The following is a 71,835-nucleotide window of genomic DNA, read 5'->3' as shown; positions in this document are numbered from 1 at the left end:
GCTCACCACCCTGGTGGGGCCAAACTCTAGAATTCACTTGCAGTGGAACTGGGGGAGACAGCCAAGCTGGGTTAACTGCATAGACGGGGACAGCTCCGAACTCTCTCCTCCAGCCCCCAAATGGACGAGCTCCGGATGCCCGAAATTCCCGGAGGGACCCACCAAAACGAAAGGGAAAGGGACTAATAAAACTAGGTTTGTCTTTCCCTGTCCCCAGCCCCCTGGCCCCCTTCCCGGTGGGCGCCCCCTGCAGGCCGCGTCCTCAGCACGTCTTCAGCACCTGTTGCAGATGGAGGCGCACTTCGGTGGCATTTTCCCAGGGTACCACGCTGGCGCGGAAGGAGCTGGGCTCAGCCTTCTGTGCCTCCTGGATAAGGCGGTGCATGGGGTAGCCGCGGCGCGGGAAGGCCACATCGCCACCGGCCAGCAGCCCCATGGGACAGAAGTCGTTGGCGCCGTCGCCCACGTAGGAAAGGCGCTCGAAGTGCACGCTGTCGTGGGCCCGCTCCTGCAGGTAGTCACTGAGCACCTTGTGCTTGCACGTGTTGGCGGGGCAACGCGCGCAGCTGAGTGAGTGGAAGGGCTGCAGCGCCAGCAGCCCCCGAGCGTCGGGCCCGGAAGGGTTGCTGAAGATGCGGCGGAACAGGCCTTGGTGGCCGGCGGCGCGCAGCGCGCTCTCCACGCCAAAGGTGTTGGCATCTGAGATGAGAATAACCTCAAAGCAGGAACCCTGCTTGGCCACAAACTGCAGCATTTTGCCCATGCCGGGCGACAGCGGGATGGACTCGTAGAGCACGCGCAGGTCTCGCGGCCGCACGCCCTGGTCACCCAGGTACTGGAAGACGCGCTGCATGTACTCGTTGTAGAAGCCCTCGCGGTAGGTGGCACGCAGGCTCTCTGGGAGCTGTTTTCGTCCACGATAGTCTCATCAAAGTCGAAGGTCAGGAGGAAGCGCGGCGAGCCCTGCGCAGCCATCCCGCTGTCCCTAGACAGGCATCAGAGGCCAGCAACTGGAAAACACCCACTCACTATCAGTACATCATCCTGAGCACCACCTGTAGGGATTGTTGGCCTCCAGCTGTCGGTCCAGAGCTCCTGACCACCATACAAGGTCCATGTGAGGGTGCCCAGCCAGGTGGCTTTGTTTCCACCACTAACATCCACCTGATCCTATCCCCTCTCCTGAGCCCCAGGAACCACTCAGTAAAAACAGCCCATCAAATAAGCTAAGGACCACAAGGCCCTTGCTAGGCATCCTCTTAACAATCCCTCATGATGCTGGAAAGGTTACAGATATTATTGAAGACCTAGAAAGGGTAACCAATTTGTGCAAACATCACCCACTATATATGGCAGAGACAGACCTCAAAACCAGATCTCAGAGTCTGAGACCAGTGTTTTTTTCTCTATATGTTCATTGCCCCTTTCTTGTGTATGGTACATCATGGCTTACAAATCAGCTTCACTCATATTCTTTCCTTGCTCAACACAATTCCATGGATCCAGCAGATGAAAAGGACTCGAGAGATTTAGTAACTTGCCCAAGGCTACCATGTTTCTATTGGGCAAAGCCTGGTTCATGAACACTTGGTCACAGCCTTGCCTGCCCTCTGTCCTCAAAAGGGAAGAGGCAGATGCCCAGGGCTGGGCATCCACTGCAGCTGAAGGGCTAGGACCCCTGGGTACCACAGGTGATCTAGGACTGTCTCACTCAGTGGTGCTTCTAGAGACTGGCAGTCCGCCAAGAGTCAGGTTGATATTTCTGCCAGATTTTGCTATGTGACTTTGGGGACAGGATTTGGCTTCCTGGGGCCTTCACCAATGCTGCTTCAAACCTACAACTCCCAGTTGCTCCCCTCCACCCTGGGTTTAAATGAGAAACTAGATGCAGCTGGGACACATCTGGACCACTACTGCGAGCCAGACTAGACAGGGGAAGGAGCAAACGTCTGGCTGGCTGCTGCCCTCTGGTGGTGAGAGTGGGTTGACACTGGGTACCCCTCTGACTTTGTCAAGGTGACTCTCCCCAGACCATCCCAGGACAGCAAGGAAAATCAACAGCTTCTCAAGAGAGAGACTGGGACTTTGCAGGAGCAGGGCACCAGTCAGAGGAAGGGCTCCCTCCATCTTGAGGTACCCCATCTGTCCCCACTCCCTGGCTACACATGGAATGTGGGTTTCAGCCTTTTCCCTAAGCATTTGTAGTCTAGGAATCTAGTTGTGGCCAAAGCTCTGGAAGCTTTCTCCTGAGTGACTGAATCCTCTTGTGGTCAGCAAATAGTGTCTCTCAGAGGAAAGGGGGACAGGACCTCTGAGCTTTTCCAGCCGGGTGGGAAGCGGCGGCGGCAGAGGTCTGTCCCGGCTGAGTTTGGAGTGTGAAGAGTAGGGGTACACGGGCTAGCTGAGGTGTTTGGGCTCAGGATGGAGCAAGGGGTGCTTACGGGAATTGGAGGGGATGCAGTGTCTTATCCACCCCCGGATTTCTGGGCTTCGGCTCTCACGAGTCCCTCCAGTCCGGAGGGGCCGTGGATGACGTGCGTCTGGGCCGTCCCCTCCACTTGCCCCCCACCCCCCCTCCCTTTTATTCTTGATGGGTCTGGCAAAAGGTCTATCAATTTTGCTTATCCTTTCAAAGAACCAGCTTTTAGTTTTATTCACTTCAGTTCAGTCACTCAGTTGTGTCTGACTATTTGCAACCCCATGGACTGCAGCACGCCAGGCTTCCCTGTCCGTCACCAACTCCTGGAGCTTACTCAAGCTCCTGTCCATCGAGTCAGGGATGTTCTCCAATCATCTCATCCTCTGTTGTCCCCTTCTCCTCTCACCTGCAATCTTTCCCAGCATCATGGTCTTTCCCAATGAGTCAGTTCTTCACATCAGGTGGTCAAAGTAGTTTCATTGATCTCATCTGTTGCTTTCTTAATCTCTATTGCTTATATCTCTGCTCTGATGTTTGATTTCTACCCTTCTGCTAACTTTCCATTTTCTTTGTTCCTTTTTCTCTCATTGCTTTAGGTGTAAGGTTAGGTTGTTTATTTGAGGTTTTTCTTGTTTCCTGAGGTAAGATTGTATTGCTACAAAATTCCCTCTTAGAACTGCTTTTGCTGCCTTCCATAGGGTTTGTGTTTTCCCTTTCACTTCCCTATAGGTATATTATCATTTACTCTTTGATTTCTTCACTGACTTCGCCTCCACATGTTTGCTTTTTTCTACAGTTTTGTTTTTTGCTGCAGATGCTTTCTACTTTTTATCACTGTTCAAGAATATGGGTTTGTTGTTGATGTTCAGCCGCACAGTCGTGTCTGACTCTTGGCGACCCCATGGGCTGCAGCTTGCCAGGCCTCCGTGTCCGTCACCATCTCCTGAAGTTTGCCTAAGTTCATGTCCATTGCATCGGTGATGTCATCCAGTCATCCCATGCTCTGATGCCCTCTTCTCCTTCTGCCCTCAGTCCTTCCCACCATCAGGGACTTTTCCAATGAGTCAGCTGTACATATCAAATGACCAAAATAATGGAGTTTCAGCTCAGCATCATTCCTTCCCAATGAGGATTGTTGATTCCGCTTAAGATTGACTGGTTTGAATTCCTTGCTGTCCAAGGGACTCTCAGGAGTCTTCTCCAGCACCACACTTTGAAGGCATCGATTCTTTGGTGCTGCGCCTTCTTTACACTCCAACACTCACAACCATATGTGCCCACTGGGAAGACCATAGCCTTGACTATATGGATCTTTGTCAGCAGAGTAATGTGTCTGATTGTCAACACACTGTCTAGGTTTGTCATAGCTTTCCTGCCAAGAAGCAAACATCTTCTGATTTCATGGCTGCAGTCACCATCCGCAGTGATTTTAGAGCCCAAGAAGAGGAAAGCTGTCACCATTTCCACCTCCCCCCCCTCTATTTGCCATGATGGAATGGGGTGGGATGCCATGATCTTTTTCTTTCAATATTGAGTTTTAAGCCGGCTTTTTCTACTCTCCTTCTTCACCCTCATCAAGAGACTCTTTAGTTCCTCTTCCTTTTCTGCCATTAGAGTGGTATCATCCCCATATCTGAGGTTGTTGAGGTTTCTCCTGCCTATCTTGATTCCAGCTTGTAAATCTTCCAGCCCGCACTTCTCATGATGTGCTCAACATATAGATTAAACAAACAGGGTGACAGCAGACAGCCCTGTCATACTCCTTTCTCAATCCTGACCAATCAGTTGTTCCATACAGTGTGTGTTTCTTCTGGACCCACATACAGGTTTCTCAGGAGACAGGTAAGATGGTCTGGTATTCCCATCTCTCTAAGAGCTTTCCACAGCTTATCATGATCCACACAAAGGTTTTGGCGTAGTTGATGAAACAAAGGTAGATGTTTTCCTGGAATTCCCTTGGTTTCTCTATGATCCAGCGAATGTTGGCAACTTGATCTCTGGTTTTTCTTCCTTTTCTAAACCCAACTTGGACATCTGGATATTCTTGGTTCACATAATGCTGAGGCCTAGCCTGCAAGATATTAGGCATTTCCTTACTAGCATGGCAGACGAGTGCAATTGTCTGATGGTTAGCACATTCTTTGGTACTACTCTTTTTGGGAATTGGGATGTGGATTGACTTTTTCCAGTCCTGTGGCCACTGCTAGGTCTTCCACGTTTGCTGGCATATTGAATGCAACACTTTGATGGCATCATCCTTTAGGGTTTTGAGAAGTTCTACTGGAATTCTGTCGCATCCACTAGCTTTATTAAGAGCAGTGCCCTTTAAGGCCCACTTGACTTCACTCTCCAGAATAGGTTGCTCTGGGTGGTGACCACACCATCGCAGTAATCCAGTACATTAAGATCTTTCTTGTACAGTTCTTCTGTATATTCTTTCCATATCTTCTTGATCTTTACAGCATCTACTAGGTCTCTTCTGTTTCTGTCCTTTATTGTGCGCATCTTTGGGAAAAATATTCCCTTAATATCTCCAATTTTCCTGAAGAGATCTCTAGTAGTTCCTCTTCTGTTTTTTCTTCTAGTTTTATACACTGTTCATTGAAGAAGGCCTTCTTGTCTCTCCATGCTTTTCTTTGGAAATCTGCATTTAGTTTGATACCTGTCCCTTTCTCCCTTGATCTTTGCTTCTCTTCTTTCTTTAGCTATTTGTAAGGCCTCCTACCACTTTGCCTTCTTGCTTTTCTTTATCATTTGGATGGTTTTGTTCACAGCCTCCTGTACAGTATTACAGACCTCAGTCCATCTTCTTCAGACACACTGTTTACAAGTTCTAATCCCTTGAATCCATTTGTCGCTTCTGCTGCATCATCATAGTGGATTTGCCTTAGGTCGTACCTGACTGGTCTAGAAGTTTTCACCACATTTTTAGGTTAAGCCTGAATTTTGCTATGTGAATCTGATGATCCGAGCCACAGTTAACTCCAGGTCTTGTTTTTTCTGACTATATACAGATTCTCCATCTTCAGCTACAAAGACTGTAGTCAATTTCATGTTGGCATTGACCATGAGGTGATGACCATGCATAAAGCTGTCTCTTGTGCTGTTGAGAAAGGGTATTAGTATCTCAATAATATGGAATTACTTACAAGGTCTCTGGCCACTATAAGCACATCCTCTTATGGTACCACCACCACAATCGAAACAAAACCGTTTTCATCACCTGCAAAATTGCTTCTGGGTTTTTGTCAGTTAAGCCCTTATGTCAATCCCCAGAGGCAGGCAACACCCCATCTGTCTTCTCTATATATAGTTTGACCCCCTCAAGAATGTCGAGTAAATGGAATAGGCAGTAGGTCGACTTACCCACGAGGATTCTGTGAGGGAAAAGGATATACAGGTGACTCCTGGATGTGCAATGTACATGTCACCTGAGTATAGTGAAATGGGTTGATTGTTACCTACCTATTCGTCAGACTGAAGGCTTACCCTGTCTATAATGTGTATATGTGTTGTCTGTTTAACTCATATTTAATTCAATGCAATTTCTCTTCTATGTTTGGAAGGGTTGTTTTATGAATTAGAAATGGTAAATCTTTTGAAAGAAAGTGAATCTTCTTTGTAAAAGTCCTCCATCTGCATCTGAGCAGTACTTACCAGGATGTCAACATTGATTGCACAAGCACAGGTACAACAAGCACACTGTAGTCACTCAAACGCTGCTCCCTGGGTCACACAGGGACAGTCCACCTGGCAACCCTGGCAGGCCCAGAGTACCTGGCCGGACCTGCCCATTGGAGGTGAGAGTGTCCCCACCTTAAGTCAGCTGAGTAGCAGCCTTTATTGCATCTGCAAGCTTAACCAACTGCTGTCATGCAAAGGAACATATAAGCCAACTGCAGGGATTAGGACTTGGACATTTTGGGGCATGATTACTGTGCCCACTGCAGCTAGCGCTCTCTTCAGGGCTCACCTACTGTAAATTCTTTGTTTGTGCCAGTGTCCCTCAATAGTCCAGAGAAAGCGGTAGACCTGGGGCTGGTGCTGGTGGGCTGGGGTGTGATAGGGAGGGAGCGTCTTCCCTGGAGTTGGACAGGCAGCAGAACCAGGCAGGATGGGGCCTAGGGCTCTCCAAGGCTGAAGGGGAAAGGCAACAGGGATGCCCTGAATGAGGCCGGGCTTCGGCATTCCTCCTACCCCCTGGGGCCCAGATGGATTTAACCTATGCCTCAGGCCCTGCCACAGATTTCCCACTGGAAGTGGAAGGCTTGGGGCTGAGCCAAGGCCTGTGATGTCTATGTTTCCAGCAACATTATAGTGAGGTAGTTGGTCTGAACTGTGTGCTCAGAGGAGGAAAGGGGGCCTGGTAAAAAGTGAACGAGGGGTTGTGTTCACACCCTCACACCTCCACTTCCATGAGCTTCTCCACTTCCTCACCCTGGTGACCACACTCCTGGGCCCCTCTGTGCCCAAGGGTGGGACTGATGCTGGTTCTGGACTCCCCGGGCACAACTTACCTACATGTCTCAGTGGCCAGATACCTCAGCTGGACGGTCTCTGCCAAATTTACTCACTCGGACAATAGCTAGAAGTGCTACACCATCAGGCAATATAACCACTGGATCAGCTCTGAACTAAGTGATCAAGCCCACCTGCTCCAGGGAGGAGTCTGAGAGTGGACGGAGTAAGTCCCACCCATGTTCTTTTCTCACCCTGAGGTGTCTACTATTCCAACCCACACGTAGACTGTCCACCTCACCTCATTCCAAGAGGCCTGGAAGGGAATCAACGTGAGAATATGGGCACAGTGTTCCCCATTGTCCAGGTGCAGTCACTCCTATATTCGCTTCCTCGTGGCACCCTTCTTGTGCCTGCCTCGGTTAATTCATCTTGGGCGGTCTCCTATTTCTAAGATGAGCAGCAGTATACCTGGTGCTCTCCAGAGCCACCCTTCCCATTTTCATTCATCCACACCCTCAGCAGTTGGCAGATATCATAGAATGGCAAGGTAGGATCCAGGGCCTCCTCCAGCGACTCCAACACTGTGAGAGTCCAAACACCCTGTCCTGAGGTGTGCTGACTCCTGCATCATCCCTGTCCTACATTTTGGGAACATGACAACACCCCTTGAATATTGGGGGTCCGACCCTGGCTTCTGCTCACACAATGCCTTACAGAATCTGGACCAGTCTCTACTTTCTTTTCTCCCCGAATCACATCCTTATGCCTCAAGGGCATTATCCTTGCTGACATTTATTCACACAGAGAGATATCCAGGCACCAACTCTGAATGTGCTACCTTCCATCATACCCCCTTTTGTGTAATAAAACTCTGGTCTTTCAGGAATGGTGTCAGGCAGAACCTACCCTCAGTTCACTCAAACACAGATCTGTTCTTTCAAAACATCCCACCCTCGCCTTCTCCCACATATTATCAAGCGTGAAGCAGATCACCAGCCCAGGTTGGAGGCATGAGACAAGTGCTTGGGGCTGGTGCACTGGGAACACCCAGAGGGATCAGATGGAGAGAGAAGAGGGAGGAGGCATCAGGATGGGGAATACATGTAAATCCATGGCTGATTCATGTCAATGTATGGCAAAAACCACTACAATATTGTAAAATTGTTAGCCTCCAACTAATAAAAATAAATGGAAAAAAAACACAGATCTGTCTCTCTGAGTCTCAGGCTGGCACAGTCCTGGAGTGCTGGCTGAGAGAAAGGAAGTGCTCCCCAAATTCCAGCAATGAGGAAATTGAACACAGAGTTCAGACTCATTGTCATGTGCCCTAAACAAGTAGTCTGGCATTTCTCCAAAGAAGACATACAGTTGGCTAACAAACACATGAAAAGATGCTCAACATCACTCGTTATCAGAGAAATGCAAATCAAAACCTCAATGAGGCACCATTACACACCAGTCAGAATGGCTGTTATCCAAGAGTCTACAAGAAATAAATGCTGGAGTGGGTGTGGAGAAAAGGGAACCCTCTTAACACTATTGGTGGGAATGCAAACTAGTACAGCCACTATGGAGAACAGTGTGGAGATTCCTTAAAAAAATGGAAATAGAACTGCCATATGACTCAGCAACCCCACTCCTGGGCATACACACCGAGGAAACCAGATCTGAAAGAGACACGTGTACCCCAATGTTCATCGCATCACTGTTTATAATAGCCAGGACATGGAAGCAACCTAGATGCCCATCAGCAGATGAATGGATAAGAAAGCTGTGGTACATATACACAATGGAATATTACTCAGCCATTAAAAAGAATACATTTGAATCAGTTCTAATGAGGTGGGTGAAACTGGAGCCCATTATACAGAGTGAAGTAAGCCTGAAAGAAAAACACCAGTACAGTATAGTAACGCATATATATGGAATTTAGAAAGATGGTAACGATAACCCTCTATGCAAGACAGAAAAAGGGACACAGATGTATAGAACAGACTTTTGGACTCTATGGGAGAAGGCGAGGGTGGGATGATCTGAGAGAACAGCATCAAAACATGTATATTATCAAGTGTGAAACAGATCTCCAGTCCAGGTTGGATGCACGAGACAAGTGCTCGGGGATGGTGCCCTGGGATGACCCAGAGGGAAGGGATGAGGAGGGAGGTGGGAGGGGGTTCAGGATGGGGAACACATGTAAATCCATGGCTGATTCATGTCAATGTATGGCAAAAACCACTATAATATTGTAAAATTATTAGCCTCCAACTAATAAAAATAACTGGGGAAAAAAGAAGTAGTCTGGGATACTGAGCTGGGATACTCTGGGAAATATCATTTGTTGGAAGATCTGTGTCATGGGTCTGGTGAAACAGTATTTGACAGGGACCCTGCAAGAACAGAGACCTACTAACCATACTCGCCATAGAGCATGATGGGCCCATTTCCACTCAAGGGTATAGAGAGGCTCAGGCTGGAGGCGAGGGTGGTCAGCTGGCTAGGGCAGGGAGGATGTGAAAAGACTGAGGACACCACCATCCATCTCTGGCTGCCAGGGTGCAGTCTGACCTGGTTGGCACCAAACAGATGCGTCTCCTGACCTCCAGCCCAGAGACTAGCTTGTCTCCTGTGTTCCCTGTACCTTCCCTCCTGCTCCCCAGCTCACTGGGTCCAAGCTTCATGCCCAAGCCCTTTATTGAATCCAAAGAAGGAAAAGGGAAACTATTGGTGCCTGAGTCTCAGGGGTGAAGGCTAAAGAGGAGATGAGGACTGTGTGCAGGTTCCAGCGTGCAAGGTGGGACTGGGGCGGGAGTGGGGATGGTATGGGCAGTAGGGACTCCAATGAGAGGGCAGAGCCTGGGAAGGGCGAGATGAGGGTAACTGTGCCTGTTTCCACCTGCTGAACTACACGTTCAGGCAAGGTCACCAATGGCAAGTCATGGGAGGGATCGAGGGTGCTCCAACAGGAAAAGAGAGTGGTCACGGTAAATAGGACAATGAGTCCAGTGTGGCAAGGAGGATGGGTTGGAACTCTGTTAAGGGGGTCATGAGTTCCTTCCGATGGGGAGGAAGAATGTCAGCGATGGATGGGAACTGGCAAATCCTTGAGGAGGGTGTTTAGAGAACTAGAAGAGGGCCTTTAGGGGAATGGGAGGATGTGCCAATGTGGCCAGACAAGGCCCTCAGTGAACCCAGACCAGGGGTATCCGTTGCCCTGCTGGCCTGGATGGTAGCAGAGGCTGACCCAGAGTCCCCAACACAGGATGCCAAAGGTACTGTTCTGCAGCAGGATCTGATATGGAGTGGCTCCCCACCAGGCCTTGCCCCACTCCCCCAACCCCTACCCCACAGAGAGAGGGCAGAACACAGAATATGAGAAGTCCTTTAATCAAAAACTGCTGTGAGACTGGGGCGGAGAGGGGGCAAATCAAGGGGCAGAGGATGCCCTGGTGGAGGCAAAACAGGAGGCAACAAGGTTGGCCACAGCTCACCAGCCCCAGAGGTAACACCTGCTCCTCTTGCAGAAAGATGTTGGTCTCAACCTATGAAACAGCAGAGTCAGGGAACAGCCTCAAGACAGGGCCAGCCCACAACCCTGCTCAACAGCCAGGACTGTGGGAAGGGGTATGGTGTGTGTAACACTCACTTCAAAGGATCTGGAACTTGTCAGCCAGGTGCTGCATGGCGGCTGCAATAGGGAAAGGCATAAGAAGGTGCTCCAGACAGAGGGATATAGAAGCATGTCCCCTTGTCCCTGTGTGGAACAACCTAGCCCTACAACCTGAAACCCACCCCACTAGCCCCAAATCAAAGAGCTCTGGGCCTGATCACTCCCCACCACCTGAGTTCAATGTGGAGCTATTTCCTAAAATGAACCAAAATGTGCCAGCAGCTCTCAAGTTCAAAAATTGTTCACAAACAAACAATCTAAGAGGAACCTTAGAGGCCACACCAAGCAGCAGTTAAAGGGAAAAATCAACATGGTGTCTCCACAAGTCCTGTCAGAAGGAGCTCTCTAGGACTCATCTGGCGGACAGAGTGTGCACGCAGTCCACACAGTACTTTGCTACTTGTCTGCACGCCCAGCTAAACATGCACCGCATGCTCCAGGGACAGGCTTGATAAGTTCTCCTCCCCACAGGAATGCTGATCCCTGCGAGGTCCCCTGACCTGCAGCCCACCCCACCCCAAGTGCACATCCAGCTTCTGCACTAAGAACCCGCTGCTCTCTGTCCCTGGTTCCTGATACTGTATTGCTCTTTAAGGTCATCCATTTCTCTCTGTAGCACCAGACACTAGGCCAGTAGACATGGGAGGAAGAGAAAAGGTTAGTATAGACTGCCCTCCCATCGCCTCCTTTTTCTCCTCTCCCCAGGGCCATCCATCCAAACACCAGATGTCTAGAATGGCAAGGGAAAGACTTTTCTCAGTGGACAGGAGGTGGGCTCCTTCTGAGGGGTGTGGGATGGGGACGAGGCGGGGAGGCCCACACATTTCAGTTGTACTTGGATCCAGATTCCACCATGAGGATTGGGTGTGCATTTCAGGAGCCAGAGGAAGCCTTACCTGAGGACAGTCCAGCATTCCCGGTGGCTGCTGCTTCCTTTCCCGTCTTGGGGAATGGTTGGTTGGTTCCTGGTCACCTGAGAGGGAAAGGACACACAATCCAGCTTCCCAGGCTCCTAGTGAGGTGGAAAGGGTCAACCAGACTCTAACGTGAGGTGAGGCAGCACCTCGATCTGCTGGCAACAAGCCTCCCCTGCTCTGCCTGGCAGGCTACACCTTCTCTATGGGCCTGCCTCCCCTGTTCCCCAAGGGCTGCATTTTCACCACTGCGGTCCCCAAAGACTGTGGTTCTGGGTTCGGGCCTCTCAGAGCTGCAGCCACAGCCAGCACCTGGGAGAGCAATGTGGGTGAAGAGCACTTGACAGGAAAGGCTATTAGCCTGCAGGTCTACGCCCAGAGCAGCTGTTGGGGCACTGCCACCGATGACCTCTGCCAAACTAATCCCACACAGAAGGTGATGGGGCCAGGGCCAGGCCTGTTGGTACCCTGTTTCCCATGGGAGAAGCTGCCTGAGAGCAAGGCTGAGCCTCTGAGAGAGAGAGAGAGAGAGAGAGAGAAGTTTCTGCCCTCACCCCCTGTTCCCTCCCCCCATATCAAAACCCAAGACACTCATCTGAGGGTTCAGGTCCTCTGGGCACGACTTCTCCCGGGTTCAGGGTCAAGGGCTCTGAGTTTCCTGGATTTTGGGGGTCTCTGATGTTGAGGTCATCACTGCTGGGTTCTCCATGATGTGCCCACAGAGAAGATGACCATGCCCAGTGAGTGGGAAGCTAAAACAAAGATTTTTCACCAATCTGGACTAACGATGTGTGTGTGTGTGTGTCTGTGTGTGTATGCATGTATGTGTGTACCAGTGCATTTATATGTCTGTGTCTGTGTGTGTGTGAGCAGGCGTGAGTTGGGACTGGGCTGAGGCAGGGGAATGGGAAGAGAATTGAAAGGCTGACCCCTTGAGCACTTTCTCCATCAGTCCGCCCCAGGCCAGCAGGCAGAGCTGAGTGGGGGACAACAGGGCAGCACTGAGAAAGCCCGGGCCCCTTGAAAGAAGGTTTGGGGAACAGCTAGGAAGTAAGATTCAGGAAAGTCATTCATCTAAACACTGATGCTCTGTGAAGCTTTTAAGGGGTCCCCTTAACACAGTTAAGCTCCCAGCCCTCCCTTCCTCTCTAGTCCCAGCCTCGCGGAGACTGGAAACAGTCCAAGGGTGGAGAACCGAACCCAGCACACCCAAAGTGCTACTTTAACGTTTGTCCCTAGTAAAAGGACCCCAATCTGACATCCTAATGACCCAGTGACCGAGGGGCCACCCAATGACGACCCCTGAGGGATGGACAGAGGGAGCACGGGTGAAGACGTGTGTCCTGGGGAGGGTGGGAGGCAGAAGAGTGGGGAGAGAGGAGGGGCCTGGCCTACTCGCTTGGCCCTTTGTGACTGGGTCTCTATTTGGGTCGTTGTCTTCTCCCACCACCGCCATCGGTGACATGGCCTCCCGGGCCCTCCTGGCCACAGATTTCACCCCAGCGCCCGTGTGCTTGGACTCTTTGGCTCCCCAAGGGACCAAGGCATACTTCTTGGACCTCCCGAGCAGCGGAATGCCAGAGACTGGGGGCAAAGGGGACGGTTCCAGGGGAGTGGACGAGGTTCGCTGCTCCCAGGAAGGGAAGGTTCTCCCCAGGGCAGGTTTGGAGACGCCCCCGAGGGATTTCTTCTCCTGCTCTCTCTTCCTCCTAGGAGTGACGCATGGCAGGCTGCCTGTAGTGGCAGCTGCAGTAGCTGCCAACTACTGGTACTCCCTGGTAGCTCTGCTGGCAGCCACCCTTCCCCCAGAGCTTGCTCTGCATTTCTTAGGTGGGAAGATCTTCAGCTCTTCGTTGCCCTGCCTGTCCTGCCTTTCCACAACCGAAATGAACCCTCGCAGAACAGAGGACAGGAACGGGTCTGGCAGGCTAAGAAGGAGCTTCTCCCTGCCTTAGACAGTCGAGTGTCTGGGCATGTTCCTAGGACCCTTGAGGCTGTTGAGCTTAGCTTGGCCTCCTTTGGGATAAATGCTCACCCTCATCAGCTCTATCTCACTGAAGTCATCAGAGGACTCGGAGCCAGACAGCAGCCCAAACGAGCCTTCTGAGGGGGGCTGCTGGTGATCTGCAGCCACGTTCAACCTACTCTTAGTGCCTCTCTTAGGGTTCCCCCAGGCCCGGCCCGCCTCAGCCCCACCGACCTGGAGAGAGCCGGCCGCAGCCAGCACCGCTGCCCCACAACTCTGGGGGACCGTGCCTCGACTGCTGGGACCCGCCTTGAGGTCGGCCCACAAGGAGGACACATCGGTGATCGCATAGCTCTCCAGGGACAGGTATCTGCGGACGCCCAGTATGTCCAGGTCACTCACTTGCCACAGGATGGCCGCCACTGACTCGTCAGCCAGCTGCAGGGCCTCCCCTTTGTCGTCGGCCAGGGAACCAAGCCGGTCTTCGCGGCCCCACAGCACCGCCCTCCCCTGCCCCCCGCTTCCAGCACCTCCCACTCTGAGTTGAATCCCTCAGGGTTTGGGTACCCATCTCCACCCTCACCCTCACCTTCACAGTGTCCTCACCTTGGAGCCCAGTCCAGGTGCCTGCGGGGCTGTGGAGTTGGCCTGAGGGATGCGGGTCTGTTTCCTGCCCCCTGGGCTGAAACCCACTCCCCAAACTGACACCTCATCATCCGGGGAGCTCATGTAGCCATCTGGGTGGCCCCCGCACCTGGGGCGGCGATGATTTATCAACCGAGTTGTGGTGGCAGTGGTGGTGGCGGTCACAGAAAGTGAGGCCAGCGGCGTCTGGAGCGAGCGGTCAAGACCACAGGCACCGCATGCACAAGATTGTGGCAAACTGCCCCAGGCTTCAGGAAGCCTGGGACGCCCAAGCCATAGCCTCCTTATTGATCTGGTTCCTACCAACCAGCATGCGCCTTGTTTGCCCGGCCCCTCAAGGAGTAACCAATGGGGCCAAAGGCCCCCTCCAGTTTGCTGCCAAGCCCAAGGGTCATCAGGGCAGTTGATGAGTTGGTGGATGAAGGTGATGGTATGAGTACCGCTGTCAAGCCTCTCGTCCCACCTCCTCCTGTCCTGCCTTCCCTTTCTGATTAGAGTCACAGCCCTGAGCCCTGACTCTGTACAGACTGGATGGAGCGGGAGGCAGGAGGGTCCTGAGGGCCCTGGTCTCCTGGGAGGTGAGGATGAAACGTCAGAATGGAGACGCTGGGCACTTAGAACGTGCTGAAAGCATTTGCCAGCCTCCCTTCCACCACAAGCCTCACGACCCAATGAGAGACTGGGCAGAGGAATCCCACAGTCAGTGATCAGTGGTCGGCGTACTTCTCCATACGTGGCCAGAGGGCCAAGGGTTCCTATTTTTGTTCTGCAAGCAATTTGCCTCATCTGCTTCCATCAAATGTTCTTGGCAGGCAGATTTGGGGGACAGACTGGGGTTGACCTCACTCCCTCAGCTCTTTCCCCACTCTGAGGAAATTCAAAGAATACAGAGTCTCAATGTCCAGTTACACCCGCAAAGATGCTCACCACCGCTGATCCTGGAGATGTAAACTAAAACCATGAATTGGGTTTCACACTCTAGGACGACAAGTTTCCAAGAGCTTAACCATTCCGAGAGTGGGAGAGGTTAGAAGCAAACCCCTGTGACAGTGTGCACCACTGTCTTGCACAGAGATCTTTTTGGGAGGTAACTTGGCAAAATCTATGAAAAGCAACTTATACAGTAGGGATCCCTGTGCCTGGTACTCTTCTAAGTGCTGTACATAAATAGTAATGCTTCCTTGTGACACTCCTAGGACTATAGTACCAATGATTGCCAGCCTCTTACAGGTGAGGAAACAGGTTCCGAGAGGCTCAGCCACTGGCCCAAGGGCATTTGGCCCGTGCAGATCAGTGGCAGAATTGAAACCAAGCTATATGACTCCAGAGTCCTTGCTTTGAGCCAAAAGTCTTAAATCTTGAAAAAAAACAAAAACAAAATACTATTTTTTCTCTGTTCCAGGAAGTCTGCTACCTGGTACATCTTCTGGAGACACGCTGGTACTTGTAGTGGTCAAAAACACATGCACAGTGGTGTTGGTGATGGGAAAAACTGAGAAAACTCCCAATTCTCATCAGTAAGCAAAGGGATCAATGGAATATGGTGTAGCATCCAGTTGATACAAGTGTGGCAGTCCAAAAGAATGGATCAGGCCATTATCACCAATTTTAAAAGCATCCCCCTGACTTCATACTGCAAGTTGCAGGATGATGGTGTTGGATACATGTTTGTAAATCTATTAAAACCCCAAATGAATCCTATCTAATGTTTGATAGCCTTTGAATGTATGTATGTTTCAGGTTCTGAAGTGTGTTTTTCACCGGCTGGGAAATACATTGGATAGCTCCTAACTGGATCCAGTAGGTGTATGGAACAAAGTTTTGACCTTGGATCTCCCCTGGTTGGTTAGGAAGGTGTACAGTACGTTTCCTTTAGGCTCAACGTTGCCTACAGGTACCCTGAAAGCAGCTGTTCTCAGTTTGCCTTCAATGTGGGCATGCTGGGTTCAATCAGTTCTCCAATGGTATGATTATTTGGCCACAATATTTGTTCCTTCAGCTGGAATAGAAGATATCACTACTCATATAGAAGCTTTAACAAAATTCACCCAGGAAGCCTTTAATGATAGTAACCAAGCCATTACTTTGCTCAATTCAGAAATTTCCATGATGAGAAAAGAAGTCCTGCAGAAGGCATGGTCCTCAATATTCTAACAGCTTCCCAAGGGGGCCTTATACTATAATACATAGTGAATGCTGTATTTTTATACCTGATGAGTCTTCTAATGCAACCCCCTTTATGATGTATATGAAAAGTCACATTTCCACTCTGAATGATCCTCTTCCCAGTTTAAGGGAAATGCTAGGAAAATGGTTTGGTTGAAGAGGGTACTGGTTTCAATCTTTACTAATGATATCCTCCTGTTTATTGGCAACTTTGATTACAGTTTGTGTATCTTATAAAGTGATAGTGTCTTGATTTTTGCACCGTGTATCACCTGTTCCTAGTAAAATAATGATATCTAAAGAACTTGAAACTATTGATCACATATATAGTTCTCTTTAAAGTAATGCATGCATATAATGCACATGTATGTTAAAATTAGGGTAGTCCTACTGGACAATGTGGAGTTGACTTTATTCCTTGCTAGACATCCTAACTATTACCACCCTCTAAAAGGAAACAGAGAGCTGGGCCTAGGACCCAACAGGGAGGGACATGGTGGACCCAGGGCAAGTGAAGAGCCAATTGAGAGACGAAATACTGGATCACCTAATGCTTTCTATTGAAAGATTAATGATCAAAAGGAGACTTGATTAAATAAAGTACACACACCCCCCACACACACACACCAGTCAGCCCCACTACATGTTTGAGAATCATATAATCTCTGTACAAGTATGTTTTCTTTGCATTCCAGTCCCCAAAAAAGGCAATGCCTAGAATGTTTAAACTACTGCACAATTGCACTCAATTCACACATTCGCAAAATAATGCTCAAAATTCTCAAAGCAAGGCTTCAATGGTACACAAATGAGAACTTCCAGGTGTTCAAGCTGGATTTAGAAAAGGCAGAGGAACCAGACATCAAATTGCCAACGTTCATTGGATCATAGAAAAAGCAAGAGAATTCCAGAAAAACACCTACTTCTGTTTAATTGGAACACTCTTAAAGAGATGGTAATACCTTACCACCTTACCTGCCTCCTGAGAAATGTGTATTTTGATGAAGAAACAACAGTTAGAACTGGACATGGAACAATGGGCTGTTATCAAATTGGGAAAGGAGTAAATCAAGGCTGTATATCATCACCCTGCGTAGTTAACTTAAATGCAGAGTACCTTATGTGAAATGCCAGGCTGGATTAAGCACAACCTGGAATCAATATTGCCAGAATATTTATTAATAACCTCAGATATGCAGATGACACCACACTTATGGCAGAAAGTGAAGAGGAACTAAAGAGCCTCCTGATGAAGGGGGAAGAGGAGGGTGAAAACGCTGGCTTAAAACTCAGCATTTAAAAAGCTAAGATCATGGCATCCAGTCCCATCACTTCATGTCGAAAATAGATGGGGAAACAACGGAAACAGTGACAGACTTTCTTTTCTTGGGCTCCAAAATCACTGCAGATGGTGAGTGCAACCATGAAATTAAAAGACGCTTGCTACTTGAAGAAAGCTATGAGACACCTAGACAGCATATTAAAAAGCGAGACACTACTTTGCCAACAAAGGTCCGTCTAGTCAAAGCTATGGTTTTTTCAGTAGTCACGTATGGATGTGTGAGTTGGACCAGAGAGAAGGCTGATTGCTGAAGAATTGATGCTTTTGAACTGTGGTGAAGCCTCTTGAGGGTCCCTTGGACTGCAAGGAGATCCATCCAGTCAATCCTAAAGAAAATCAGTCCCGAATATTCATTGGAAGGACTGATGCTAAAGCTGAAGCTCCAATACTTTGGCCACCTGTTGTGAAGAGCCGACTCTTTAGAAAAGACCCTGATGCTGGGAAAGATTGAATGTGGGAGGAGAAGGGAATGACAGGGGATGAGATGGTTGGATTGCATCACCGACTTGATGGACATGAGTTTGACCAAGCTCCGGGAGTTGGTGAAGCAAAAGGAAGCCTGGCATGCTGCAGTCCATGGGGTCGGAAAGAGTCAGACATGACTGAGTGACTGAACAACAACATGCAAGTGAACTAAAGTCCAGGACCAGATGACTTCACAGGCAAATTCTATCAGGCATTAAGGGAAGAGTCAATACCTATCCTCCTGAATCTATTCCAAACTCATTCTATCAGGCCACTGTCACCCTGATACCAAAAGCAAACAAAGATATCACCAAAAGAGAAAATTATAGGTCGCTATCACTAATAAACATAGGTAAAAAATCCTCAACAAAACAGTAGCAAACCTGATCCAACAATACATTAAAAGGACCATACAATATGCTCAAGTGGGATTTATCATATGATACAAGAATTTTTCAATATTCACAAATCCATAGGTCTCTATATGCAGAAAAAGCGTTTGAGAAAAATCCAATAACCTTTTATGATTTAAATAAAAAGTTTACATTTCCTGAGGAAGGAGGCAAGTGGGCCTGAGTCTAGATATTGAAATCAGATTCCGGCTTGCACTTCGAAATAGAAATAACAGCAGAAACAGGGTAGTCAGGCTTTGTCTCCTGACGAGGCTGTAAGATGATAGCTATGGCAGAGACAGAGAGGGGCTACACCCTGTTCGAGTGAAAGATCAAGAGATCACATATTTCCCATCCTCAGGGCAGGAGAGACACGGCACATGTGCAGAGTGTGCCCCTTGGGGGTCAAAAAGAAAAGGGCACCACCTCACAGTATGTGATGCCGTCTCCCCCATAGGTCTCTGGGCTGGCGCCCATCTTGGAATAGAGTAGTGCATGCATGTTGGGGAGGGTCCCACGGCAAGTCAGATGTGGGGAAAGAAACCAGATAACTGGCCAAACATAACTAAGACCCAGAAGGACTGCCCTATATAAATGACTTAACTGACTCTTTACTGCACTCCTCCTCATTACGACGGATGCCCACACTGTTTCTCACCAAGTGTGTACCTTTGCCTTCAGTTCAGTCGCTCAGTTGTGTCCCCTTCTTTGCCACCCCATGGACTGTAGCATGCCAGGCTTCCCTGTCCATCACCAACTACCAGAGCTTGGTCACACTCATGTCCATCGAGTCAGTGATACCATCCCACCACCTCATGCTCTGTTGTTCCCTTCTCCTCCTGCCTTCAATCTTTCCCAGCATCAGGGTCTTTTCCAATGAGTCGCTTCTTCACATCAGGTGGTCAAAATATTGGAGCTTCAGCTTCAGCATCAGTCCTTCCAATGAATATTCAGGACCAATTTCCTTTAGGATGGACTGGTTGGATCTCCTTGCAGTCCAAGGGACTCTCAAGAGTCTTCTCCAACACCACAGTTCAAAAGCATCAATTCTTCAGCAATCAGACTTCTTAATGGTCCAAATCTCACATCCATATATGACTACTGGAAAAACCATAGCTTTGACTAGACGGACCTTTGTTGGCAAAGTAATGTCTCTGCTTTTTAATACACTGTCTGGGTTGGACATAGTTTTTCTTCCAAGGAGCAAGTGTCTTTTAATTTCATGGCTGCAGGCACCATCTGCAATGATTTTGGAGCCCAAGAAAATAGTCTGTCATGGTCCATTGTTTCCCCATCTCTTGCCATGAAGTGATGGGACTGGATACCATGACCTTGGTGTTTTGAATATTGAGTTTTTAGCTAGCTTTTTCACTCTATTTTTTCACTTCCATCAAGAGGCTCTTTAGTTCCTCTTCTCTTTGTGCCATAAGGGTGGTGTCATCTGTGTATCTAAGGTTATTGATATTTCTCCCGGCAATCTTGATTCCAGGTTGTGCTTCATCCAGCCCGGCATTTTGCATAATGTACTCTGCATATAAGTTAAATAAATAAGATGGCAATATACAGCCTTGACGTACTCCTTTCCCAGTTTGAAACCAGTCTGTTTTTCCGTGTCAGTGGCTTCTTGCTGCATACAGATTTCTCAGGAGGCAGGTCAGGTGATCTGGTATTCCCATCTCTTGAAGAATTTTCCAGTTTGTCATGAGCCACACAGTGAAAGGCTCTGGCATAGTCAGTAAGGCAGAAGTAGATGTTTTTCTGGAACTCCCTTGCTTTTCTGATGATCCAACAGATGTTGGCAACTTGCTCTCTGGCTCCTTTGCCTTTTGTAAATCGAGCTTGAACACCTGGAATTTCTTGGTTCATAAACTGTTGAAGCCTTGCTTGGAGGATTTTGAGCATTACTTTGGTATGGTGTGAGATGAGTGCAATTGTGTGGTTAGTTTGAACATTCTTTGGCATTGCCTTTCTTTGGGATTGGGATAAAAACTGACCTTTTTCCAGTCCTGTGGCCACAACTGAGTTTTTAAAAATTGCTGGCATATTGAGTGCAGCACTTTCACAGCATCATCTTTTAGGATTTGAAAAAGCTCAACTGGAATTCTGTAACTTCCACTAGCTTTGTTCAGAGTCATGCTTCCTAAGGCCCACTTATCTTCACACTCCAGGATGTCTGGCTCTAGGTGAGTGATCACACCACCATGGTTTTCCGGGTCATTAAGATCTTTTTTGTATAGTTCTTCTGTGTAGTCTCGCCACTTCTTCTTAATATCTTCTGGGTCTGTTAGGTCCATATCGTTTCTGTCCTTTATTATGCCCATCTTTGCATGAAATGTTGCCTTGGTATCTCTAATTGTCTCGAAAAGATCTGTAGACTTTACTATTCCATTGTTTTCCTCTCTTTCTTTGCACTGATCACTTAGGAAGGCTTTCTTATCTCTCCTTGCTCTTCTTTGGAACTCTGCGTTCAGATGGGTATAGCTTTCCTTTTCTCCTTTGCCTTGCTCTGTCTTAGCTAAAATGTTTCTCTGTGTGCTCTCCCACTTGTTGTGCTGCATCACTGATAATAAGCTTTGTACCTATTTTTACAATGGAAACAGTGACAAACTTTATTTTCTGGGGTTCCAAAATCACTGCAGATGGTGACTGCAGCCGTGAAATTAAAACGACCCTTACTCTTGGAAGAAAAGTTGTGACTAAGCTAGACAGCATATTATAAAGCAGAGACATTACTTTGTTGATAAAGGTCCATCTAGTCAAAGCTATGGTTTTTCCAGTAGTCATGTATGGATGTGAGAGGTGGACTATAAAGAAAGCTGAGCACTGAAGAATTGATGCTTTTGAACTGTGGTGTTGGAGAAGACTCTTGAGAGTCCCTTGGGCTGCGGGGAGATCAAACCAGTCCATCTTAAAGAAAATCAGTCCTGAATATTCATTGGAAGGACTGATGCTGAAACTGAAGCTCCAATACTTTGGCCACCTGATGTGAAGAAACTGACTCACTGGGAAAGACTTTGATGCTGGGAAAGGTTGAAGGCAGGAGGAGAAGGGGACGACAGAGCATGAGATGATTGGATGGTATCACCGACTCAATGGACATGAGTTTGACCAAGCTCTGGTAGTTGGTGATGGACAGAGAACCCTAGCATGCTCCAGTCCATGGGGCCACAAAGAGTCGGACGTGACTGAGTGGCTGAACTGACTGAACTGACTTAAAGTTTTTACTTCCTTGAGAAACGCGTTTTTCAATGGGGAAAGAGCTAGGGAAAACTTGCTTCTAGCCGCTAGCCATTTTCAGTCTCGTGGGTAGGGTTCCTGGTTTTCATCCAGGCTACCCATGTTCAATTCCTGGGCAGGGAACTAAGATCTCACTCAAGCCACTGCTCACTGCCGCCTCTCCACTTGGATTGGAAGAATCAAAACTATCAAGATGACTATAGTGCCCAGTGCAATCTACTGATCCAATGCAATCCTTGTCAAATTACCAACGGTATCTTTCACAGAACTAGAACCAAAAAATCTCAAAGTTTGTATGGAGACACAAAAGACCATGAATAGCCAAAGAAATCTTGAGAGAGAAAAATGGAGCTGGAGGAATCATGCTCCAGGGCTTCAGAGTATACTACAACGGTGCAGTCACCAAAACAGTGTGGTACTGGCACAGAAACAGAAATATTGATCAACGAAACAGGATAGAAAGCCCAGAAATAAACCCATGCACCTATGGTCAATTAATCTATGACAAAGGAGGTGAGAATATACAAAAGAGAAAAGGCACTCGCTACAATAAGTGCTGCTGGGAAAGCAGTACAGCTACATGTAAAACAATGAAATTAAAACATTCCCAAATGTCATACAAAGAAATAAACTAAAAACGGATTAAAGACCTAAATTTAACACCAGATACTATAAACCTCTTAGAGTAAAACACACGCAGAACATGCTTTGACATAAATCGCAGCAATATGTTTTTTCATGCACTTCCTAGAGTAATGAAAATAAAAACAAAAATAAACAAATAGGACATAATTAAATTTAAAAGCTTTTGCACAACAAAGGAAACTATAAACAAGATGAAAGACCTCCCTCAGAATCAGAGAAAATATTTGCAAACAAAGTAAGCAACAAGGGATTAATTTCCAAAATATGCAAATAGGTCATGCAACTCTCTCTCTCTCTCTCTGTCTCTCTGTCCCTCTTCTCTCCCTCTCCCTCTCTCTCTCTCTCTCTGTATATATGTATATATATACATATATATATGGGCTTCCCTGGTGGCTCAGACAGTAAAGCATCTGTCTGCAATGCTGGAGACCCAGATTCAATCCCTGGGTCAGGAACATCCCCTGGAGAAGGAAATGGCAACCCACTGCAGTATTCTTGCCTGGAAAATCCCACAGACAGAGGAGCCTAGTAGGCTACAGTTCAGGGGGTTGCAAAGATTCGGACACGACTGAGCAACTTTAATTTATTTTATATATACATATACATATGTATACACACACACGTGGTTGTCATACATTTTGCATCTATGCACATTATAAACTCTAAACACTTTATCATTGTTCTGCTTTAAATTGTCAATTTTAAATATTTTTGATGAATAAAAATATCTTCTGTGTTTGGCCACATAAAAAGTAAAATAATTAAATAAATAAAATAAAAACTGGTCAAGTTGCCTAAGTTTTCAAGCTGATTAGAATAAAACAGCTCATAGTGTCCTCTTTCCTCTAAAATTCTATTTTTGGAAATAATAGCATTTCTCCTACATACAGTAGTTGCAAGAAAATAACACAGAACACCCAAACATCCTTCACCTTGACTGACCCATTATTATTTTGTCAAATTTCCCATATTCTGTTTCTGTCTCTGTGTTGTTGAATCATTGGCGTTACTTTAAGACATTGCAGTGCTTCTTCTTTCAGTATTTCAGTGTGTATCTCTTCAGAGAAAAATTAGTCTGCCTCAAATCTTAATCCAATTATCATACTCGGGAAATTTAACTTTGAGACAATATAATTAACTTACTATATGATCCTCATTCAAAATGTCTGATTGTCCCAATAATGTTTTCGTACCTGAATTCTAAAATAAACCTTGCTTCCAAATAAACGTTATGTAGTGCATTTGGTTATCAGTGTCTTTAGTGTTCTTTAAACCACAACATTTTCCTAGATTTTTTGGGGGGGTTGCATGATATTGAAATTTTTAAAGATCCAGTCCAGGTGGTTTTCAGAAAGCTTCTCCAGTGGAATTTGTGTGATTGCTGCTTCCTGATTCCATTCAGGTTAAACGTTTCAGAAGGAATATTGCATAGGTGATGTTCTGTCCTTCTGAATTTATGGCATCAGGATTTTCTTATGATTCTTCCAATTCTATTCAGATATACTTGACATACAGCACTGTATGTATTAAAGTGTACAGCATAATGATTTGACATACATACATCACGAAATGATTATCACAATAAGTTTAGTAAACATGCATCTTCTCATATAGATAGAAAATTAGAGATAAAGAAAAAACTTTTCTTGTGATGAGACCACTTGGGATTTATTCTCTTAACAACTTTCGTATATAACATACAGCAATGTTAATTGCACTTATCATGTTATACATTACATCCCTCGTACTTATTTACCTAATAACTGGAAGTGTGTCCCTTCTGCCCACCCCTGTCCCCACCCCCACACCTACCCTTTGGTAAGTGCAAATCTGAAGTCTGTTTCTGTGAATCTTTGTTTCTTTGCTTGTTTGGTTGTTTTTGAAGTGTAATTGACATACAACACTATGTCAGCTCCTGGTACACAACATAGTGATTAATTATTATCTGCATATTTCAAAATGGTCAGCGCTATAATTCTAGTTATAATGTGCCACCATGCAAGATAGTACACAGTTATTGGCTATATTTCCTACACTGTGCATAACTCTTTCTGTATCTGAATATTTTAAGTTGCTGACCTCTTAAGTGTAAACACGTTTTCACATCCCGACATTTTTACTCCTTTCCTCATGTTTACTGTTTCTGACATCATATTTTCCCCTTTTTTTCCCCCTGTATGTTTCTTAACTAAGGGGTTTCCCTGGTGGGTCAGTGCTGGAGATGTGAGTTCGATCCCCGGTTCAGGAAGATCCCCTGGAGAAGGAAATGGCAACCCACTCCACTATTCTTCCCTGGAGAATCCCACGGACAAAGGAGCCTGGCAGGTTACAGTCCAAGGGATCTCAAAGAGTCGGACATGATTTAGCAAATAAACAACAATAATGCATTAACTGCATATTGTGGATATAGATGATTTTACTACTTTTGTCTTATAACCTTCCCACTAGCTTTGTAAGCCATTGATACAGCTTTGTAAACTGTATATTTGCCTTTATCAGTGAACTTACTCCTTTCATCATTTTCATATTTCTAATTGTGTCTTTTCCTTTTTGCTTGGAGAAGTCCCCTTAACATTTCCTGTAAAGCTGGTTTGATGATGCTGAACTCTTAGCTTTCGTCTGTCTGTAAAACTTTTGATCTCCTTCAAATCTGGATGACAGATTTGAAGAAATGACAGATTACCAGTAGGATCTTCTGGTTGTAGGTTTTTCCCTTTAATATTTCAAATATATCGTGCCACTCCCTTCTGGCATGCAGAGTTTCTGCCGAAAATTCCCGTGTTTGTAACTTGTTGCTTTTCCCTTGCTGCTTTTAACATCCCCTCTTTAGCTTTAATTTTTGCCGTTCTAATTGCAATGTGTCATGGTGTGGTCTTGTTTGGGACTCTGTTCCAGGATGCCCATTTCTTTTCCCAGGTTAGCAAAGTGTTCAGCTAGTATGTCTTCAAGTGTACTCTCTGCCCCTTTCTCTCTTTTTCCCCTCCTTGGGACCCCTAGAATTCAAATGTTTCTATGCTTGATGTGGTCCCAGAGGTCTCTGAAACCGTCCTCATTTCTTTTTATTCTTTCTTTTTTCTGTTCGGCTTTAGTGATCTCCACTATTCTGTCTCCCAGGTTATTGATCCATCCCTCTGTATCATCTCACCAACCATTGAAGTGTATTTTTCATTTCACTTATTGTACTCTTCAGCTCTGTTTGGTTCTCCTATAGATTTTTTATTTTTGGCTTTCTTTAAACTATTTAATTTATTATTTTTAACTGGAGGATAGGTGCTTTAAGATATTATATTTGTTTCTGACATATATCAACAGGAATTAGCCTGTTATATATATATATATATATATATATATATATATATATATATATATATATATATCCCTTTCCTCTGTTTTTTGTACCCTCTTCTTGAACCTCTTTCCCAGCTCCCACCCTATCCCACCCATCTAGGTTGACACAGAGCATCAGGTTTGAGCTCCCTGTGTCAGACAACAAATTCCCACTGGCTATCTGTTTTATATAACGTAATGTATGTGTTTCAATGCTACTCTCTCCATTTGTTCCACCCACTCCTTCCCCCACTGTGTCCACAAATCTCTTCTCTATGTCTGTGTCTCCATTTCATCCCTGAACTATGTTCATCAGTACCACCTTTCTAGATTCCATGTGTATGCATTAATATCCGATATTTGTTTTTCTCTTTCTGACTTACTTCATTCTGTATATTAGGCTCTAGGCTCACCCACCTCAATAGAACTGACTCAAATGCATTCCCTTTTCTGGCTGAGTAACATTCAATTGTATATATGTACCACAACTTCTTTATCCATTCATGTATCTTTTTCCATTATGGTTCCCTTATGGTATATGCCCAGTAGTTGGATTGCTGGGTCTTGTGGTAGATTTCTTCCTAGTTTTCTTTTATAAGGACTCTCCATACTGTCCTCCATACTGACTGTATCAATGTACATTCCCACCAACAGTGCAAGAGGGTTCCCTTTTCTCCACATCCCCTCCAGCATTTATTGTTTATAACTTTTTGATGATGACCACTCTGACTGGTGTGAGGTGATACCTCATTATAGTTTTGATTTACATGTCTCTAATAATGAGTGATGTTGAGCATCTTTCATCTCTTTATTAGCCTTCTGTGTCTTCTTTGCATAAATGTCTATTTAGATACTTTGCCAAGTCTTTGACTGGGTTTTCTGTTTTTCTGGTGTTGAGCTTCATGAGCTGCTTGTATCTTTTGAAGATTAATTCTTTGTCAGCTGTTCAATTTGCTGTTATTTTCTCCCATTCTGAGGGTTGTATTTTCACCTTGTTTATCATTTCCTTTACTGTGCTAAAGCTTTTAAGTTTAGTTAGTTAGTTAGTTTATTTTTATTTCCATTATTTAGGTGGTGTGTCATAGAGAATCTATCTTGCTGTGATTTATGTCATAGAATACTCTGCCTGTTTTCCTCTAAGAACTTTTGAGTTTCTTGTCTTAGAGGTTCAATTCTAAGTTAAAAACTTGTAACTCCTTTCCCTGTCCATCCAATCTTGCCCTGAGTTTTTTGATCCAGTTTATGAACCCTACTCTGAATGCTTTCTCAAGTAGAGTGCCTGCCTCCACTTCACTTAGTGCTTCTTTGGGGTTTTACCTTGCTCCTTTGGTTTGAACATATTCCTCTGTCTCCTCTTTTTGTCTAATTTGCATTTTTAATCCTATGTGCTTAGTGGGTTGATTACACCTACCAGTCTTGGAAGAATGGCTTTCTGTAGGAGACATCCCATGCGTCTCTGCAGTGCACGCCCCTCTGGTCACCAGAGCTATATGCTCTAGGGATGCCCCGTATGTGAGGCAAGGTCTCATAGGGCTAGCTAGCCTCCGGTCTGACTGCTTGCCAGGCGCTGCTTTGTGTGGAGTCTGCCAGTCACTTATGAGTGCGGTGGGATCATGGTACTGCTGGCTCTGTGTCCCTGAGGGATTTCTGAGCCTGTTTCTCTTGTGAATAGCTGCAAGCTTGGGAATCCCAGATCTAGCGTAGGCCAATTGTTTCGTAGGGCAAGTTCCTGCATTGCCAGCTACGGGGTCCTAGGTATCCCAAACCTTTGCTTGTCCCGCTGGTGAGTGTGGCTGTTTCTGAAGGCAGCTGGCTGAGAGGCCAAGGTATGGTGAGGCTGGTTTGTCCTGCCGTTGACTGAGTTTGGGATCCAGGGTGTCCTGGGGCTAGTGCCAGCTCAATAGTGTGTAGAGATCTGTTTCTGTTCCTGGGTCTCTAGCTGCAGGGCCCTGGGGTCCCAGAGCTGGTCACAGTTCACTGTTGGGTGGGGACAGTTCCTAACATGGCTGGCGGTGGGGCCCTAGATGTCCCATAGGGGGTGTCCACACGCTGTTATGTGGGGCCAGATTCCAGAGCTGCTGGCTGAGAGCTCCAAAGTGTCCCAGACCTGGTGTCTACTTTCTGGTACACTGTGCTGGAACTCAGTGGCTCCTGGTGCTGGTGTGGCCCTGCCGGTGGGTGGCCTTTTTCCTGGTATGGCAGACTGAAAGGTGGGAGTTACTGTGGTTGCTGGTGTCTGCCTGCTGGTGGGTGGAGCTGGTTCTTGGCTTTGCTGGCTTCAGGGCCCTGGAGTGGTCCAGGAGTTGGTGTTTTGGGCCACTTTTGGTTGGGGCTGTGGTCCAGGATGTACTAGGGTTGTTGCCTAACCACTGATGGGTAAAACTGGTCCTGGGGCTAGCGATGACCTGCTGTGGGCAGGAACTAGGTCCCAGGGTCTCTGACTGCAGGACCCTGGAGTCCTGGCTTAATGCCTTCTTACTGGTGTAGAGGGCCATGTGGTGTGTCGGGGCCTCTGATTGACAGGGCCAGCTCCAGGGACTCTTAAGACAGCAGGCTTGCTTGTGGGTGGGGCTGTGTCTCTGCCTGGCTAGTGGCTTGGCCTGCCCTCGTACTACTGCCTACGGCTGATGGGCAGGTCTGAGCACTGGTGCTAATAAGCTAAGGGAGGATTCCAAAACGGCACTTGTTAGCACCAGTGACCATGTGGTAGAAGGAGCTCTGCAAAATGGCTGCTTCCGGTGTCTATGTCCCCAGGGCGAGTCCAGCTGCCTCGTGCCTCTCTGGGAGGCTCTCCAAGATCAGCAGCTGCCTCTGGCCCAGGCTCCTTTCAAATTATTGCTTCCGCCCTGGGTCCTGGAGCATGTGAGATGTTGTATGTGCCCTTTAAGAGTGCAGTCTATTTCCTACGGCCCCTGGCCCTCCCAAAAGTAACTCGTGCTGACCATCAAAGCCCAATATTCTGGGAGATCATCTTCATATGAATAAATATAATTCCATCAGCAAAAATATGCAAAGTAGAACTATACAGAATAAGCATGGAGCTTACAAATTTAACATTGAAAAAGTAAGAAATTAAACAGATACATTTAATAATTTCACTCATATAGCTGTAAATAGCTCTCATCGCTAACTCATATCATTTAAAGATATATATACAATACAAAACTTTGAGGGAAAGGGAAGAAAGGATGGCACAAAAGTAAGAGTGTGGATATTCCCCTTGAAGAAGGAATGGGGCTAAGATAAGACAGGGAAACTTCAGAAGTCTTAGGGAAAGCCAACACTATCCTCTTCTGTGACTTGGGGGTATATAACTGATCATCAAGTATTACACTCCACGTATATATTGCGACTTCTTCTCTGTCCATGTGACATTTCAGTATGATTGGAGAAAAATCTAATGCTAAGGGAAATAACATCCCAGTATAAGCATGTTGTAATTATGTTCTAACCAGAAGTAGAACCAAAGTTACTTTCTTTGTTTCTAACATATCTAATTGAGATTAGTAATTTTCTATCATTTATATTAATAGCTTTGTTTTCAAGAACTCATAGCTGTTTGCTAAAAATAAGAAAGTGATGCTTACGTAATTATAATATCAATCTCAATTTTTAATAAATATTCCATGTTTGGGTAGTACATTTTAACTCAAAATTTAATTGTGAATTTGTGCTGAAACCCACAGAAGTGTTGTATTTGGCTGCAATTTTCAGAGACATCTCCCTTCCCATCCACTTCCTCTCAGAGGTGGAGCAACAAGAACCTGTGAAAAAGAAATGAAGGCCCAAAATACAGAGTATGTTAATTTTATATCCTGCAACTTTACTATATTCATTGATTTGCTCTAGTAATTTTCTGGTAGAGTCTTTAGGGTTTTCTATGTAGAGGATCATGTCATCTGCAAACAGTGAGAGTTTCACTTCTTTTCCTATCTGGATTCCTTTTATTTCTTTTTCTGCTCTGATTGCTGTGGCCAAAACTTCCAAAACTATGTTGAATAGTAGTGGTGAGAGTGGGCACCCTTGTCTTCTTCCTGATTTTAGGGGAAATGCTTTCAATTTTTCACCATTGAGGATAATGTTTGCTGTGGGTTTGTCATATATAGCTTTTATTATGTTGAGGTATGTTCCTTCTATTCCTGCTTTCTGGAGAGTTTTTATCATAAATGGATGTTGAATTTTGTCACAGGCTTCATGCGCCTGCATTGCAACATACCTATTTGACCAGCCGAGGGCAGTATAGTTTAAGGCTGTTTGTTGGGAAGGGCCAGATGCCAGGCCTTCGGAGTTCTTCCTGTTTTTTGTGATTAGCTTATTAACCCCTGAGACTGAGGGGCGTATTTGAGCCAATGTGGTGGTGATGGTAAGGGTGCTGGTGGTTGCATGGGCTGCATCTCCCTTGCCCGTTTGACACTGCTATCTTAACACCAGCCTTCACCCCTGCTCCCCGCAGCAGCAGCTCTTTTCTTCCTCTTTCTCCTCAGACAGAAACTGAGACCTTTGATGTCCTAGACTGGGTGTGCTCCCACCTTCCACTGGCACAGAAGCGGTAGGTGGGTGTGCACAACACTTCAAGCCCTTCCCTTGTTCTTTGTAGGGAGCAAAACTGGAAGAATTTTCCTGAAATGATAGCCTCCACCCCACAGTGAGTGTGCCTCCTTTTGTTTCTAGTCTTGTGGTCCAAGTGAAGGCTCCACTCTGGATTGTGGCATTGATAAGGCCAATAGGAAGAATGTCATTTTTTCAAATCTCTTAGATTGATGAAATGAAACAAAATCATTCTCTGGGGCCACATCTCTGCCTAAAAATAACATTTCCTATTAAAAATACTGTTCCACCTTGTAACCCTGTTGTTTAAAATTCCAGCTATCATACTTCACCTCTCTCTTTAAGGATGGGCCTGAAGCAAACATTGAGTAAATATTTATGTCGAGACTTTACTTTAAATGACTCAGTATGTAAAGGGTCTTTTCAGATTCTTCTTATGGATTTTTCATCTCTTTAAATGACACTTGCTTTATTGCTAATTCTAGGACACCGTCAGAAGATGTTTTGAAAAAAAATGTTTGCCCATAATTCTAGGACCCAAACGCCTCAACGGATATTTCCCACATGGTTCCTGCCCCTGAATCAGACGTACAATATATTAGGGCTAGATAATCTGATGCAGAAAACTAATAGGTCTTCTCCTGAGAGGTGTACAAATGAGGAATCTGAGAGTAGAGGGACAGTGCCATGTCAAGGCCAGAAGACAATTCAACTATACCCCTTCAGTTCCCACTTTGTCATTAGTTAGAACAGAAGCACCTCCATCTCTTCACAAACAGATCTCTTGTGGATGTATGTTGAAGTTGGTGTAGCTATTTCCCAAACTCACGACTACTTGAAACAATGAAATCTGCCCCATTTACTGTCAGTTATAGCTAGAGTCTTGTTCACTCACTTGAGCATCCCAGGTGAAGCACTCCCCTTCACTGCATCCACAGAATCTCTAGTGTTTTGTGGTCACTGTGGATTGCTGACCTAACAGGCCTAACACAAGGCAGAGTAAGGTAGGGCAAGCACTTGATGAGGAATCAGGAGACCTACCTCTCTCCTAACCTGCTGAAAAGCACTTCCACATTCTGAACCTCTGTTTCTCCATCTGGGAAAAGAGGAAGGTGATCTAGATCAGTGGCTCTCAACCTGGGGTCCAAGAACGTCCTGAAATTGTGTGCAAAGTTGTGGGAGGCATGTATACAGTCTTCTTGGAGGGTGTAAGGAGCTCATTAGATTCTCAAAGGAGTCCTTTTATGGGCTGAATTGTGTTGCCCCCAAATTCCTATCTTAAAGCCTTAACCCTCAATGTGACTGAATTTGGAGATGGAGCCTTTAGAGAAGTAATTAGGGTTAATTAAGGGAGCTGGTAAAGAGTCTGCCTGCAATGCAGAAGACCCGTTAGATTCCTGGGTCGGGAAGTTCCCCTGGAGGAGGGATAGGCTACCTACCCTAGGTAGGACTTCCATTGTGTCCAGATGGTAAAGAATCTGCCTGCAATGCAGGACACCTGGGTTCGATCCCTGTGATGGAAAGATCCCCTGGAGGAGGGCATGGCAACCCACTCCAGTATTCTTGCCTGGAGAATTCCCATGGACAGAGCAGCCTGGTGGGCCATCGTTCATGGGGTGCCAAGTGTCACACACGACTGGGCAACCAAGCACAGCACACACAGAGGTTGTAAGAGTGGAGCCCTAATCCCATAGGATCTGATATCCTTATAAGAGAAAGAGATTCCAGAGATCTCTCTCTCTCTCTTTCCCCATACATACCCAGAGGAAATGTCATGTGAAGAAACAGAGAGAAGGTGGTGAACTACAATACAAGGGAGTGCTTTCACCATGAGTTGAACTTGCTGGCACCTTGATCTTGGATTTCTAGTATTCCGAACTGTGAGAAACTAAATGTTCTGTGTTTAAGCCATCCAGCCTGTGGTATTTGGTTTGGGCAGCTTGAAGAGACTAACACAAGTTCCATAAGCCAAGAAAGATCCAGAGCCATTGGACCTACTGGTTGCCTGAAACCTATTCTGTACATTGATGTTTTAATGCAGCATTTTTAGATACTTTCAGATTTCGTGAGTTCTTGCTTAGAACAGTGCAGTATATTATTTTTTTTTAATTTTTTTATCTTTTTTTATTTTTTATTTTTTTTCTTTTCTTTTTTCTTTTCTTTTTTTTTATTTTTTATTTCTTTATTTTTCAGTGGGTTTTGTCATACATTGATGTGAATCAGCCATAGAGTTACACGAATTCCCCATCCCGGTCTCCCATCCCACCTCCCTCTCCACCCGATTCCTCTGGATCTTCCCAGCCCAACAGGCCCGAGCACTTGACTCATTCCTCCCTATATTATTTTTATTGCAACATACTTCTTTTTCTAACAGTTGCATAACACAGATTTGTAACCCCTGGACCAGAGTTTAAATCCTGATTCCACCACCTACTAGCTGTTTGACTTTGGACAAGCTATCACGGGCTTGTGTCTCGTATATGAAATAGGGATAAGATTAGTGTCTACTTCACATGGCTGTTGTGAGAATCAAATGACATAATGTATGTAGAGGGCTTGGCCCATAGTAAATTTTCAACAGATGTTAGTAGCTTTTGTGATGAAAATATAAGTATCTATCAGGGTTTTTTGCCCTTATAAACTACACTGCTGTGAGCAAACTTCTTTATACACAGAGAATTTTTTTTCTTTTAAATGATTTCCTCAGCCTCAATTCCTGAGCGTCCTACAAGCGAGTCAATCCCTTATCATTTAGATGTTCCTATCGTGTTCTTATTGAAGCATATCATTTACAATTATTTTGTAAATCTCTTAGAAATACACACAAAATTAAAAAAAAAATTATAACAATTCCAGGAGTTCTTTCTATTTAGTAGAACTTTATTAGTCCCTTTCAACTCAGAATTATCAGTGTTGCTAGTTTTGCACCACATGCAAGTCTTTGGTGGGGCAACATTTATAAAGAATGCTTCACTGTTGGGTCCAGGATTTCCTTCCAAACTACTGAGACCCCCATCTGCACCCTGTCAGTGGAAATGCTTTCTAAGAGGGTTTCTTGTATGTACAAGTAATGAAAACTACATCATAAACTGGCAGATCACCAACAGCTGGCACTGTCAAAAGTATGCTCATTTTAGAAACATGAAAATGTAAACAAAACAAACAAACAAAAGGCCTGTCTTAGAATCAATGAAATATGCTCACTCACCACTACTATGAATCCCATCTTCTTCAGATAATTTTCTTAATCTACATTTCCCAACACCTGTTGCAAGCCTGTGATGTGGTCCTCACCTTTAAGGTATTTGTGCAGAAGGCTTTGATTTGCAAGTAACATGAAAATACTGATGGGCAGAGGTCTTCTGCCCAGTGGCTGGGCAGTGCCATGGTTTCCGTGGCACTGATGGCAATAGAGGCAGTGTTTCTGAGGTTACTCAGACCAATTAAGCAGCAATGTTTCTGAGAGTTTTGCCTAGAGCTTCTTCTATAGCCCTTCTAACAATTCTGCAAGGGATAAATTCCTTTCTGTCCCAACTAGTTAGAGTTGCCCCCATGAGATCTTTTCTTTCCTTCTTCCTTGTTAACAAACTCTGATTTTGTTGGGAGCAGCAATATGTGCAGGCTAAAAAGTTACATTTCCCAGGCTTCCTCAGAGAGGTATAACCACAGGACTAAATTCTGGTCAGTGAGACATAATTAGAAGTGAGTACATAGAGCTTTGGGGTAGATTCCTCAGAAAGCAATGTGACCTCAGTATGTCCCACATCTTGAGTGGTATATGTCAGCTCCTTAAAGCTAGAGTTTTTACTATTATAATTGTTGTTGTTGTTGTTAAATAAAAATCACAGCAGGAAGTTCATTTGAATTACTGTAAGGAAACAAAAAATATGAACTTGTCAGGAAGCATTTAACAGGAGGCTTCCTGTGTGCTGTTTTGGATCTGGAAGCCTCTGGTCCTAATACGGACCTGAATATTCAGGGATTAAGAGGAAAGGCACACCTTTCCAGGGGTGAGGAATCCAGGCACGTCCTTAGTCAGTTTTTCAATACGGGATAATTACCCTCTTCCTTTTTATGAACCATATGGTAAAAGTGATTGTTTACGACTCTCTCTCTTTGATAAGGATCGACCTATGTTTTGTAAGTCTGGAATTTTAATCTTTATCTTTGCTGAGAATAACTACCTTGTAAGACAGTATATATGCCCACACCAAGTTGATTAAAACACCTTTGCTCCATCAGAGCTTGGGTCCCCGAGTCTTTCTTTCTTTCTTTCTTTCTCTTCCTCTCTTTCTCTTTATCTCTCTATTTCTGGCTGATTCCCTGTAATGAGAGAGCCAGCTGCGTAACCCAGGGACTATTAGCCTCTTTCCTTCTTTCATTTTCTCATCGTCGATGGCAGACCACCAGGTTCCGGTCCATTAAAGGACCAACATGAACTCCTATTGTATACTGATAACTCCCCCAGGGTGGAGAATGCTCTGTACACAGGTTCATTTTACCTGAACCCCATTAGTATGCATAAAGGGTCACTAGGTACAAATTGGCCAGATGCTTCTGCAGATTAGTGCAGGGAATAGCTGACAAGCCAGAACCAGAATCTATGGCTTTGGCTTTATTTCAGGTAAAATTGGTATCACATGACCAAATATTTGGATTTTATTTTGTATCTGCAAGGTTTGCCACTGAAGAATAATATCTATCTTCTGGAAAGCTCGTACTATTAACAAATTCTAGTTTTCTTCTTGCCCTATATTTCTTTTCTTACCATCAGAAGTTGATTTCATTTCATAGTGTTTTAAATTGGAATGATCCTAGATCATGAAGCTTTAAATTATTATTATAAATCTCTTTGCAGATTGCGTGCTCTTTGTTTAACATCTGTTTTGATGTACCACTGCCAAATCCACACTGGATATATCATTCTTTGACGGTATACTCTGCTAAAACTAGCAATGAAATAAAAGTACCTAAATGCTGATACAAACGTATTTTATGGCAAAGAAACCTGAGTGGGAGAGCTGAATCAGTTGACCAGTCTCCTTTTGTTCTTTACCTTCTCTTCCTCTCTGCTGCCTTGAAGACAGATGTGAAAGATGAAGCTCAGGCAGCCATCTCGTGAAGGCTAAATAAATGATCATTCTCACACTGAGCAGAAATACAAAAGGAGTCTGAATTTCTGAAAACATCATGAAGTACTATTTCAGCATTTGACTGCCCATCTTCAGACTTTTCCTCAAATAGAAAAAAAATTACTTAATTTGTTTAAGCTACTGTTTTTGGAGTCCCTGTTACTGGAACTAAATTCAGATTCTAATTGATTTAGAATTTGGTACCTCAAGGTGCAAGCTGTAAGTTACAGAATCTAAAGTTTTAGAATTGGCTGAATAGGAAGGATTGGACTTGGAGCCATAATGGTAAAGCTATGGCAGGTTGAAAAGTTGTTACTCTTAGGTATGTGGTGATGAAACCCCTGGTCAAACAGTGGTATGTGGTTCTTCAGAAAGTGAGTTCTGTGCCAACCAAAACTGTAGTTTAGGGCAGTTAGGTTATTTTTAAGTTCGTATGTGCATTTTACCCTTTCTACATAGAAAGTCTTATCATGCAAGAGAACACAGGAAGAGAGGCAGAGACAGAGAGAGATGAAAGGAAGACACCCTCACCCACACAACCGTCCAATACTGCACTTGCACAGCCGTCTCAGATACTGGGCCCCACTTCCACAAGACTGGAAACGTTCCCAGATGAGCAAAAGCTGATGGAGTTCTTTACCACTAGACCTGCTCCACAAGATAGGCTAAAGGAAGTCCTTCCAATTGATACAAATGGAAGGTAAACAGCACTCTGAAGCCATGTCAAAATATAAGGTTCTCTGGTAAAGACAAATACATGGACCAAACACTATGAGAGTTTTGGTGAATAGAATTAAAAAAGAAAGACATAAAAATAATTATAAACCTATATTAATGGGTATACAATATATAAAGATGTATGTTATTAATACCATAAAAAGGGAGTGAGCTGGGAAAGAATTCAGTTTTTATATGTAACTGCAGCTGATTTCAGCCATTTAAAATAGTGTATAACTTAAAGAGGTTTTAAATAACTCCAAAGGTAACCACATGGAAAATATCTGTAGAATATATAAAAAAGGAAATAAGAAGGGGATTAATATATATCACTACAAAAAAGAAAATCAACGAAATTGGAGGGAAAGCAATAAGAGATGAAAGGAGGGACAAAAAAAGCTACAAGACATATGGAAAATAATTAACAAACTGGTAGTAAAGTCCATCCTATGAATAATTACCTTAAATGTCAATGGATTAAACTTCCCAAGATACATAGATTTGCTGAATGATTAGGGAAAAAACAGAATCCATATACACTGTCTACAGGAGATTCGCTTTAGGTCTAAGAACACACAGAGGGTGAAAATTAAAGAATGGAAATAGATTTTCCATGCAAAATGAGAGCAGGAATGGCTATACTAATATCAGGTAAGATGGATTTTAAATAAAAAACAGTAATAAGTGACAAAGGACATTATATAATGCTTAAAAGGTCAATTCATCAACATAATATAACAATTACACAAATTTAGGCACCAAACCTCAGAGCTCTTAACTATAGAAAGCAAATGCTGACATATTTGAAGGGAGAAATAGATTGCCACACAATAACAATAAGACACTTTGATATCCCACTTTCAATAATGGATAAAAACAACCAAACAGTAGATCAACAAGCAAATAGAGGATCTAACAAGGCTACAGACCAATTGAACTTAACAACATATGCAGAACAATCCATCCAACAACAGTGAAATACAAATCCCCCTGTATAAATGGAACATTCTCCAGCATAAACTACATGTTAAACCACAGAACAAGCCTTAGCAACTTCAAGAAAAGTGAAACTAGACACAGTATCTTTTCTGATCACAGTAAATGAAACCAGAATGCAACAGCACAAGGAAGATGGGAAAATCCACAAATGTACCAAAGTTTAACAACATATACTTGAGCAATCAATGGGTCAGAAAAGAAGCCACAGGGGAAATTAGAAAACATCTTGAGACAGGAAAAATGAGAACACAACATGACAAAACTTACAGGGTACAATGAAAGCAATGCTGGGACTTTATAACTATAAATGTGTACATTAAAAAGGAAGAAAGATCACAAATCACCTATATAATTTTACACCTCAAGGAGCTAGAAAAGGAACAAACGAAAACCAAAGCCAGCAGAGGAAGGAAATAATAAAGATTAAAGCAGAGATTAAAAAATAACAGAAAAGACAGCAGAAAAAAATCAACATAACTGTATTTGCTTTTTAAAAGTTCAAGAAAACTGACAAATAGATAGATTAAGAGAAAAAGATGAAAATAACTGAAATTAGAAATAAAAGATGGGATATTACAATCAATGTCCCAGAAACAAACAGGATTATAAGAGGACATTATGAACCATTGTTTGGAAAGTAACTGGACATCCTAGAAGAAGTGAATCAATTCCTAGAAACACACAATTTACCAGAACTGAATCAAGGAGAAATAGGAAACCTGATAGACCAATAATGAGATTGAATCAGTAATCACTAACTCCCCCCCCCCCCCACACACACACAGAAAAAAAACAGGAACAGATAGTTTCAATGGAGAACTCCACCAAACATTTAAGGAATTAATACCAATCTTTCTCAAATCATTCCAAAAATGTTGAAGAAAAGGTAACAGTTTCAAACTCATTTCACCCTGATATTAAAGGCACCAAAAGAAAAGAATATTACAGGCCAGTTTCCCAGATGAATGCAGACGCAAAACTCCTCAACAAAATACTAGCAAAACGAACTCAACAGCACATTAGAAGGACTGTGTGATACAGTCAAATGGGGCTTATCCCTTGGATGCAAGGTTAGTTTAACCTACAATTAACTAACAAAATTAATCAATGCAATGAAACACATTAACATGAATGAAGGACAAAAATCACATCATCATCTCTATAGAGGCATAAAAATTCAACCCTCTTTCATGATAAAAACACTCAAAGAACTAGGAGTAGAAAGAAATTACCTCAACATAATAAAAGCCATATAAGTAAAGTTCACAATGAACATGATACTCAGTGGTGAACAGCTGAAATCTCTTCTTCTAAGGTAAGGAACAAGACAAGGAAGCCCACTCTCACCACTACTATTCAACACACTGGAAGTCATAGCCAGAGCACTTAAGAAACAAGAAGAGATTAAAGGCATCCAAATCAGAAACAAATAAAAGTATCTCTGTTTGCAGATAGCATCATTTTGTGCATGGAAAACTCAAAAGATTACACACTCACACACTAACACACACACAAACACAACTGGGAGAACTAATAAACATATTCAACAAAGTTCCAGGACACAAAATCAAGAAACAAAATTCAGTTTAATCACTACACACTAACAAAGAACAACTTGAAAAGGAAATTAAGAGAACAATTCCATTGATATTAGCATCAAAAAAGAATAAAATACTGAGGAATAAACTCAAGCAAGGAGTCAAAAGACTTGTATACTACAAACTACAAATCATTGCTGAAAGAAATTAAAAAGAAATACAAATAAATGGAAACACAAATAAATGGAAAGACACCTGTCTACACAGACTGGAATACTAAATATTGTTGAGGTCCACGCTATCTGAGATGGTTAATTTTATGTGTAAGCTTGACTGGTCCACAGAGTGCCTAGATACTTAGTCAAACATTATTCTGGGTGCTTCTGTAGGGTGCTTTTCCATGAGATTAACATTTAAATCAGTCAACTGGATAAAACAGATTTCCCCAGGATAATGTGGGTGGGCTTTACCTAATCAGTTGGTAGTCTCAATAAAGCAAAAAAGGCAAACTTTCCTCATGTAAGAGAAGTCCTCCTACGTGAAAGCCTTTGGACTGGGACATCAGCTTCTTTTACTGCCTAGAGACCCAAACTGAAATATTAGCTCTATTGGTTTGGTTCTTAGGCCTTCTAACCTGGACTAGAGCTAAACCACTGGCTCTTCTGGGTCTCCAGTTAGCCAACTCACCCTCTAGATTTTGGGACTTACCAGCCTCTATAAATGAATGAGTCAATTCTTTTTCACACACACACACACACACACACACACACACACACACACACACACACACACTCCATTGGACCTGTTCTTCCAACCTACTACCCAGACTGATCTACACACTGCAAACCCTAACAAAATCTCAATGGCATGTTTTACAGAAAAAGAAAACTTCATCCTAAAATTTAAATAGAATCTAACGAGATCTTTAATAGGCAAAGCAATGTGGAAAAAGAAAAAAAGTAGAGAACTCACACTTCCTGGTTTCAATATATTACAAAGTTACAGTAATCAAAACTGTGTGGTACTGCCATATTAACAAATAGACCAATGAACTAAAATAGACATCTTAGAAATATACCCTCACTTATAGAGGATGTGCCAGACAGCAGACTTGCTGGAAAAGAATAAAAGGGGCTTTTTTTTTTTAAGTTTTAACATATTTGGATCAAAGCAAGGGCTCTGGAGTCAAATTGCTTGGTTTTAATGCTACCACTGATCTGCACAGGCCAAATGACCTTGGCTCAGTGACTGACCACTCAGTACCTGTTTCCTCACCTGTAAGAGGCTGGTAATCACTGGTACTATAGTCCTAGGAATATCACAAGGAACCACTGAGTGCCAGGCACAGGGTCCCTGCTGTATAAGTTGCTTTTAATAGATTCTGCCAAATTACCTCCCAAATAGATTTCTTGCACCACCGCCACAGGGGTTTGCTCCTAACTTCTCCCACTCTCAGAATGGTTAACCTCTAGGAAGGTTGTCTTCCTAGTGTGTGAAACCTGATTAGTTGTTTTAGTTTACATCTTAAGAATCAGCAGTCATGAGCACCTTTGCGACTGTAACTGGACACTAAGATTCTCTCTTCTTTCAGTTGCCTCAGATCGGAGAAAGAGCTGAGGGAGCAAGGTCAACCCCAGTCTGTTCCCCAAATCTGCCTGCCAAGAGCATTTGATGGAGCAGTTGAGGCAGAGATGTTACAGAACAAAACTACGATCCCTTTGTCCTCTGGCCACTTAGGGAGAAGTACGCCGACCACTCACCACTCTCTGCCCACTCTCCCATTGGTCATAAGACTTGTGGTGGAAGGGAGGCTGGCAAGTGCTTTCAGCACGTGCTAGGCGCCCAGCGCCTCCATCCTGACGTTTCATCCTCACCTCCCAGGAGACCAGCGCCCTCAGTACCCTCCTGCCACCCGCTCCACCCGTTTTGCACACAGTCAAGGCTCAGGGATGTGACTCTAACCAGAAAGCAGAGGTGCGACAGGAGGAGGTGGGAAGAAAGGCTTGACAGACGTATCCTCGCAGCATCAACTTCACCCACCAACTCCAAACTGCCGCGATGGTCTTGGGCTTGGCAGCAAGCCAGAGGAGGCTGTCGACCCCATTGGTTACACCTCGAGGGGACGGCCAAACAAGGCGCGTGCTGGTTGGCAGGAAGCGGACCAATGAGGAGGCGGCAGCTCTGGCACGCTGAAAGTCTCGCGTTATTTGCGGCCATCTCCTGCGTGTGGTGCTGCTGGTGCTTGACGGCGAGCTCCAGTTGACACCCGCCTCACATGCCGTGACCACCACCACCGCCGCCACCGCGACCCGGTTGATAAATCATCGCCGCCCCAGGTCCGGCGGCCACCCAGATCCCGACATGAGCTCCCCAGATGATGAGGTGTCTGTTTCGGGAGCGGGTTTCAGCTCAGAGTGTGGGGAGCAGACCAGCGGCCTTGAGGCCGGCTCCGCAGGCCCGCAGGGACCCAGCCTTATCCCCGAGGCTGGGGCACTGCGAAGCTGCGAGGGTGAGGGCGGGGATGGCTTCCCAGACCCTGAGGTCTTCGAGTCAGAGCGGGAGCTGCTGGAAGCGGGAGGGCCAGGGCTGTGGGGCTGGGAAGGCCGGCCTGGGTCCCTGGCCGACGAACAGGGGGACGCCCTGCAGCTGGCTGACGAGTCAGTGGCGGCCATCCTGCAGCAGCTGGCCAACCTGAATTTGCTGGGCACCTGTGCTTACCTGTCCCAGGAGAGCTATGTGGTCGGCGAAGTGTCTGCCTTGTGGAATCTCGAGGCACGTCCCCGCAGTCGAGGCAGTGCCACCCAGAGGTGTGGGGAAGCGGCACAGGCTGAGGCTGGACCTCTCCACGTCGGTGGGAACCCTAAGAGAGGCACTAGAAGTAGGTTGAACGTGGCTGTGGATCGCCAGTGGCCCCCCTCAGAAAGCCAAGCTGAGCTGCTGTCCGAACCCAAGTCCTCTGATGATTTCAGTGAGATAGAGCGGATGAGGGTGAGCATTTATCCCAAAGACGGAGGCCAGGCCATGCTCAACAGCCCTGAGGATCCTGGGAACACACCCAGACGCTTGCATGTCCAAGGCAGGGAGAATCTCCTTAACGTGCCAGGCACTTGCCAGTCCTCGGCTCCACAAGGATTAATTTCGGTTGTGGAAAGGGAGGGCAGGCAGGGCGATGCAGAGCAGGAGGAAACCTCTCCCCCTAAGAAAATGCAGAGCGTGCTCTGGGGGAAGGGGGGCAGCCTGCCCAGCTACCCGGGAGTGGCAGTAGTATCAGTTACTGCAGCTGCCGCTACAGGCAGCAGGCCGCGGCCCACTCCTAGGAGGAAGGGGGTCCAGGAGAAGAAATCCCTTGGGGGCATCTCCAAACCTGCCATGGAGAGAACCTTCCCTTCCTGGGGGCAGGGAGTCTCGGCCACTCCCCTGGAACTGGCCACCTTTCCCCCAATCTCTGGCATCCCACTACTCGGGAGGTCCAAGAAGTATGCCTTGGTCCCTTCGGGAGCTGAAGAGTCCAAGCACACCGGCGCTGGGAAGAAACCCGTGGCTCGGCGGGCCCGGGAGTCGGTGGCAGCATTGGCGGTGTCAGGAGCAGACAACGACCCAAATAGAGACCCACTCCCAAAAGGCCAAGTGAGTAGGCCAGACCCCTCCTCTCTCCCCACTCTTCCCCCTCCCACCCTCCCCAGGGCACAGGTCTTCACCCGGTGCTCCTTCTCTCCATCCCTCAGGGGTCGTCATTGGGTGACCCTCGGTCACTGGGTCATTAGGATGCCAGATTGGTGTCCTTTCACTAGGGACAAACGTTAAGGTAGCACTTTGGGTGTGCTGAGCTCGGTTCTCCACCTTTGTCCTATTTCCAGCCTCCTCCACGAGGCTGGGTCTGGGGTGGAAGGGAGAGCTGGTAGCTGAATTGATTTGAGGGGACCCCTTAAAAGCTTCACAGAGCTTCGGTGTTTAGACACATCACTTTCCTGAATCCTACTTCCTAACTCTTCCCCAAACCTTCTTTGCAGGGGCCTCAGGCTTTCTCAGTGCCACATGTTGTCCCCAGCTCAGTTCTGCCTACAGGCCTGGGGCTGACTGACAGAGAATGTGCTAAAGAGATCAGCCTTTCAATACTCTTTCCGATTCCCTGCCTCAGCTCTGTCTTGAATCACATGAGCTCTCACAAACACAGACATATAAATGCACTGGTACACACACGCACACGCACACACATATCCTTACTCCAGATTAGTGAGAAATCTTGTTTGTAGCTTACCACTGACAGGCCATGGCCATCTTCTCCATCGCTGCATCATGGAGAACCTGGCAGGGCCAACCTCAACATCAGAGGCACACAGGATTCAAGAAACTCAGAGCCCGTGGCCATGAACAAGGGAGAAGTCAGGCCCAGAGGGCCTGGCCCATCAGGTGAGTGTCCTGGGTTTTGATATGGGGGAGGAGGCTAGGGGTGAGGGCAGAAACCTCTGTCTCTGACTCACTCTCTCTTCTGGGGGCTCAGCCTTGCTCTCAGGCCGCTTCTCCCATGAGAAACAGGGTGTCACCAGGGCTGGACCTGGTCCCATCACCTTCTGTGTAGAATTTGTTTGGCAGGGGTGATCGGTGGCAGTGCCCCAACAGCTACTCTGGGCGTAGACCTGCAGGCTAATGGCCTTTTCTGTGAAGTGCTGTTCGCCCACATTGCTCTCCCAGGTGCTGGCTGTGGCTGCCGCTCTGGGAGGCTCGAATGCAGAGCCTCCATCATGGTGAAATGGCTGCCCTAATGAATAGAGGGGCAGGCCCAGAGAGAAAGTTTGCGCTGCCTCCCAGGCAGAGCAGAGGAGACGTGATGCTAGCAGAGGGTGGTACTGCCTCACCTCACGTTAGAGCCTGCTTGGCGGTTTCCACCTCACTGGGAACCTGGGAAGCTGGATTGTGTGTCCTTTCCCTCTCAGGTGACCAGGAACCAACTGACCATGGCCCAAGACTGAAAAGGCAGCAGCAGCCACGCAGAAGGCAGGGCTGTCCTCGGGTAATGTTTCTTCTGGCTCCTATGAATGCACACCCAAACACCATGGTGGGATCTGAGTCCAAGTGCAACTGACTTGTGTGGGCCAACCCCGCCCCTATCCCGCACCCCAGGGAGGGAGCCCACCTCCATTCCACTGAGGAATGTCTTTCCCTTGCCAGTCTAGACACCTGGTTTGGGATGAGGACTCGGGCAAGAGGAGAGGAGGAGGAGAGGGGAAGCCGGTGTATACTAACCATTTCTGTTCCTCCTTTGTCTGCTGGCCTAGTGTCTGGTGCTACAGAGAGAAATAGACGACCTTAAGGAGCAACTTGGTATGAGGAACCAGGGACAGAGAGCAGCGGGTTCTTAGTGCAGAAGTGGGGTGGGCCCTTGGGGTGAGGTGGGCTGCAGGTGCAGGGGGCCTCGTAGGGATCAGCATTACTGTGGGGAGGAGAACCTATCAAGCCTGTCCGTGGAGTGTGCGGTGCATGTCCAGCTGGGCGTGCGGACAAGTAGCAAAGTACTGTGTGGACTGCGTGCACACTCTGCCAGCCAGTCGAGTCCTAGAGAGCTCCTTCTAATAGGACTTGTAGAGATGCCCTGTTGATCTGGTGTGGCCCTTAAGGGTCTTGTTGGATTGTTTGTGAGACAATTTTTGAATGGTTTGGGCATGGCCCCGAGCTTGAGAGCTGCTGGCACATTATGTTTCCTTTTAGGAAATGGCTCCATATTAACTTCCAGTAGTGGGGAGTGATCAGGCCCAGAGCACTTTGCATCGGGGCTGGGGGTAGGTGGGTTTCAGGTTGCAAGTCTAGGTGGTTCCCCACAGGGACAGGGGGACAGGCTTCTGTGTCTTTCTTTCTGGACCACCTGTTCATGCCTTTCCCTGTTGCAGCCTCCATGCGGTACCTGGCTGACAAGTTCCAGATCGTTTGAAGTGAGTGTTACACACTGCATACCCCTTCCCACAACGTTGGCTGTTGAGCAGGGCTGTGGGCTGCCCTGGCTTGAGGCTTTTCCCTGACTCTGCTGTTTTACAGGTTGAGCCCAGTATCTTCCTGCAAGAGGAGCAGCTGTTACCTCCCGGGCCGGCGAGCTGCGGCTAAGCTTGTTGCCTCTCGTTCTGCCTCCACCAGGGCATCCTCTGCCCTTGTTTGCCCCCTCTCTGCCCCAGTTTCACAGCAGTTTTTGATTAAAGGACTTCTCATATTCTGTGCTCTACCCTCTCTCTGGGAGGTAGGGGTAGGCGGAGTGGGGCAAGGCCTGGTGGGGAGCCACTCTTATCAGAGCCTGTTGCAGAGCAGTACTTCTGGCATCCTGCGGTGGGGATTCTGGGTCAGCCTCTGCTACCATCCAGGCCAGCAGGGCACCAGAGTGCCCCTGGTCTGGGTTCACTGAGGGCCTTGTATGGCCACATTGACCCATCCTCCCATTCCCTTAAAGGCTTCTTCTAGTTCTTTAAATTCGCTCCTCTGGGATTTGCCGGTTCCCATCCATCGTTGACATTCTGCCTCCCCATTGGAAGGAACTCATGACTCACAGAGCTCCATCCCATCCTGCTTGCTGCACTGGATTCATGTCCTAATTACCCTGACCACTCTATTTTCCACTGGAGTACCCTCGATCCCTCCCCTGAATTGCCATTGGTGACCTTGCATGCACCTGTAGTTCAGCAGGTGGAAACAGGCACAGGTGCCCTCATCTCCCCCTTCCCAGGCTCTGCCCTCTCATTGGAGTCCCTACTGCCCGTACCATCCCCACCCCCGCCCCACTCCCACCTTGCACGCTGGAACCTGCACACAGTCCTCATCTCCTCTTTAGCCCTCACCCCTGAGACTCAGGCACCAATAGTTTCGCTTCTCCTTCTTTGGATTCAATGAAGGACTTTGGCATGAAGCCTGGACCCAGTGACCTGGGGAGCAGGAGGGAAGGTACAGGGAACACAGGAGACAGGCTAGTCTCTGGACTGGACGTCAGGAGACGCATCTGTTTGGTGCCAACCTGGGTCAGACTGCACCCTGCCAGCTAGAGATGGATGGTGGTCTTTTGTGTTTTCACATCCTTCCTGCCCTAGAAAGTGAACAAGGGGTTATGTTCACACCATCACACCTCCACTTCCCTGAGCTTCTCTAATTCCTCACTCTGGTGACCAAAGTCCCAGGCCCCTCTCTGCCCAAGGGTGGTGCTGATGCTGGTGCTGGACTTCTCCCCGGGCACAACTTACCTACATGTCTCGGTGGGAAGAGACCTCTCAGCTGGATGGTCTCTGCCAAATTTACTCACTCGGACAACAGCGAGATGGGCTACACCACCAGGCAATATCCACTGGATCAGCTGCAAATTAACTGATCAAGCCCACCTGCTCCAGGGAGGAGTTTGAGTTGAAGGAGTAAGTCCCACACATGTTCTTTTCTGACGCTGAGGTCTCTGCGGGTCCCAACCCTCCTGCTCTGTCCACCTGACCTCATGCCATGAGCCCCGGAAGGAAGTCACCATGAGAGCATAGGGGAAGGGTGGACCCAAGTGCTCCCCATTGCTCAGGTGCAGTCACCCCTAACTCCCCACAAGTAACCCAGGTTGGGGGGGTTCTCCTGTTTCTAAGATGGGCAGCCATATCCCATGTACCCTTCCCATTTTTACCCATCCACACCCTCAGCAGTTGGCAGACATCACAGAATTGCAAGTTAGGATCCAGTGCCTTCTCCAGCGACTCCAACATTTTGAGATGTCCTGTCCTGAGGTTTGGTGAACTCCATCCTCTCCTTCTATGTTTTGGTAATGTGACAACATCCCTTGAATAAAGCAGATCCGACCCTTGCTTTGGCTCACTCAATGCCTTACCGGATCTGGACCAGTCTCTTACTTCCATTACTGCCTGAATCACATCTTTCTGCCTCAAGGGGCATTATCCCTGATGACTTTTATTCACACAGAGAGATGCCCAGGCACAAGCTTTGAATGTGCTACCCACCATCAAACCCTCTTTTGTGAAATAAAACCATGGTGTTTCAGGAAGGGAGTCAGGCAGAACCTACCCTCACTTCACTCAAATACAAATGTGTCCCTCTGAGTCACAGGCTGACACAGCCCTGGGGTCTTGGCTAAGAGAAGGAAGTCCTCCTCAAACTTCAGGGTGGGGGGGAAATTGAACACAGATTTCAGACCCTGTCTTGGGTGCCCTAACAAGTAGTCTGGCAGACTGAGCTGGGACACTCCGGGAAATAGCATTTGCAGGAAAATCTGTCATGGGGCTGATGGAACAGTATTTGATGGAGACCTTGTAAGAACACAGACTTACGAACCATACTTGTCATAGAGCCTGACAGGCCCCTTTCCACCCAAGGGCAGAGAGACATCCAGGCTGCAGGAGTGTAGGCTGGTCAGCTGGCTAGGGCAGGGAGGATATGAAAGCTCCAAGGACTGGACCATCCATCTCTAGCTGTCAGGGTGCACTCTGCCCCAGATTGGCACCAGACGCCTCTCCTGACTTCCAGCTCAGCAACTAACCTGAGCATTTCTCCTGTATTCCCTGTACCTTCACTCCTGCTCCCCAGTTCACTGGGTCCAAGATTCATCCTCATGCCCTTTACTGAACCTGAGGAAGTGGGAGCAAAAGTTTTGGTTCCTGAGTCTCAGGGGTGAGTGTTAAACAGGAGAGGGGGAGAGTATGCAGGTTCCTGCTTGCAAGCTGGTACTGGGGGGTGGGGTGGGGATCCACTGAGAGGGTAGGGCCCAGGAAGGGGGAAGATGAGCAAACCTGTGCCTGTTACCACCTGCTTAAGTAAACATGCAGGCAAGGTCATCGATGACAAGCCAGGGGAGGGATCCAGGGTGCTCTGACAGGAAAGCAGTGGTCAGGGTAAGCAGGACAATGAGTGCAGTGAGGGAAGGGTGAAAGACTGGAGCTCTGTAAGGGGGTCATGAGTTCCTTCCGACAGGGAAGCAGAATGGCAGCAATGAATGGAAACTGCTAAACCCCAGAGGAGGGTGTTTAGAGAAACAGAAAGGGCCTTCAGGCAAAAGGGAGGACGTGCCAATGTGGCCAGACAGAGGCCACACAGAACACAGACTGGGGGCGCTCCACTGGTCTGATGGCCTGGATGGTAGCAGAGGCTGACCCAGAGATCCCAACACTAATTCCAGAGGTACTGTTCTGGAAAATGTTCTGATGTGGAACAGCTCCCCACCAGGCCTCGTCCCACTCCCTTAACCCCTACCCCCCAGAGACAGGGCAGAACACAGAACATGAGAAGTCCTTTAATCAAACACTGCTGTGACACTGGGCAGAGAGGGGGCAAAACAAAGGGCAGAGGATGCCCTGGTGGAGGCAGAACAAGAGGCAACAAGCTTGGCTATAGCTCGCCGGCCTTGGAGGTCAACTGCTGCTCCTCTTGCAGGAAGATACTGGACTCAACCTGTAAAACAGCAGAATCAGGGAAGAGCCTCAAGCCAGGGCCAGCCCACAGCCTTGCTCAACAGCCAACATTGTGGGAAGGGGCATGCAGTGTGTAACACTCACTTCAAACGATCTGGAACTTGTCAGCCAGGTACCGCTTGGAGGCTGCAACAGGGAAAGGCATGAACAGGTGCTCCAGACAAACGGAATAGAAGCCTGTGCCCCTGTCCCCGTGGGGAACCACCTAGCCCTGCAACCTGAAACACACATACCCCCAACCACGATGCAAAGAGCTCTGGGCCTGATCACTCCCCTCTACCGGAATTAAATGTGGAGCCATTTCCTAAAAGGAGACAAAATGTGTCAAGAGCTCTCAAGCTCCGGGCCATGCCCAAACCATTCAAAAACTGTCTCGCAAACAATCCAACAAGACCCTTAGAGACCACAACAGATCAACAAGGCATCTCTACAAGTCCTATCAGGAGCTCTCTAGGACTCGTCTGGCTGGCAGAGTATGCACGCAGTCCACACAGTACTTTGCTACTTGTCCGCACGCCCAGCTGAACATGCACCGCACACTCCAGGGACAGGTTTGATAGGTTCTCCTCCCCACAGGAATGCTGATCCCTATAAGCCCCCCTGCACCTGCAGCCCACCCCACCACAAGGGCCCACCCTGCTTCTGCACTAAGAACCTGCTGCTCTCTGTCCCTGGTTCCTCATACCAAGTTGCTCCTTAAGGTCGTCTATTTCTCTCTGTAGCACCAGACACTAGGCCAGCAGACACAGGAGGAAGAGAAATGGTTAGTATATACCCGCCTCCCCTCTCCTCCTCCTCTCCTCTCCCCCGGGCCCTCCATCCCAAAGCCAGGTGTCTAGTCTGGCAAGGGAAAAACTTTCCTCAGGGGAAAGGAGGTGGGCTCCCTCCCTGGGGTTCGGGATGGGGGTGGGGCGGGCCCACACATGTCACTTGAACTTGGACCCAGATCCCACCATGGGGTTTGGGTGTGCATTTCCAGGAGCCAGAAGAAGTATTACCCGAGGACACCTCTGCCTTCCGGGTAGCTGCTGCTGTCTTTTCGGTCTTGGGGGATGGTCAGTTGGTTCCTGGTCACCTGAGAGGGAAAGGACACACAATCCAGCTTCCCAGGTTCCCAGTGAGGTGGAAAGGGCCAGGTCGGGTCTAACGTGAGGTGAGGGCATACCACCCTCTGCTAGCATCAAGCCTCCCTTGCTCTGCCCGACAGGCAGTCCAAATCTTCTCTCTGGGCCTGCCCCCCTATTCCTTAGGGGCAGCCATTTCACCACGATGGTCAGCAAAGACTCTGGTTCTGGGTTCGAGCCTCCCAGAGTGGCAGCCACAGCCAGCACCTGGGAGAGCAATGTGGGCAAACAGCACTTCACGGAAAAGGCTATTAGCCTGCAGGTCTACGCCCAGACTAGCTGTTGGGGCACTGCCACCATCACCCCTGCCAAACAAATCCCACACAGAAGGTGAGGGGGCCAGGTCCAGCCCTGTTGACACCCTGTTTCCCATGGGAGAAGTGGCCTGAGAGCAAGGCTGAGCCCCCAGAAGAGAGAGAGAGAGTCAGAGACAGAGGTTTCTGCCCTCACCCCTGGCCTCCTCCCCACATATCAAAACCCAGGACACTCACCTGAGGGGCCAGGCCCTCTGGGCATGACTCCTCCCTTGTTACTGGCCACGGGCTCTGAGTTTCCTGAATCCCGTGCCCCTCTGATGTTGAGGTTGGCGCTGCTGTGTTCTCCATGATGCATCCATGGACAAGATGGCCCTGGCCTGTCAGTGGTCAGCTAAAAACAAAAATTTCTCACTAATCTGGAGTAAGGGTGTGTGTGTGTGCACACGAGCATGTGTGTACCAGTGCATTTATATGTCTGTGTCAGTGTGTGTGAGAGCTCGAGTGATTCAAGACGGAGCTGAGGCAGGGAATTGGAAAGAGAATTGAAAGGCTGATCACTTTAGCAAATTCTCTCTCAGTCAGCCCCAGGCCAGTAGGCAGAGCTGAGCTGGGGTCAACAGTTTGGCACTGAGAAACCTGGGCACCCTGCAAGGAAGGTTTGGGGAAGAGCTAGGAAGCAGGAAGCAGGAAAGTGATGCGTCTAAACACCGAAGCTCTGTGAAGCTTTTAAGGGGTCCCCTCAAATCAATTCAGCTATCAGCTCTCCCTTCCACTCCAGCCCCAGCCTCGTGGAGGAGGCTGGAAACAGGCCAAGGGTGGAGAACCGAGCCCAGCACACCCAAAGTGCTACCTTAACGTTTGTCCCTAGTAGAAGGATCCCAATCTGTCATCCTAATGACCCAGTGACCGAGGGCCACCCAATGACGACCCCTGAGGAATGGAGAGAGGGACAAGGGGTGAAGACCTGTGCCGTGGGGAGGGTGGGAAGGGGAAGAGTGGGGAGAGAGGAGGGGTCTGGCCTACTCACTTGGCCCTTTGGGAATGGGTCTCTATTTGGGTCGTTGTCTTCTCCCGACACCGCCATTGCTGCCACCAACTCCTGGGCTCGCCTAGCCACGGATTTCTTCCCAGCACCGGTGTGCTTGAACTCTTTGACTCCCGAAGGGACCAAGGCATCCTTCTTGGACCTCCCGAGCAGCGGGATGCCGGAGATTGGGGGGAAGGTGGCCGGTTCCAGGGGAGTGGCCGAGACTCCCTGCCCCCAGGAACGGAAGGTTCTCTCCACGGCAGGTTTGGAGATGCCCCCAAGGGATTTCTTCTCCTGGACCCCCTTCCTCCTAGGAGTGGGCCACGGCCCACTGCCTGTAGCGGCAGCTGCAGCAGCTGATACTACTGCCACTCCCGGGTAGCTGGACAGGCTGTTCCCCTTCCCCCAGAGCACGCTCTGCACTTTCTTAGGGGTAGAGATGTCCTCCTGCTCTGCACCGCCCTGCCTGCCCTGCTTTTCCACAACTGAAATTAATCCTTGCGGAGCCGAGGACAGGCAAGTGCCTGGCACGTTAAGGAGATTCTCCCTGCCTTGGACATTCGAGCGTCTGGGTGTGTTCCCAGGATCCTCGGGGCTCTTGAGCTTGGCCCGGCCTCCGTCTTTGGGAGAAATGCTCACCCTCATCAACTCTATCTCACTAAACTCCTCAGAGGACTCGGGGTCAGACAGCAGCCCGGCTGCATTTTCTGAGGGAGGCCACTGGTGATCCACAGCCACGTTCAACCTACTCTTAGTGCCTCTTTTAGGGTTCCCCCAGGCCCGGCCCGCCTTGGGCCCGCCGACCCCGTTAGGGCCAGCCTCAGCCTGTGCTGCTTCCCCACACTTATGGGTGGCACCGCCTTGATGGCAAGGACGTTCCTCGAGGTCCCACAAGTCAGACACCTCGCCGACCGCGTAGCTCTCCTGGGACAGGTATCTGCTGATGCCCAGCACGTTCAGGTAGGCCATCTGCTGCAGGATGGCCGCCATTGACTCGTCAGCCAGCTGCAGGGCATCGCCCTGGTCGTCGGCCGTGAAGCCAGACCGGCCTTCGCGGCCCCACAGCACCGGCCCTCCCGCTTCCAGCAGTTCCCGCTCTGACTCAAAGCCCTCAGGGTCTGGGAAGCCACCCCCGCCCTCACCCTCGCTGCTTCCAGTTGTCCCCGGCTCAGGGCCAGGGCTGGGGCCGGGGCCGGGGCCGGGTCCCCGAGGGGCTGTGGAGCCGGCCTCAAGGCCGCTGGTCCGCTCCCCGCAGTCTGAGCCGAAACCCGCTCCCGAAACAGACACCTCATCATCTGGGGAGCTCATGTCGTGAGATGGATTGCTGCCAGATCTGGGGCGGTGATGATTTATCTGGGTCGCGGTGGCGGCGGTTCGGGCAGGTAAGGCGGGCGGTGTCTGGAGTGCGCAGTCAAGCACCAGCCGCACCACACGCAGGAGATGGCCGCAAATAACGCGAGGCTTTCAGCGCGCCAACCCTGCCGCCTCCTCATTGGTCCGCTTCCTGCCAACCAGCATGCGCCTTGTTTGGCCATCCCCGCGAGGTGTAACCAATGGGGTCGAGGGCCTCCGCTGGTTTGCTGCCCAGCCCAAGGGCCATCCCGGCAGTTTGCAGTTGGTGGGTGAAGGTGATCCTGCGAGGCTCTGTCAAGCCTCTCGTCCCACCTCCTCCTGTCCCACCTCCCCTTTATGGTTAGAGTCACATCCCTGAGCCCTGACTGTGTACAAAATGGGTGGAGCGGGAGGCAGGAGGATAATGAGGGCGCTGGTCTCTGGGAGGTGAGGATGAAACGTCAGGATGGAGGTGCTGGACGCCTAGCACGTGCTGAAAGCACTTGCCAGCCTCCCTTCCACCACAAGTCTTATGACCCAATGGGAGAGTGGGCAGAGGAATCCCGCACTCAGTGATGAGTGGTCGGTGTACTTCTCCCTAAGTGGCCAGAGGACAAAGGGATCGTAGTTTTGTTCTGTAACATCTCTGCCTCAACTGCTCCATCAAACGTTCTTGGCAGTCAGATTTGAGGGACAGACAGGGGTTGACCTTGCTCCCTCAGCTCTTTTTCCAATCTGAGGCAATTGAAAGAAGAGAGAATCTCAGTGTCCATTTACACTTGCAAAGGGGCTCACCACTGCTGATTCTTGAGATGTAAACTAAAACAGCTAATCAGGTTTCACACACTAGGAAGACAGCCTTCCAAGAGCTTAACCATTCTGAGAGTGGGAGAAGTTAGGAGCAAACCTCTGTGGGGTAGGTGCAAGAAATCTATTTGGGAGGTAATTTGGCAGAATCTCTTAAAATCAACTTATACAGCAGGACCCAGTGCCTGGCACTCTTCTAAGTGCCATACATAAGTAGTAATGCTTCCTTGTGACACTCCTAGGACTATAGTACCAGGGATTACCAGCCTCTTACGGGGGAGGAAACAGGTACTGAGAGGTTCAGTCACTGAACCAAGGTCATTTGGCCTGTGTGGATCAGTGGTAGCATTAAAACCAAGCAATCTCACTCCAGAGCCCTTGCTTTGATCCAAAGATCTTAAAACTTAAAAAAAAAAAGGCCCCTTTTATTCTCTTCCAGCAAGTCTGGTACCTGGCACACACTCTATAAGTGAGGGTGTATTTCTAAAATCTCTATTTTACGCCATTGGTCTATTTGTTAAATGGCAGTGCCACACAGTTTTGATTACTGTAGCTTTGTAATATTTTGAAATCAGAAAGTGTGAGTTCTCTACTTTTTTCTTTTTCCAAATTGCTTTGCCTATTAAAGATCTCTTTAGATTCTATTTAGATTTTAGGATGAAGTTTTCTTTTTCTGTAAAATATGCCACTGGGATTTTGATAGGGTTTGCAGTGTGTAGATCAGTCTGAGTAGTGTGTTAGAAGAACAGGTCCAATGGAGTGTGAGTGTGTTTGTGTGTGGAAAAGAATTGACTCATTCAATTATACAGGCTGGTAAGTCCCAAGATCTAGAAGGTGAGTTGGGTAGCTGGAGACCCAGAAGAGCCAGTGGTTTAGCTCTAGTCCAGGTTAGAAGGCCTAAGAACCAAACCAATAGAGCTGATATTTCATTTTGAGTCTAAAGTCAGTAAAAGTAGCTGATGTCCCAGTCCTAAGGCTTTCACACAGGAGGAATTCTCTTACATGAGGAAAGTTTGCCTTTTTTGCTTTATTGAGACTATCAACTGATTAGGTAAAGCCCACCCACATTATCAGCAGGGAGGGGGATTTGTTTTATCCAGTTTACCAATTTAGATGTTAATCTCATGGAAAAGCACCCTACAGAAGCACCCAGAATAATGTTTGACTAAATATCTAGGCACTCTGGACCAGTCAAGATGACACATAAAATTAACCATCTCAGATAGTGTGTACCTCATAACAATATTTAGTATTCCAGTCTGTGTAGACAGATGTCTTTCCATTTATTTGTGTTTCCATTTATTTGTATTTCTTTCAGCAATGATTTGTAGTTTGTAGTGTACAAGTCTTTTGACTCCTCGCTTGAGTTCATTCCTCAGTATTTTATTCTTTTTAATGTTAATGTCAGTGGAATTGTTCTCTTAATTTCCTTTTCAAATTGTTCTTTGTTAGTGTTTAGTGATAAAACTGAATTTTGTTTCTTGACTTTGTGTCCTGGAACTTTGTGCATGTGTGTAATCTTTTGGGTGTTCCATGTACAAAATCATGCTATATGCAAATGGAGATAATTTTACTTCTTTCTGATTTGGATGCCTTTAATTTCTTCTTCTTTCTTAAGTGCTCTGGCTATGACTTCCAGTATGTTGAATAGTAATGGTGAGAGTAGGCTTCCTTGTCTTGTTCCTTACCTTAGAAGAAGAACTTTCAGTTTTGCACCACTGAGTATGATGTTCATTGTGGACTTTACTTATATGGCTTTTATTATGTTGAGGTAATTTCTTTCTACTCCTAGTTCTTTGAGTGTTTTTATCATGAAAGAGGGTTGAATTTTTATGCCTCTATAGAGATGATGATGGGATTTTTGTCCTTCATTCATGTTAATGTGTTTTATTGCATTGATTAATTTTTGCATGTTAAACTATCCTTGCATCCAAGGGATAAATCCCATTTGACTGTGGCACATAGTCCTTCTAACGTGCTGTTGAGTTCGTTTTGCTAGTATTTTGTTGAAGATTTTTGCGTCTGCATTCATCTGGGAAACTGGCCTGTAATATTCTTTTCTTTTGGTGCCTTTGATATCAGGGAAAAATGAGTTTGATAGTGTTACCTTTCCTTCAACTTTTTTGGAACCATTTGAGAAAGATTGGTATTAATTCCTTAAATGTTTGATGGAATTCTCCATTGAAACTATCTGTTCCTGTTTTTTTGTGGGGGAGTTAGTGATTACTGTTTCAATCTCATTATTGGTCTATCAGGTTTTCTATTTCTCCTTGATTCAGTTCTGGTAGATTGTGTGTTTCTAGGAATTGATTCACTTCTTCTAGGTTGTCCAGTTACTTCCCAAACAATGGTTCATAATGTTCTCTTATAATCCTGTTTGTTTCTGGGACATTGGTTTAATATCCCATCTTTTATTTCTGATTTTAGATATTTTCATCTTTTTCTCTTAATCTAAGTATTTGTCAGTTTTCTTGATCTTTTAAAAAACCAAATACAGTTATGTTGATTTTTTTCTGTTGTCTTTTCTGTTCTTTATTTTTTATCTCTGCTTTAATCTTTATTATTTCCTTCTTCTTCTGGCTTTGGTTTTCATTTGTTCTTTTTCTAGCTCCTTGAGGTGTAAAATTATATAGTTGATTTGTGATCTTTCTTCCTTTTTAATGTACATATTTATAGTTATAAACTCCCAGCATTGCTTTCGTTGTACCCCCAAAATTTTGTCATGTTGTGTTTTCATTTCTTCTGTCTCAAGATGTTTTCTAATTTCCCCTGTGCCTTCTTTTCTGACCCATTGATTGCTTAAGTATATGTTGTTAAACTTTGGTACATTTGTGGATTTTCCCATCTTCCTTGTGCTGTTGCCTTCTGGTTTCATTTACTGTGATCAGAAAAGATACTGTGTCTAGTTTCAGTTTTCTTGAAGTTGCTAAGGCTTGTTCTGTGGTTTAACATGTAGTTTATGCTGGAGAATGTTCCATTTATATAGGGGGATGTGTATTTCACTGTTGTCGGATGGATTGTTCTGCATATGTTGTTAAGTTCAATTGGTCTGTAGCCTTGTTAGGTCCTCTATTTGCTTGTTGATCTACTGTTTGGTTGTTTTTATCCATTATTGAAAGTGGGATATCAAAGTGTCTTACTGTTATTGTGTGGCAATCTATTTCTCCCTTCAAATATGTCAACATTTGCTTTCTAAAGTTAAGAGCTCTGAGGTTTGGTGCCTAAATTTGTGTAATTGTTATATTATGTTGATGAATTGACCCTTTTAGCATTATATAATGTCCTTTGTCACTTACTACCGTTTTTTATTTAAAATCCATCTTACCTGATATTAGTATAGCCATTCCTGCTCTCATTTGCATGGAAAATCTATTTCCATTCTTTAATTTTCAGCCTCTGTGTGTTCTCAGACCTAAAGCGAATCTCCTGTAGACAGTGTATATGGATTCTGTTTTTTCCCTAATCATTCAGCAAATCTATGTATCTTGGGAAGTTTAATCCATTGACATTTAAGGTAATTATTGATAGGATGGACTTTACTACCAGTTTGTTAATTATTTTCCATATGTCTTGTAGCTTTTTTTGTCCCTCCTTTCATCTCTTATTGCTTTCCCTCCAATTTCGTTGATTTTCTTTTTTGTAGTGATATGTATTGATCCCCTTCTTATTTCCTTTTTTATATATTCTACAGATATTCTCCATGTGGTTACCTTTGGAGTTATATAAAACCTCTTTAAGTTATGCACTATTTTAAATGGCTGAAACCAGCTGCAGTTACATATAAAAACTGAATTCTTTCCCAGCTCGCTCCCTTTTTATGGTATTAATAACATATATCTTTATATATTGTATACCCATTAATATAGGTTTATAATTATTTTTATGTCTTTCTTATTTAATTCTATTCACCAAAACTCTCATAGTATTTGGTCCATGTATTTGTCTTTACCAGAGAACCTTATATTTTGACATGACTTCAGAGTGCTGTTTACCTTCCCTTTGTATCAATTGGAAGGACTTCCTTTAGCCTATCTTGTGGAGCAGGTCTAGTGGTAAAGAACTCCATCAGCTTTTGCTCATCTGGGAACGTTTCCAGTCTTGTGGAAGTGGGGCCCAGTATCTGAGATGGCTGTGCAATTGCAGTATTGGAGGGTTGTGTGGGTGAGGGTGTCTTCCTTTCATCTCTCTTTGCCTCTGCCTCTCTTCCTGTATTCTCTTGCATGATAAGACTTTCTATGTAGAAAGAGTAAAATGCACATACGAACTTAAAAATAACCTAACTGCCCTAAACTACAGTTTTGGTTGGCACAGAACTCACTTTCTGAAGAACCACATACAACTGTTTGACCAAATGTTTCATCACCACATACCTAAGAGTGACAACTTTTCAACCTGCCATAGCTTTACCATTATGGCTCCAAGTCCAATCCTTCCTATTCAGCCAATTCTAAAACTTTAGATTCTGTAACTTACAGCTTGCACTTTGAGGTACCAAATTCTAAATCAATTAGAATCTGAATTTAGCTCCAGTAACAGGGACTCCTAAAACAGTAGCTTAAACAAATTAAGTAATTTTTTTTTCTATTTGAGGAAGAGTCTGAAGATGGGCAGTCAAAGGCTGAAATAGTACTTCATGATGTTTTCAGAAATTCAGACTCCTTTTGTATTTCTGCTCAGTGTGAGAATGATCATATATTTAGCCTTCACGAGATGGCTGCCTGAGCTTCATCTTTCACATCTGTCTTCAAGGCAGCAGAGAGGAAGAGAAGGTAAAGAACAAAAGGAGACTGGTCAACTGATTCAGCTCTCCCACTCAGGTTTCTTTGCCATAAAATATGTTTGTATCAGCATTTAGGTACTTTTATTTCATTGCTAGTTTTAGCAGAGTATACCGTCAAAGAATGATATATCCAGTGTGGATTTGGAAGTGGTACATCAAAACAGATGTTAACAAAGAGCACGCAATCTGCAAAGAGATTTATAATAATAATTTAAAGCTTCATGATCTAGGATCATTCCATTTTAAAACACTATGAAATGAAATCAACTTCTGATGGTAAGAAAAGAAATATAAGGCAAGAAGAAAACTAGCATTTGTTGAGTTAATAGTATGAGCTTTCCATAAGATAGATATTATTCTTCAGTGGAAAACCTTGCAGATACAAAATAAAATCCAAATATTTGGTCATGTAATACCAATTTTACCTGAAATAAAGCCAAAGCCATAGATTCTGGTTCTGGCTTGTCAGCTATTCCTGGCACTAACATATCTGCAGAAGCATCTGGCCAATTTGTACCTAGTGACCCTTTATGCATGCTAATGGGGTTCAGGTAAAATGAACCTGTGCACAGAGCATTCTCCACCCTGGGGGAGTTATCAGTATACAATAGGAGTTCATATTTTTGTTTCCTTATAGTAATTCAAATGTACCTCCTGCTGTGATTTTTATTTTGCAAAATGAATCTGTGTCCTCTACTTACACTTAACAACAACAACAATAATAATAGTAAAAACTCTAGCTTTAAGGAGCTGACATATACCACTCAAGATGTGGGACATACTGAGGTCACATTGCTTTCTGAGGAATCTACCCCAAAGCTCTATGTACTCACTTCTAATTATGTCTCACTGGCCAGAATTTAGTCCTGTGGTTATACCTCTCTGAGGAAGCCTGGGAAATGTAACTTTTTAGCCTGCACATATTGCTGCCCTCATCAAAATCAGTTTGTTGACAAGGAAGAAGGAAAGAAAAGATCTCATGGGGGCAACTCTAACTACTTGGGACAGAAGGGAATTTATCCCTTGCAGAATTGTTAGAAGGGCTATAGAAGAAACTTTGGGCAAAGCTCTCAGAAACATTGTTGCTTAATTGGTCTGAGTAACCTCAGAAACACTGCCTCTATTGCCATCAGTGCCAAGGAAACCATGACCTCTGCCCAGCAGTTTCTTCATGTTACAAATCAAAGCCTTCTGCAGAAATGCCCTAATGGTGAGAACCACATCACAGGCATGCAACGGGTATTGGGAAATGTAGAATAAGAAAATTATCTGAAGAAGATGGGATTCATAGTAGTGGTGAGTGAGCATATTTCATTGATTCTAAGACAGGCCTTTTGTTTGTTTGTTTTGTTTACATTTTCATGTTTCTAAAGTGAGCTTACATTTGACAGTGCCAGCTGTTGGTGATCTGCCAGTTTTATGATGTAGTTTTCGTTATTTATATGTACATGAAACACTGGGAAGACCCAGAGGGATTGTGTAGAGAGGGAGGTGGGAGGGGGGATCGGGATGGGGAATACATGTAAATCCATGGCTGATTCATGTCAATGTATGACAAAAACCACTGCAATGTTGTGGGGTAATTGGCCTCCAACTAATAAAAATAAAAAAAAAAAAAGAAAGCATCTCCACTGACAGGGTGCAGATGGGGGTCTCAGTAGTTCGGAAGGAAATCCTGGACCCAACAGTGAAGCACTCTTTACAGATGTTGCATGTGGTGCAAAACTAGCAACACTGATAATTCTGAGTTGAAAGGGACTAATAAAATTCTATACTAAATAGAAAGAACTCGTGGAAATGTTATAAAATTTTTTTGATTTTTTGTGTATTTCTAAGAGATTTACAAAATAAATGTAAATGATATGCTTCAATAAGAACAAGGTAAGAACATCTAACTGATAAGGGATTGACTCGGTTGTACCATGGTCAGGAATTGAGCCTGAGGAAATCATTTAAAAGAAAAAAGAATTCTCTGTGTATAAAGAAGTTTGCTCACAGCAGTGTAGTTTATAAGGGCAAAAAGCCCTGATAGATACTTACATTTTCATCACAAAAGCTACTAATTGAAAGTTTACTATGTGCCAAGCCCTCCCTCTGTCATTTCATTCTCACAACAGCCATGTGAAGTAGACACTAATCTTATCCCTATTTCATATACGAGACACAAGCCTGTGATAACTTCTCCAAAGTCAAACAGCTAGTAGGTGGTGGAATCGGGATTTAAACTCTGGTCCAGGGGTTACAAATCTGTGTTATGCAGCTGTTAGAGAAAAGAAGTATGTTGCAATAAAAATAATATACTGCACTGTTCTAAGCAAGAACTCACGAAATCTGAAAGTATCTAAAAATGTATTAAAACATGAATTTACAGAATGTGTTTCAGGCAACCAGTAGGTCCAATGGCTCTGGATCTTTCTTGGCTTATGGAACTTGTGTTAGTCTCTTCAAGCTGCCCAAACCAAATACCACAGGCTGGATGGCTTAAACAAAGAACATTTAGTTTCTCACAGTTCGGAATACTAGAAATCCAAGATCAAGGTGCCAGCAAGTTCAACTCATGGTGAAAGCACTCCCCTTGTATTGTAGTTCACCACCTTCTCTCTGTTTCTTCACATAACATTTCCTCTGGGTATGTATGGGGAAAGAGAGAGAGAGAGAGATCTCTGGAATCTCTTTCTCTTATAAGGATATCAGATCCTATGGGATTAGGGCTCCACTCTTACAACCTCTGTGTGTGCTGTGCTTGGTTGCCCAGTCGTGTGTGACACTTGGCACCCCATGAACGATGGCCCACCAGGCTGCTCTGTCCATGGGAATTCTCCAGGCAAGAATACTGGAGTGGGTTGCCATGCCCTCTTCCAGGGGATCTTTCCATCACAGGGATCGAACCCAGGTGTCCTGCATAGCAGGCAGATTCTTTACTTCTGGACACAATGGAAGTCCAAGAATACTAGGGAAGGTAGCCTATCCCTCCTCCAGGGGAACTTCCCGACCCAGGAATCTAACTGGGGTCTTCTGCATTGCAGGCAGACTCTTTACCAGCTCCCTTAATTAACCCTAATTACCTCTCTAAAGGCTCCATCTCCAAATTCAGTCACATTGAGGGTTAAGGCTTTAAGATAGGAATTTGGGGGCAACACAATTCAGCCCATAATAGGACTCCTTTGAGAATCTAATGAGCTCCTTACACCCTCCAAGAAGACTGTATACATGCCTCCCACAACTTTGCACACAATTTCAGGACGTTCTTGGACCCCAGGTTGAGAGCCACTGACCTAGGTCACCTTCCTCTTCCCAGATGGAGAAACAGAGGTTCAGAATGTGGAAGTGCTTTTCAGCAGGTTAGGAGAGAGGTAGGTCTCCTGATTCCTCATCAAGTGCTTGCCCTACCTTACTCTGCCTTGTGTTAGGCCTGTTAGGTCAGCAATCCACAGTGACCACAAAACACTAGAGATTCTGTGGATGCAGTGAAGGGGAGTGCTTCACCTGGGGTGCTCAAGTGAGTGAACAAGACTCAAGCTATAACTGACGGTAAATGGGGCAGATTTCATTGTTTCAAGTAGTTGTGAGTTTGGGAAATACCAAATGCAACATACATCCACAAGAGATCTGATTGTGAAGAGATGGAGGTGCTTCTGTCCTAACTAATGACAAAGTGGGAACTGAAGGGGTATAGTTGAATTGTCTTCTGGCCTTGACATGGCACTGTCCCTCTACTCTCAGATTCCTCCTTTGTACACCTCTCAGGAGGAGACATATGAGATTTCTGCGTCAGATTAACTAGCCCTAATATTTTGTATGTCTGTGATTCTGGGGCAGGAACCATGTGGGAAATATCCGTTGAGGCGTTTGGGTCCTAGAATTATGGGCAAATATTTTTTTTCCAAATGTCTTCTGATGGTGTCCTAGAATTAGCAATAAAGCAAATGTCATTTAAAGAGATGAAAAATCCATAAGAAGAATCCGAGAAGATCCTTTAGATACTCAGTCATTTAAAGTAAAGTCTCAACATAAATGTTTACTCAATTCAGGCCCATCCTTATAAAGGGAGGTGAATTATGATAGCTGGAATTTAAAACAACAAGGTTAGAAGATGGAACAGTATTTTTAATAGGAGATGTTATTTTATTTTTAGGCAGAGAGGTGGCCCCAGAGAATGATTTTGTTTCATTTCATCAATCAAAGAGATTTGAAAAAATGACATTCTTCCTATTGGCCTTATCAATGCCACAAACCAGTGTGGAGCCTTCACTTGGACTACAAGTCTAGAAACAAAAGGAGGCGTACCCAATGTGGGGTGGAGGCTATCATTTCAGGAAAATTCTTCCAGTTTTGCCCCCTACAAAGAACAAGGGAAGGGCTTGAAGTGATGTGCACACCCACCTACCGCTTCTGTGCCAGTGGAAGGTGAGAGCACACCCAGTCTAGGACATCAATGGTCTCAGTTTCTGTCTGAGGAGAAAGAGGAAGAAAAGAGCTGCTGCTGCGGGGAGCAGGGGTGAAGGCTGGTGTTAAGATAGCAGTGTCAAACGGGCAAGGGAGATGCAGCCCATCCTACCACCAGCACCAGCACCATTACCATCACCACCATTTTGGCTCAAATAAGCCCCTCAGTCTCAGGGGTTAATAAGCTAATGACAAAGAACAGGAAGAACTCCGAAGGCATGGCATCTGGCCCTTCCCAACAAACAGACTTAAACGATACTGCCCTCAGCTGGTCAAATATGTATGTTACAATGCAGGCACATTACTCTGCATTTTTGGCCTTCATTTCTTTTTCATAGGTTCTTGGTGCTCCACCTCTGAGAGGAAGTGCATGGGAAGGGAAAAGTCTCTGAGAAATTGTAACCAAATACAACACTTCTGTGGGTTTCAGCACAAATTCACAATTAAATTCTGAGTTAAAATGTACTACCCAAATATGGAATATTTATTAATAATTGAGATTGATATTATAATTACGTAAGCATCACTTTCTTATTTTTAGCAAACAGCTATGAGTTCTTGAAAACAAAGCTATTAATATAAATGATAGAAAATTACTAATCTCAATTAGATATGTTAGAAACAAAGAAAGTAACTTTGGTTCTACTTCTGGTTAGAACATAATTACAATATGCTTATACTGGGATGTTATTACCTTAGCATTAGCTTTTTCTCCAATCATACTGAAATGTAACATGGACAGAGAAGAAGTTGCAATATATACGTGGAGAGTAATAATTGATTATCAGTTATATACCCCCAAGTCACAGAAGAGGATAGTGTTGGCTTTTCCTAAGACTCCTGAAGTTTCCCTGTCTTATATTAGCCCCATTCCTTCTTCAAGGAGAATATCCACACACTTACTTTTGTGCCATCCTTTCTTCCCTTTCCCTCAAAGTTTTGTATTGTATATATATCTTTAAATGATATGAGTTAGCGATGAGAGCTACTTACAGCTATATGAGTGAAATTATTAAATGTATCTGTTTACTTTCTTACTTTTTCAATGTTAAATTTGTAAGCTCCATGCTTATTCTGTATAGTTCTACTTTGCATATTTTTGCTGATGGAATTATATTTATTCATATGAAGATGATCTCCCAGAATATTGGGCTTTGATGGTCAGCACGAGTTACTTTTGGGAGGGCCAGGGGCCGTAGGAAATAGACTGCACTCTTAAAGGGCACATACAACATCTCACATGCTCCAGGACCCAGGGCGGAAGCAATAATTTGAAAGGAGCCTGGGCCAGAGGCAGCTGCTGATCTTGGAGAGCCTCCCAGAGAGGCACGAGGCAGCTGGACTCGCCCTGGGGACATAGACACCGGAAGCAGCCATTTTGCAGAGCTCCTTCTACCACACGGTCACTGGTGCTAACAAGTGCCGTTTTGGAATCCTCCCTTAGCTTATTAGCACCAGTGCTCAGACCTGCCCATCAGCCGTAGGCAGTAGTACGAGGGCAGGCCAAGCCACTAGGCAGGCTGAGACACAGCCCCACCCACAAGCAAGCCTGCTGTCTTAAGAGTCCCTGGAGCTGGCCCTGTCAATCAGAGGCCCCGACACACCACATGGCCCTCTACACCAGTAAGAAGGCATTAAGCCAGGACTCCAGGGTCCTGCAGTCAGAGACCCTGGGACCTAGTTCCTGCCCACAGCAGGTCATCGCTTGCCCCAGGACCAGTTTTACCCATCAGTGGGTAGGCAACAGCCCTAGTACATGCTGGACCACAGCCCCAACCAAAAGTGGCCCAAAACACCAACTCCTGGACCACTCCAGGGCCCTGAAGCCAGCAAAGCCAAGAACCAGCTCCACCCACCAGCAGGCAGACACCAGCAACCACAGTAACTCCCACCTTTCAGTCTGCCATACCAGGAAAAAGGCCACCCACCGGCAGGGCCACACCAGCACCAGGAGCCACTGAGTTCCAGCACAGTGTACCAGAAAGTAGACACCAGGTCTGGGACACTTTGGAGCTCTCAGCCAGCAGCTCTGGAATCTGGCCCCACATAACAGCGTGTGGACACCCCCTATGGGACATCTAGGGCCCCACCGCCAGCCATGTTAGGAACTGTCCCCACCCAACAGTGAACTGTGACCAGCTCTGGGACCCCAGGGCCCTGCAGCTAGAGACCCAGGAACAGAAACAGATCTCTACACACTATTGAGCTGGCACTAGCCCCAGGACACCCTGGATCCCAAACTCAGTCAACGGCAGGACAAACCAGCCTCACGATACCTTGGCCTCTCAGTCAGCTGCCTTCAGAAATAGCCACACTCACCAGCGGGACAAGCAAAGGTTTGGGATACCTAGGACCCCGTAGCTGGCAATGCAGGAACTAGCCCTACGAAACAATTGGCCTATGCTAGATCTGGGATTCCCAAGCTTGCAGCTATTCACAAGAGAAACAGGCTCAGAAATCCCTCAGGGACACAGAGCCAGCAGTACCATGATCCCACCGCACTCATAAGTGACTGGCAGACTCCACACAAAGCAGCGCCTGGCAAGCAGTCAGACCAGAGGCTAGCTAGCCCTATGAGACCATGCCTCACATACGGGGCATCCCTAGAGCATATAGCTCTGGTGACCAGAGGGGCGTGCACTGCAGAGACGCATGGGATGTCTCCTACAGAAAGCCATTCTTCCAGGACTGGTAGGTGTAATCAACCCACTAAACACATAGGATTAAAAATGCAAATTAGACAAAAAGAGGAGACAGAGGAATATGTTCAAACCAAAGGAGCAAGGTAAAACCCCAAAGAAGCACTAAGTGAAGTGGAGGTAGGCACTCTACTTGAGAAAGTATTCAGAGTAGGGATCATAAACCGGATAAAAAAACTCAGGGCAAGATTGGATGGACAGGGAAAGGAGTTACAAGTTTTTAACTTAGAATTGAAACTCTAAGACAAGAAACTCAAAAGTTCTTAGAGGACAACAAGCAGAGTATTCTATGACATAAATCACAGCAAGATTCTCTATGACACACCACCTAGAATAATGGAAATAAAAATAAACAGTGGGATATAACTAAACTTAAAATCTTTAGCACAGTAAAGGAATGATAGACAAGATGAAAATACAACCCTCAAAATGGGAGAAAATAACAATATATTGAACAACTGACAAAGAAGTAATCTTCAAAAGATACAAGCAGCTCATGAAGCTCATCACCAGAAAAACAGAAAACTCAATCAAAGACTTGGCAAAATATCTAAATAGACATTTATGCAAAGAAGACACAGAAGGCTAATAAACAGATGAAAGATGCTCAACATCACTCATTATTAGAGACAAGTAAATCAAAACTATAATGAGGTATCACCTCACACCAGTCAGAGTGGTCATCATCAAAAAGTTATAAACAATAAATGCTGGAGGGGATGTGGAGAAAAGGGAACCCTCTTGCACTGTTGGTGGGAATTTACATTGATACAGTCCGTATGGAGGACAGTATGGAGAGTCCTTAAAAAAAAAAAAAAAAAAACCAGGAAGAAAACTACCAAAAGACCCAGCAATCCAACTACTGGGCATATACCATAAGGGAACGTAATGGAAAAAGATACATGAATGGATAAAGAAGTTGTGGTATATATATACAATTGAATGTTACTCAGCCAGAAAAGGGAATGCATTTGAGTCAGTTCTATTGAGGTGGATTAGCCTAGAGCCTAGTATACAGAATGAAGTAAGTCAGAAACAGAAAAACAAATATCGGATATTAAAGTATACACATGGAATCTTGAAAGGTGGTACTGATGAACTTATTTGTAGGGATGAAATGGAGACACAGACATAGAGAAGAGATTTGTGGACACAGTGGGGGAAGGAGTGGGTGGAACAAATGGAGAGAGTAGCATTGAAACTTACATTACATTATATAAAACAGATAGCCAGTGGGAATTTGTTGTCTGACACAGGGAGCTCAAACCTGGTGCTCTGTGACAACCTAGATGGGTGGCATGGGGTGGGAGCTGGGATGGAGGCTCAAGAGGAGGGTACAAAAGACAGAGGAAAGGCACATATATATACCTATGGCTGATTCCTGTTGATATATGTCAGAAACCAACATAATATCTTAAAGCACTTATGCTCCAGTTTAAAATAATCAATAAAATATTTTAAAAAAAGAAAACAAAAGCAAAAAATCCATAGAAGAACCAATCAGAGCTGAAGAGTACAATAAGTGAAATGAAAAATACACTTCAATGGTAGGTGAGGTGATACAGAGTGATGGATAAATAACCTGGGAGACAGAATAGTGGAGATTACTGAAGCTGAACAGAAGAAAGAAAGAATAAACAGAAATGAGGACGGTATCAGAGACCTTTGGGACCACATCAAGCGTAGAAACATTTGAATTCTAGTGGTCCCAGGCGGAGAAGAAAGAGAGAAAGGGGCAGAGAATACATTTCAAGACATACTAGCTGAACACTTTGCTAACCTGGGAAAAGAAATGGGCATCCTGGAACACAGAGTCCCAAGCAAAAAGAAGACCGCACCAAGACACATTGTAATTGATGAGGATGAACAAGGAGAGTGAAAAAAGCCGGCTTAAAACTAAATATTGAAAAGAAAAAGATCATGGCATCCCACCCCATTCCATCATGACAATTAGAGGTGGGGAAGGTGGAAATGGTGAAAGCTTTCCTCTTCTTGGGCTCTAAAATCACTGCGGATGTTGACTGCAGCCATGAAATCAGAAGACGTTTGCTTCTTGGCAGGAAAGCTATGACAAACCTAGACAGTGTGTTGACAATCAGACACATTACTCTGCTGACAAAGATCCATATAGTCAAGTCTATGGTCTTCCCAGTGGGCATGTATGGTTTGAGAGTTGGAGCATAAAGAAGGCGGAGCACCAAAGAATCGATGCCTTCAAAGTGTGGTGCTGGAGAAGACTCCTGCGAGTCTCTTTGACAGCAAGGAAATCAAAACCAGTCAATCTTAAGCGGAATCAACCCTGAAATCCTCATTGGGAAGGAACGATGCTGAGCTGAAACTCCATTATTTTGTTCATTAATGTGAACAATTGACTCATTGGAAAAGTCCCTGATGGTGGGAAAGACTGAGGGCAGAAGGAGAAGAGGGCATCAGAGGATGGGATGGCTGGATGGCATCACCGATGCAATGGACATGAACTTAGGCAAACTTCGGGAGAAGGTGAGGGACATGGAGGCCTGGCAAGCTGCAGCCCATGGGGTCTCCAAGAGTCAGACATGACTGGGTAGCTGAACATCAACAACAAACCCATATTCTTGAACAGTGATAAAAAGTAGAAATCATCTGCAGCAAAATAACAAAACAAAACTGTAGAAAAAAACAAACACGTGGAGGCGAAGTCACTGAAGAAATCAAAGAGTAAATCATAATATACCTATAGGGAAATGAAAGGGAAAACACAAACCCTATGGAAGGCAGTAAAAGCAGTTCTAAGAGGGAATTTTGTAGCAATAAAATCTTACCTCAGGAAACAAGAAAAATCTCAAATAAACAACCTAATCTTACACCTAAAGCAATGAGAGGAAAAGGAACAAATAAAATGGAAAGTTAGCAGAAGGAAAGAAATCAAAGATCACAGCAGAGATATAAGCAATAGACATTAAGAAAGCAATAGTTGAGATCAATGAAACTACTTTGGTCACCTGATGTGAAGAACTGACTCATTGGGAAAGACCATGATGCTGGGAAAGATTGAAGGTGAGAGGAGAAGGGGAAGACAGAGGATGAGATGATTGGAGAGCATCACTGCCGTGATGGACAGGAGCTTGAGTAAGCTCCAGGAGTTGGTGATGGACAGGGAAACCTGGCGTGCTGTAGTCCATGGGGTTGCAAATAGTCGGACACAACTGAGTGACTGAACTGAAGTGAATAAAACTAAAAGCTGGTTCTTTGAGAGGATAAGCAAAATTGATAGACCTTTTGCCAGACCCATCAAGAATAAAAGGGAGAGTGTTAATTTCAATAAAACTAGACATGGAGAAGTAAGTTGCAACTGACATCACAGAAATACACAGGATTGTAAGAGAATACAGGAAGCAAGTATTTGCCAATGAAATGGACAACTTAGAAGAAATGGACCAATTATTAGAGTGGTAAATTTTCCAAGTATGAACCAGAGAGGAATAGAAAATACAAAGAAACGCATCATATGTACTAAAATTGAAACCCTGATTTAAAATTTTCCAGAAAACAGAAGGCCAGGACCAGATGACTTCAGAGGCAAATTCCGTCAGGCATTTGGTGAAGAGTCAATACCTATCCTTCGGAAACTATTCCAAAAACTTGCAGAGGAGAGAACACTCCTCAAACTCATCCTATGAGGCCACCATCACCCTGATACCACACGCAGACAAATGTACCACCAAAAAAGAAAGTTACAGGGCAATATCAGTGATGAACATAGGCACAAAATTCTCAACCAAACAGTAGCAAACCAAATCCAGCAAGACCTTAAGTGGGATTCATCCAAGTGATGCAATAATTTTTCAATATCCACAAATCCATAGATCTCAATAGATGCAGAGAAAGCTTTAGAAAAAAGTCCAACATCCATTTGTGACAATAACTCTCCAGAAAGTGGGCATAGAGGGACCTTATCTAAACACTTAAAAGGCCACATTTCACAAACCTACCGATAGCATCATACTCAATGGTAAAAAGAAGAAAGCATTTCTTCTAAGATCAGGAAGAAGAGAAGGATGCCCACTCACCACTTTTATTCAATATAGTTACGGAAGATCTAACCACAGTAATCAGAGAAAAAGAAATAAAAGGATCCAAGTTGGAAAGGAAATAAAGCTGTCACTGCTTGCAGTTTGCATGATACTGTGCCTAGAAAATCTTAAAGATGCTGGCAGAAAACTATTAGAGCTCATCGATGAATTCAGTAAAGCTGCAGGATACAAAATGAATGCACAGAAGTCTCTTGCAGTTTTACATGCTAACAATGAAATTTCAGAAAGAGAAATTAAATAAACAATCCCCCTTACCATCACATCAAAAAGAATAAGATGCTAAGGAATAAACCTAAGGAGACTAAAGAGCTGTACTCACAAATCTATAAGATGCGTGCACCCCAATGCTGATTGCAGCACTATTTACAACTGCCAAGACACGGTAGCTACCTAAATATCCATCGACAGAGGAATGGATATAAAGAATATGTGGTACACATATACAGCAGAATATTACTTAACCATAAAAAGAATGAAATAATGCCACTTGGGTCAACATGGATGGATGTAGTGATTGCCATACTGAGTGCAGAAAGTCAGAAAGAGAAAGACAAATGTCCCTTACATGTGGAACCTAAAAAGTTGTACAAATGAACTTATTAAATAAATGGAAACAGACTTTGAAAACATGATTACCAAAAGGGAAAGGCAGAGGTAGGAAAGGGATAAAGATCCTAATCTATAACATCCTAATGAGAGATGTTGATGATGACGTAAACAGATGAAAAGAAATATCATATTCTTGTGAGGCCAAGCATTTACAACTAGCCTCTGCTTTACACTTCCTAAGGAAGGAGGCAAGTGGGCTTGAGTCCAGGTATTTACAGTCAGTCTCCAGCTTGCACTTTGAAATAGAAGGAGTAAGAGTAACTGGGTAAATAGTCAGGCTTTGTCTCCTGAGGACACTTTAAGATAACAGCTCTGGCAGAGACAGAGGGGCTACTCTCTGTTTGAGTAAAAGATCAAGAGGTCACATATGTCCCGTTCTCAGGGCAGGAGAGACACTGCACATGGGAAGAAAGGCTCCTTGGGGGTCAAAAACAAAGGGGCCCGACACCATAATGTGTGATGCCACGTCTCCCCCATAGGTCTCCGGGCTGGCATGCATCTGGGAATAGAGATGCTCATGCATGTTGGGGAGGGTCCTAGGACAGGTCAGGTGTGAGAAAAGAAACAAGATAACTGGTCAAACGTAAACAAAGACCCCAAAGGACTGTCCTATAAAAATGACTTAACTTCCTCTTACTGCACTTCTCCTCAGTAGGACAGATGCCCACACCTTTTCTCTTCAAGTGGGTATCATTGCCTTCTCTGTCTTAAATAAACAAACTGTTTCTCTGTGTGCTCTCCTACTTGTTGTGCTGTGTCTCTAACAATAAACTCTGTACCTCTCTTTTTTTTTTTTAAACAGATTTTGCCTCCTTGAGAAATGCATTTTTCAAAGGGGCAAACTTAAAGCCACAGCTCACTGCTGCCTCTCTGACATCACTTGGATTGGAAAAATCAATATTGGCAGAATGGCTATACAACCCAATGCAACCTACTGATGCTATTGAATCCCTATCAAATTACCAATGTTATTTTTCACAGAACTAGATCAAACATTCCCAAAGATTGTATGCAGACACAAAAGACCATGAATAGCCAGAGCAATCCTGAGTGAGAAAAATGGAGCTGGAGGAATCAGGCTCCTGGATTTCAGACAGTACTACAAAGGTACAGTCATCAAAACAGTATGCTACTGGCACAAAAACAGAAATGCTGATCAAACGAACAGGATAGAAAGCCCAGAAATAAACCCAGGTGCCTACGGTCAATTAATCTCTGACAAATGAGGCAAGAATATAGCAATGAGAAAAGACAGTCTCTGCAGTAAGTGGTGCTGGGAAAACAGCTGCACAGAAAAGAATGAAATTAGAACATTCTCCAACATCATACACAAAAATAAATTCAAAAGGGATTAGAACCTAAATGTAACACAAGACACTATGAAACTCTTAGAGGAAAACACATGCAGAAACTCTGTGACATAAACCACAGCAATGTGATTTTGCATCCACCTCCTAGAGTAAAGAAAATAAAAACGAAAATAAACAAGTGGGGCCTAATTAAACTTAAAAGCTTTTGTACAGTAAATGCAGTGGGGCAGGGGGCTGGGGGAGACTATAGACAAGATGAAAAGACAGCCCTCAGGATGGGAGAATATATTTGAAAATGACGTGACAGACAAGGGATTACTTTCCAATATACAAGCTCTATGAAGCTCATCTCATAAATATATATATATACATAAATAAATAAATAAATAAATATATATATATATATATATAAATGCCCAATATATTTTATAAAAAGGGATAGAAGTTCTGTTTCTCCAAGAAGACATATAGATTGCCAAAAGTCACATGAAAAGATGCTCAACATCATTAATTATTAGAGAAATGCAAATCAAAACTACAATGAGGTATCACCTCACACCTATCAGAATGGCCATCATCATAAATCTACAAATGGCAAATGCTGGAGAAAGTGTGGAGAAAAGAGAATCCTCATTCACTGTTGGTGGAAATATAAATTGGTACAACCACTAAGGAGAAAAGTATGAAGTTTCCTTAGAAACTGAAAGTAGAACTACCAAAAGATCCAGCAATCCCACTCCTGGGCATATATCCGGAGCAAACCATAATTCAAAAAGATGCATGCACTCCGATGTTGATTGCAGCACTCTTTACAACAGCCAGGACACGGTAGCTACCTAAATATCCATCGACGGAGGAATGGATAAGGAATATGTGGTACATATATACAATGGAATATTACTTAACCTTAAAAAGAATGAAATACTGCCACTTGCCACTACATGGATGGATGTAGTGATTGTCATACTGAGTGAAGAAAGTCAGAAAGAGAAAGACAAATGTCCCTTATGTGTGGCACCTACAAAACTGTACAAATGAACTTATTTACAAAACAGAAACAGACTTTGAAAACTTATGATTACCAAAAGGGAAAGGCAGAGCAAAGGTAGGGGAGAGATAAATTAGAAGTTCGGGATTAACAGATACGCCCTACTATATGTGAAATAGATAATCAACAAGGGCCTTCTGTATAGCACAGGGAACTCTACTCAACACTCTGTAATACCCTTTATGGATAAAGAATCTGAGAAGACATGGATAGATGTAAATGTATAACTGAATCAATCTGCTGTACACCTGAACCTAACACAACGTTGTAAATCAACCATACTCCAATTAAAAATCAAAATAAAACAAATATTATCAA

General features: G+C 45.4%; 2 protein-coding genes and 1 pseudogene across 2 annotated transcripts; 1 reads left to right on the top strand and 2 right to left on the bottom strand.

The window, feature by feature from the left end:
* Positions 1-262: 262 nt before the first annotated feature.
* Positions 263-975, bottom strand: LOC136154328 (phosphoethanolamine/phosphocholine phosphatase-like; annotated as a pseudogene).
* Positions 976-40,941: 39,966 nt separating this feature from the next.
* LOC136154507 (uncharacterized protein CXorf49 homolog) lies at positions 40,942-44,676 on the top strand. The gene is made up of 2 exons (XM_065916768.1): positions 40,942-42,207; positions 44,611-44,676. Exons 1-2 carry the CDS (start codon positions 40,942-40,944, stop codon positions 44,674-44,676), a joined length of 1,332 nt encoding a protein of 443 aa, XP_065772840.1.
* A 3,246-nt stretch (positions 44,677-47,922) lies between these two features.
* On the bottom strand, positions 47,923-51,721 carry LOC136154506 (uncharacterized protein CXorf49 homolog). Its single transcript, XM_065916766.1, has 6 exons — positions 50,414-51,721; positions 49,271-49,336; positions 49,014-49,080; positions 48,286-48,309; positions 48,097-48,131; positions 47,923-47,985 (listed from the first exon to the last, which is right to left on the bottom strand). The coding sequence occupies exons 1-6, from the start codon at positions 51,719-51,721 to the stop codon at positions 47,923-47,925; spliced, it is 1,563 nt and encodes a 520-aa protein (XP_065772838.1).
* Positions 51,722-71,835: the final 20,114 nt, after the last annotated feature.

The sequence above is a fragment of the Muntiacus reevesi genome, chromosome X, assembly GCF_963930625.1.
Source record: "Muntiacus reevesi chromosome X, mMunRee1.1, whole genome shotgun sequence".
Taxonomy (NCBI): Eukaryota; Metazoa; Chordata; class Mammalia; order Artiodactyla; family Cervidae; genus Muntiacus; species Muntiacus reevesi.
Note: the sequence above shows the minus strand (reverse complement) of the source record. Positions and strands in the feature narration are given on the sequence as shown.

Excerpts from the sequence above, each read along its gene's own strand:
- LOC136154507 (XM_065916768.1), top strand. The coding sequence starts at position 40,942 with ATGAGCTCCCCAGATGATGAGGTGTCTGTTTCGGGAGCGGGTTTCAGC. Across the intron at positions 42,208-44,610 it reads ACCCACTCCCAAAAGGCCAA|GTTGAGCCCAGTATCTTCCT; the intron begins GTGAGTAGGCCA and ends GCTGTTTTACAG.
- LOC136154506 (XM_065916766.1), bottom strand. The coding sequence starts at position 51,721 with ATGAGCTCCCCAGATGATGAGGTGTCTGTTTCGGGAGCGGGTTTCGGC. Across the intron at positions 49,081-49,270 it reads AGTCTTTGCTGACCATCGTG|GTGACCAGGAACCAACTGAC; the intron begins GTGAAATGGCTG and ends TTTCCCTCTCAG. Across the intron at positions 47,986-48,096 it reads TGGCTGACAAGTTCCAGATC|GTTGAGTCCAGTATCTTCCT; the intron begins GTTTGAAGTGAG and ends GCTGTTTTACAG.